This window comes from Salminus brasiliensis, chromosome 7 (assembly GCF_030463535.1).
Source record: "Salminus brasiliensis chromosome 7, fSalBra1.hap2, whole genome shotgun sequence".
NCBI classification, from domain to species: Eukaryota; Metazoa; Chordata; class Actinopteri; order Characiformes; family Bryconidae; genus Salminus; species Salminus brasiliensis.
This window is the reverse complement of record NC_132884.1, coordinates 42,765,277-42,837,365: the sequence shown is the minus strand read 5'-3', so window position 1 is coordinate 42,837,365 and position 72,089 is coordinate 42,765,277. Positions and strand designations below refer to the sequence as shown.

The 72,089-nt window shown below is 41.8% G+C and overlaps 1 protein-coding gene across 1 annotated transcript; it reads right to left on the bottom strand.

The window, feature by feature from the left end:
• Nucleotides 1-14,694: 14,694 nt before the first annotated feature.
• Nucleotides 14,695-47,691, bottom strand: uqcc1 (ubiquinol-cytochrome c reductase complex assembly factor 1). Its single transcript, XM_072683225.1, has 9 exons — nt 47,491-47,691; nt 43,672-43,779; nt 42,594-42,701; nt 41,434-41,506; nt 40,432-40,489; nt 36,244-36,352; nt 24,882-24,959; nt 21,500-21,613; nt 14,695-15,353 (listed from the first exon to the last, which is right to left on the bottom strand). The coding sequence occupies exons 1-9, from the start codon at nt 47,554-47,556 to the stop codon at nt 15,219-15,221; spliced, it is 849 nt and encodes a 282-aa protein (XP_072539326.1). The 5' UTR covers nt 47,557-47,691; the 3' UTR covers nt 14,695-15,218.
• Between the last annotated feature and the right edge of the window lie 24,398 nt (nt 47,692-72,089).

Here is a 72,089-nt window from a genome sequence, read left to right as displayed (position 1 = left end):
GTTCTTTGATGTGGTCTATGCAAATCAGGTACAGGTAAGAGGTAAGAGCTACACTATTGCTAGAATATTTGTATTCATCAGCTTATAGGCCAGTCGCTAGGCCATCACATCACAGGCTGTGAGAGGAGTGATCTACAGTAAATCAGACATCATGATATTGTGATGTAACAATGTATTGTAACATCATGATATTGTGATGTAATGATGTATTGTGACCTCATGATATTGTTATGTAATGATATTGTGACATCATGATATTGTGATGTAACAATGTATTGTGACATCATGATATTGTGATGTAATGGTATTGTGACATCATGATATTGTGATGTAACAATGTATTGTAACATCATGATATTGTGATGTAATGATGTATTGTGACCTCATGATATTGTTATGTAATGATATTGTGACATCATGATATTGTGATGTAACAATGTATTGTGACATCATGATATTGTGATGTAATGGTATTGTGACATCATGATATTGTGATGTAACAATGTATTGTGACATCATAATATTGTGATGTCATGATGTATTGTGACATCATGATATTGTGATGTAATGATATTGTGATATCATGATATTGTGATGTGACAATGTATTGTGACATCATAATATTGTGATGTAATGATGTATTGTGACATCATGATATTGTGATGTCATGATGTATTGTGACATCATGATATTGTGATGTAATGATATTGTGATATCATGAAATTGTGATGTGACAATGTATTGTGACATCATAATATTGTGATGTCATGATGTATTGTGAAATCATGATATTGTGATGCCATGATGTATTGTGACATCATGATATTGTGATGTAATGATATTGTGATATCATGATATTGTGATGTGACAATGTATTGTGACATCATAATATTGTGATGTAATGATGTATTGTGACATCATGATATTGTGATGTCATGATGTATTGTGACATCATGATATTGTGATGTAACATTGTATTGTGACATCATGGTATTGTGATGTAGCAATGTATTGTGACATCATCATGTTGTAATGTAATGATATTGTGACATCATGATATTGTGATGTAAAAATGTATTGTGACATCATTATATTCGGATGTAATCATATTGTGACATCATGATATTGTGATTTAATAATGTATTGACATCATGATATTGTGATTTAACAATGTATTATGACATCATGATATTGTGATGTAATGATATTGTGACATCATGATACTGTGATGTAATGATATTGTGACATCATGATATTGTGATGTAACAATGTATTGTGACATCATGATATTGTGATGTAATGATATTGTGACATCATGATACTGTGATGTAATGATATTGTGACATCATGATATTGTGATGTAACAATGTATTGTGACATCACAATATTGTGATGTCATGATGTATTGTGACATCATGATATTGTGACATGATGATATTGTGTTGTAATGATGTATTGTGACATGATGATATTGTTATGTAACAATGTATTGTGACATCATGATATTGTGATGTAATGATATTGTGACATCATGATACTGTGATGTGACAATGTATTGTGACATCATGATATTGTGATATAATGATATTGTGATGTAATGATATTGTGACATCATTATATTGTGTATGTAATGTATTGTATTGTATATGTATTGTATTGTATATGTAATGTATTGTATATGTATTTTATTGTGACATCTTGATATTGTGATGTAATGATATTGTGACATCATGATATTGTGATGTAACAATGTATTGTGACATCATGATATTGTGATGTAATGATATTGTGTCATGATGATATTGTGATGTAACAATGTATTGTGACATCATGATATTGTGATGTAATGATATTGTGACATCATGATACTGTGATGTGACAATGTATTGTGACATCATGATATTGTGATATAATGATATTGTGACATCATGATATTGTGATGTAACAATGTATTGACATCATGATATTGTGATGTAACAATGTATTGTGACATCACAATATTGTGATGTCATGATGTATTGTGACATCATGATATTGTGACATGATGATATTGTGTTGTAATGATGTATTGTGACATGATGATATTGTTATGTAACAATGTATTGTGACATCATGATATTGTGATGTAATGATATTGTGACATCATGATACTGTGATGTGACAATGTATTGTGACATCATGATATTGTGAAATAATGATATTGTGACATCATGATATTGTGATGTAACAATGTATTGTGACATCACAATATTGTGATGTCATGATGTATTGTGACATCATGATATTGTGACATGATGATATTGTGTTGTAATGATGTATTGTGACATGATGATATTATTATGTAACAATGTATTGTGACATCATGATATTGTGATGTAACAATGTATTTTGACATCATGATATTGTGATGTAATGATGTATTGTGACATCATGATATTGTTATGTAATGATATTGTGACATCATGACATTGTGATGTAACAATGTATTGTGACATCATGATATTGTGATGTAATGATATTGTGACATCATGATATTGTGATGTAATGATATTGTGACATAATGACATTGTGATGTAACAATGTATTGTGACATCACAATATTGTGATGTCATGCTGTATTGTGACATCATGATATTGCGATTTAACAATATATTGTGACATCATGATGTGACATGATATTGTGTTGCAATGATGTATTATGACATGATGATATTGTTATGTAACAATGTATTGTGACATGATGATATTGCGATGTAAAAATGTATTGTGACATCATGATATTGTAATGTAGCAATATATTGTGACATAACGATATTGTGACATGATGATATTGTGATGTAATGATGTATTGTGACATCATGATATTGAGATGTAACAATGTATTGTGACATCATGATATTGTGATGTAATGATGTATTGTGACATCACAGTATTGTGATGTCATGATGTATTGTGACATCATGATAATGTGATGTAACAGTGTTTTGTGACATCATGATATTGTGATGTAATTATGTATTGTGACATCATGATATTGTGATGTAATTATGTATTGTGACATCATGATATTGTGATGTAATGTTATTGTAACATGATGATATTGTGTTGTAATGATGTATTGTGAGATGATGATATTGTTATGTAACAATGTATTGTGACATCACAGTATTGTGATGTCATGGTGTATTGTGACATCATGATATTGTGACATGATGAAATTGTGTTGTAATGATCTATTGTGACATGATGACATTGTTATGTAACAATGTATTTTGACATCATGATATTGTGATGTAATGAGGTATTGTGACATGATGATATTGTGATGTCATGATGTATTGTGACATCATGATACTGTGATGTACCAATGTATTGTGACATCATGATATTGTGATGTAATGATATTGTGACATCATGATACTGTGACGTAACAATGTATTGTGACATCATGATATTGTGATGTAATGATATTGTCACATCATGATATTGTAATGTAACGATGTATTGTGACATCATGATATTGTAATGTAACGATGTATTGTGACATCATGATATTGTGATGTAACAATGTATTGTGACATGATAATATTGTGATGTAATGATATTGTGACATCATGATACTGTGATGTAATGATATTCTGACATCATGATTTTGTGATGCAACAATGTATTGTGACATCATGATATTGGGATGTAATGATATTGTGACTTCATGATATTGTGATGTAATGATTTTGTGTCATGATGACATTGTGATGTAACAATGTATTGTGACATCATGATATTGTGATGTCATGATGTATTGTGACATCATGATATTGTGATGTAATGATATTGTGATATCATGAAATTGTGATGTGACAATGTATTGTGACATCATAATATTGTGATGTCATGATGTATTGTGAAATCATGATATTGTGATGTCATGATGTATTGTGACATCATGATATTGTGATGTCATGATGTATTGTGACATCATGATATTGTGATGTAACAATGTATTGTGACATCATCATGTTATAATGTAATGATATTGTGACATCATGATATTGTGATTTAACAATGTATTGTGACATGTTATTGTGATATAATGATATTGTGACATCATGATATTGTGATGTAACAATGTATTGTGACATCATGATATTGTGATGTAATGATATTGTGACATCATGATACTGTGATGTAACAATGTATTGTGACATCATGATATTGTGACATCATGATATTGTGACATGATGAAATTGTGTTGTAATGATCTATTGTGACATGATGACATTGTTATGTAACAATGTATTGTGACATCATGATATTGTGATGTAGTGAGGTATTGTGACATGATGATATTGTGATGTCATGATGTATTGTGACATCATGATACTGTGATGTACCAATGTATTGTGACATCATGATATTGTGATGTAATGATATTGTGACATCATGATACTGTGACGTAACAATATATTGTGACATGATATTGTGATGTAATGATATTGTCACATCATGATATTGTGATGTAATGATATTGTCATGATGATATTGTAATGTAATGATGTATTGTGACATCATGATATTGTGATGTAACAATGTATTGTGACATGATAATATTGTGATGTAATGATATTGTGACATCATGATACTGTGATGTAATGATATTGTGACATCATGATTTTGTGATGTAACAATGTATTGTGACATCATGATATTGTGATGTCATGATGTATTGTGACATCATGATATTGTGATGTAATGATATTGTGAAATCATGATATTGTGATGTAACAATGTATTGTGACATCATGATATTGTGATGTAACAATATATTGTGACATCATGATGTATATTGACATCATGATATTGTGATGTAACAATGTATTGTGACATCATGATATTTTGTGATGTAATGATATTGTGACATCATGATACTGTGACGTAACAATGTATTGTGACATCATGATATTGTGATGTAACAATGTATTTTGACATCATGATATTGTTATGTAATGATGTATTGTGACAACATGAAATTGTGATGTAATGATATTGTGACATCATGATATTGTGTTGCAATGATGTATTGTGACATGATATTGTTATGTAACAATGTATTGTGACATCATGATATTGTGATGTAATGATATTGTGACATCATGATACTGTGATGTAACAATGTATTGTGACATCATTACATTGTGATGTAACAATGTATTGTGACATTATATTGTGATGTAACAATGTATTGTGACATCACAATATTGTGATGTCATGCTGTATTGTGACATCACAATATTGTGATGTCATGCTGTATTGTGACATCATGATATTGTGATTTAACAATATATTGTGACATCATGATGTGACATGATATTGTGTTGCAATGATGTATTATGACATGATGATATTGTTATGTAACAATGTATTGTGACATGATGATATTGTGATGTAAAAATGTATTGTGACATCATGATATTGTGATGTAACAATATATTGTGACATCATGATATGATATTGTGATGTAATGATGTATTGTGACATCATGATATTGAGATGTAACAATGTATTGTGACATCATGATATTGTGATGTAACGATATATTGTGACATCATGATATTGTTATGTAATGATGTATTGTGACATCATAATATTGTGATGTCATGATGTATTGTGACATCATGATATTGTGATGTAACAATGTATTGTGACATCATGATATTGTGATGTAATGATATTGTGACATCATGATACTGTGATGTAACAATGTATTGTGACATCATGATATTGTGATATAATGATATTGTGACATCATGATATTGTGATGTAATGATATTGTGACATCATGATATTGTGATGTAACAATGTATTGACATCATTATATTGTGATGTAACAATTTATTGTGACATTACAATATTGTGATGTCATGATGTATTGTGACATCATGATAATGTGATGTAATAGTGTATTGTGACATCATGATATTGTGATGTAACAATATATTGTGACATCATGATATGATATTGTGATGTAATGATGTATTGTGACATCATAATATTGTGGTCATGATGTATTGTGACATCTTGATATTGTGATGTAACAATGTATTGTGACATCATGATATTGTGATGTAATTATATTGTGACATCATGATACTGTGATGTAACAATGTATTGTGACATGATATTGTGATGTAATGATATTGTGACATCATGATATTGTGATTTAACAATATATTGTGACATCATGATATTGTGACATCATATTGTGTTGTAATGATGTATTGTGACATCATGATATTGTTATGTAACAATGTATTGTGATGTCATGATATTGTGATCTAACAATATATTGTGACATAATGATATTGTGACATGATGATATTGTGATGTAATGATGTATTGTGACATGATGATATTGTGATGTAACAATGTATTGTGACATCATGATATTGTGATGTAAAAATATATTGTGACATAATGATATTGTGACATGATGATATTGTGATGTAATGATATTGTGCTCAGCATTCTCATTTACAGCACTGTTACTGAGCACATTGTACCCCTTTTCACCAGTTCACCAGAATGAATCCCTGCGCTCCTAATGAAATGACCCGACAAGCCCCTGTCTCACCCTGTCAAAGCAGCCCAGTTCAGAACGGCCATTTAAATGCCTTTAAATGATAATTAGGCCACTGCTTGCCCGCCCCCCAATCTACCCTCACCCCAATCAACCCCACCATTATTCCTCCCAAGTCACCCCCACCCTTTTCATTACACCTCTCAGCTACATAAATCCTCACACTTTACACTTTGTCTCTGTTTGCACTTCAAAGCTTACTTGGTTTACTCCACCTTGAGTTCACTTCTCTCTCAGCTGTAGTTTGCTGTATCTGCCTTTCTGCTCTTTGCCTGTCTACTTTCCAGCTACTCAAATCAGGATCAATATTCCCTGATTATGCAGTTTACTTGTCTGCTGGGTAGGTTTTTGGTGGCTACTGTACATCTTCGAAGTAGCCTGACAAAGCCAGACAATTCAGTGGGTGGAGCTACACAAATAGGAAGTAGTATCATGTGTCATTGGAAGACGAGCCAAATCAGGGCCACCAAAGTGTCATAAATTCTTCATAATTTTTCTTCTTCTTCATATTTCAGGAAAAAGTTTAGACGTACTTATTCCTTAAAAATATTATTAAGAAGAGTTTATTATATTTTCTAATCTAAATTCAGATCCAACAGTTGGTATATAGACAAATAACAAATATAGACTCACATTGGTCCTAGACTGTAGGAAGTCCAGGCCAAGACCAGGCTCTAAATTTACAGTAATTAAAAGTGGAGATTGTTATTAGAGTGCTGATAGTTTCTAAATCAGTAAAACTTTTAGAGTCTGTTTTTCCTCCATTCTACACAAATTGAACTGAATAATGAAAAATTAAAGCAACACTACGTAAAATTAGCATTTCTTGCTCCTGGGCAATTCCAGGAAGTGAAGTGTAATTCGCGCTTTGAGCCACCTCTAAAGGACACATTTTCCTGGACAGTGTGAGAGCTGCAGAAGCTTGATCTGAAGGTGGAGCAGCATGTGGGCTGAGGTGGTAGAGTAACACTACAGGATTTTACACTAATATGACTCTATGGGTTCTGCAGCGTTACACAGCAGTTCTGCAGCTCCACCACCAAACCTCCATAGTGCAGTAGCAGCAGTAGCGCTCCGGCCCGGAGTGGGAATGACGGAGACGCCCTGTTAGTTCTCCCTGTTCCAGTCAGTGGAGCATCAGCATGATCCTGAAGCTGCTGGTTTAAGCTGAAATGCTGCAGAATGCCGCTTTAAGAACGCGAAGACTTTCTGACACTAACACACATCTCCACCCGCTACATATGAGGCCAGCCAGCGCCTCTTTTGGCCTGTGCCAGCATACATCACTTTAAGAGTGATGAGGGGGAGAAAGAGCGCCATCTACCCACCCTGTTAAAGCTCGGTTAATTGTGCTCTCTGTGACTCCGGCTGCTGATGGCAAAGTGCCACGGCTCGGGATTCAAACTCCCGGTTTTCCTCTGTAAGGTCAGGCTTTTGTGAATCCGGCCCCTGAACACTGTGTTGACTGCTCTGGTTTCTGTCCTTGGTATCCAGCAAAGAAGTGACCGGGTCAGCACTCCAGACACCCAGCTGTAGGTGTAAGCACTGGAAGGCAGGTTTTCATGCCTGTTTGAGGAGAATCACACAGCACAGGTAACACTGTCACATCTCCAGTATAATCGTTTCTGAGTCAGTCGCTAAAGTGCTTGGAATGTTGATTGTTGTGTTTCTCAAGTTTCTTCACACTTGCTAATACGTAAGCCCTGTGTGGAAACGATGCCCAGATCGAGGAGATGCTTCTTTATTGGATAGGATGTATGATTCTTGGAAAACACCTGAATCAGACCTTTCCATTAAGTTAACTCCTACAAAGACTTTAGCAGAGGAATTCCAGCCTTTACGTTATTTCTGCATACATTTTTAATATTTGAGAGAGAAACCCACTGATTTCTTTACAGTGGTGGTAAATCGAACCAGGTGTCTCAGTGACTACACTATTAATAAAAAGGCCCTTCAGGAACTTTCAGGGGTTCTTCAATTTGAAACTGTGGAGGAACCTCTTAAGGAACACTTTTCTTCTTCTAAAAAAATGTCTTCAAGGCACCTTAAGTTGGAGAACATTGTTAAAATGGAAGAACACAAAGGATCCTCAAGTATCTTATACATTTAACAGTAATATAGGCCACCAGTGAAGCTACACAAGTCTTCTGAGTTTTATATGGGATGATGATGAGGATGATGATGATGATGATGATGGTAAAATAGTGAATGGAGAATCTCAACTAATCCAGTTTTCTTTAGGGACTACTTTCTGTAGCTGCACTACACCCTGCAGCATGTATCCCTCCACCATTTTAATGATCTGGTTTTAAAAGCAGGTTCTAGAGCCGAACTCTTCTCAGAACTCTGGTAGAACCGTGTCTCAGGCATCAGGCAGCGTCTTCATCACCATTAGGTGAAGAACTTTCTGTGAGGGGCTTCAGTTTATTAGAGCTTCAGACGTCTGCTTCTCTGCACCTTTACAATTCTGACCCAGTAAGTTTTTCTACTCTCCAAACCCACCAGTGAAGCTACACACGTCTTCAGAGTTTTATATGAAATTATGATGATGGTAAAATAGAGCTACTATCCCACAACTGCTTTACAGAAATTAGGTTTTCATTACAGTAAAACTCCCTCAGAGCAAAAGGAAGAAACCTTGAAGGGAACCTAGACCAAAAAGAGGAACCTTGACTCTAAAGAGGAACCTACGTTCCTCTGGCTGACACACTGGGTTTCACAACAATAATAAGATCAATGAAATGCATGTACCATTAAAAATAGATCCGAGACCAAGCTCTTCTCAGAACTCTGGTAGAACAGTGTCTCAGGCATCAGGCAGCGTCTTCATCACCATTAGGTGAAGAACTTTCTGTGAGGAGCTTCAGTTTATTAGAGCTTCAGACGTCTGCTTCCCTTCACCTCCACAGTAGAACTCCAGCTCTGACTGGTGGAGCTTATCTAGAACCAGTTACACACCAAACTCCATGTTCTAAATGACTCTGTTCTCCAGTTAAACCAGTGAAATTGCCTTCAAATAACCACTGAAATGAATAACCCTGGTTCTTTTACTACTTTGACCCTTCTTTCTACATAACCACACTCCAACAAACGCCGAGGCTGACAGGAGGAGATATGACAGTCATGTGAGATTAAAAAAACAGACAGACAGACAGACGGACAGACAGACGTGAGGGCTAAGAGAGACCCATCATGTGACAGGATTCAGTAGGCCCGGTTTCACCTCTCCAACAATGACAGTGTCATGACTCGTCACCCTCATGACAACCCTAATGGCTCTCAGGCAAAGTCCAAGTAAACTCTGTAAGTACACACACTGATCTAGGAGGGACCTCTTGAATCTGAACCAGCTGAAGAGCTGCTCTCTGATCAGTGGAACCATCAGAGGAACCAATGATCTAAACCAACAAGCTCATCTGCTGTACGCATCCAAACGCCGAGCACTGTCAGCAGCCAAAGCAAACGAAGACGCCACCATAAAGAGGCACATGACACGGCCGTCAGACCTGCCGTGTGAACAGTCAACAGTTCGACCTCCTACAGCTAATGTCAACAGGATCAGGCTGACAATGCCTTCCTTGCCTTTCTAAGAGGTGATACCAAACATCCAGACGTGCAGAACTGCAGGGGACAAAGACGCCAGGCTCTCAGAGCCTTCAGAAAGTCCCGACCTTAGGTTCCTTATCGTCTGGAACTGCTACCAGGTGACTTCACTGGAGAAAAGCTGAGGTGGAGAGATTGATTGATACACTACATGGACAAAAGTATTGGGACACCGGCTCACTCATCTTCCGAAATCAAGGGTATTAAAAAAAGAAAACCCAGGCACCGTCATCGGCTACAAAGAGTCACCAATGGTGTTTCAACAATGGGGAGTGTGGGACAGAAATATCTGCTCTTTAGTGTAAAAAAGGATTTGTGGTATAAAATCACTTCTGTTCTCTTTCCTGTAGCATTTCCTGTGACCAGGAACTCCAGCCTTGCCCTCAGAGCCTTAAGATAGACCACATATTTACTAGTGTTTAGACATGAAGGGCCCAGGACCTCCTCAACATGGCTTGTGACACACCACAGTAGTGATGACTTTCTACTAGATTTTGGAGGAGCTGTGAGGATTTGATTGCATTCAGCAATCAGCGTTAGTGAGGTCAGGATGTTGGATGATGATCACCACCCCACCTCATCATCCTCAACTCCCCAACTCATCCCAAAAGTACTGGATGGAGCTCCACCACCATCATTCCAGTGAACACAGTTCTTCCACTGCTCCACAGCTCCTCAATGCTGGGGGGCTTTACAAGTGGAGGGATACATGCAGGGTGCTGTCTGGCAAAATAGTCCCTAAAGAAAATGTATGTTTTTCAGTTCAGCCACTATTTTACCATCATCAACCCTTCATATGAAACTCAGAAGACATGTGTAGGCCCTCTTTCTGTTCTATCACCCAGCTGGGAGTCTCCATGAAAAGTGACCACAAAATACAAAGGAAACAAATTGAATGGTCAGACGTACGTCAGCGTTTCCCTACGTGTGATTCTGACTGATCATGTCCCTGACTGACTGCAGAACGACAAAAGTCCTATTCTCTAAACGGAGAGCAATGCGTGTGGACAGAGCGGATATGCAAAGCAGTTTCCACTACACGCACAGCAGCGACCTCCACCTGAGCAGGGCATCTCCATCCCGGAAAATGAACCTTAGAGCCCCTGAAGGAACTTATAATTGGGTTGTACTGGAGTGCGAAATACGTCTAGACTGTGGTAGGATTGCGTATGACCTTCCTCACATACTGGGAAGATGATCAATCCAAAATAAGAACAGGACTGGACACGTCCGGGGTAGGTGATCCACCACTCACCATTTACAGAGGGTGTGTCCAGTAGGCTGTGAGAAGGTTAATAACGAAAATCAAAAGTGTGAGGAATGGTATAATGTCAAGAAGCTGGCGATATTAGTCAGGTGGTTCTAATGTTATGGCCGTTCTGTATTTTAATGTGTATATAATGTGTGTTTCCCACTGTGAGAGTCTATACTATACACCTTAGACTTCACACACAATCACTCCAGAGAACTCCACTGGTCCACTGGTCCACTTGTCCACTGGTCCACTGGTCAGGTGATGAATTTAAACTGGTTTGTTCAAATAACATTTCATTAGAACCATGATTGTGACAAAAAAAAAAAAAAAAACACAAACAAGTGTGATTAATTACAAAGAATCACTTTGATCTTTAAGCCCTAATACAAGGCCTCAAGTACAAGGCAGGCCATTTAAGAAGTCTCCTAAGTGGCCGGATTAAACAGAGCACTCCTGACAAATACGGATTATTTGCCAGTGGAACATGAAAGCCCTCATGGAGGAGAGTCTGGCTCCACCTGCTGTCGGTTAAAGCGCTTCATACTCTCAAGAACAGGAGCGCTGTTTCTGTCCCAGCTTTGGGTTTACAGACAGAACCTAGTAAGTGTGGCCAGGAGGAAATCTGAGTAATCTGAGAGTCAGTCTTCTCCGCTGTTCGAGAAATCAGGCCCTGAAGGCAACGTTACAGTTTCCTACTAAAGTAGGTTAGTCAGACAACCCTCAGGCTGCCAGAAACTCAATACCCGATGCGCCTGTAAACTACAGCAGAGGTGCCCAGTCCTGTCCACAAGGGGTCAGTGTTGCTCCAGGTCTTCTGGGTAAAGACTGGATTCACTGGAGTATGAACGTGTATAAAAGTGTGGGTCGGGTTGGATAGGCCTTGCCTATGGAAGCATACCAGCAGATAAATCAGAGAGTCTAAATCAGTGTAATGTTGATGCTGAAGTTGGACGGCGGAGCTGGGAATTATGTCAAACCCGAGTTGATTTTGTTCCAGTTAAACCTTTAGATAATTGTACTCTATTTATTTTTTTAAAACCGTCAGCTAGAGTCCTTTACTGGAGTTTTAGGCCAAAGCAAAGCAAAATATGCCTTTACTTAAATTCCAGGTTAGCACTGTTAGCGTTATCCCAGTTGATAACAATGCATTATATGGTATTTTGTGCACCATGAAAACACGTCCACAGATGGAGGTTGGTCAGTACTGAGCGTAGGGCTGATTTAAAGAAACACAGACAGATAGAAGTGCTGATAGACTGTATAAAACATTTACCACTGCTGAAATGCAGGGCGGCCATCTTGGATTTTAAACTCTCCCGACTAGGAAATCCGACTTTTGGGCGTTCCAGTTCAATTTTCCTACTTGAAACTCGGAAATTGCGACATCCCATCACTTATTTTACCACAATATCAGATCAAATAATACAGTATTTGGAGTGTTGGCAGCTCATGGCCATCATGGCCTCCCCTACACTGCGGACCTGTAGATTAGTTGTAATTCAGCCACTCTGGAAAGTTTTCCAGCGTGTTTAAGGTCTTGCAACAACATCTCTACAGGACTCAAGTCAGTCGGCCACTGTTTTTTTTCCATTCAGAGGTGGATTTGCTGGTGTGCTTAGGATCACCGTCCTGCTGCACAGCCCAACTGCGCTTGAGCTTTAGATCCCAAACTAATGGGTGAAAATTCTCCTTCAGGATTTTCTGATAGAAAGCCAAATTCATGGGTCCAGCAATTATGATAAGTCATCCAGGTCCTACAGAAGCACAGCAGCTGCAGACAATCACACTCCCACCACCATGTTTGACTGTTGGTATGATGTTCTTACGGTGGAATGCAGTGTTAGCTTTATGCCACTGATAATTAGACCCATGTCTTCCAAAAATTTCCTCCATTGACTCATCAGTCCACTGAATATTATCATATTCTTCAGGGTCAGATGAGCCTCCATATTGTTTTTGGTCAGCAGTGGTTTATACCTTGCAACTCTTATATACAATAGGGACAAAAGTATTGGGACACCTGTTTATTCATTATCTCTTCTGAAATCAAGACAATTGATCCTGCTTTTGTTGGAGTTATTGTCTCTACTGTCCAGAGAAGAAGACTTCTACTAGATTTTGGAAAAGCATTGCTGTGAGGATTTGATTGCCTTCAGACAAGACCCCTTTACTAGCCCACACCTTGCATTAGGCAGCATGGTGCCAATAGGTTCATGGAGTTTATCTGCTCCATAGAGTCCTATTCTATTGGCAGTACTCATCTTTCTATTTGCACACCCATCTTACCCATCGGTGCAACTTAAAGTAGCTGAATGCATTCATGAGAATGAGTGTCCACAAACATTTGGACATACAGTGAAGCGGTCATTGTTGCAGTGTCTTTCGTATTGTGGAACCGGGCTCACTGACCTTAACTTGGCCTGCAGTTCTTTAGATGTTCGCCTGGGTCCTCTGGTGACCTCCAGGAGGAGTCAGCGACGCACTCATGGTGAAAGGTGAGGGTGGGTTCATGTGCTGCTTTTTTGAGGTTTTTCTGGCCTACTTCACATTCCCAGACAGTTCTGTTTAGCTGATGTTTAGACTCAGCAGGTCTGGCAGTCATCATGGCTGGGTGTGGCTGGTGAAACCGAACCCAGTTGTCAACTGAATTTGGTTAACTGGTGGCTTTTGTAGCTGTGGGAGCAATTACTGTTTCCCACGAGCGATACAGGGTGACTTTGCTTTCTGTTAAATAATGAGATATATAATGTTATTTACTGAGTGTGTGTATGTATATTTATATACATATAAATAAATAAATAAATAAATACAAATGTGTGTGTAGTGGGACACACTCTGGACTGGTATCTGTGGTTGCTGGTCTACTGGTGTGTAATAACTGGTTTATAGCGGGTGAACGTGCTGCTGTGTGATTTGGATTTCTACAGTGTGTGTGTGTGTGTTAGCATTAGCGTAAGCATTAGCATCCACACGGTTCTGAGTGGGTTCTTCAGTGCTGGTTTAAAAACAGAGAAAGGTGAGCGAGCGGTTCTGCGGTTCTCCCGCTGGTAAAACAGAGCGTTTCGGTGAGTTTTATAAAGGGTCAGATATTATGGTCTGTTTTCAGGTTCCACTTAGAGCGAGTTTGATTGAGAGAGAGAGCGAGGGGGGGGGGGGGGGGGGATGTTGAGCACTGTAAAGAGACACAAATCCAATGAAATTTCAGAGAAATATCTTTATTTATAATTATTAAAATAAAGAGCCCCTATATTCCATACAAAGCAAAAATCCTAGCAAACACACAAACACACACACACACACACACACACACACTCCCCCCGCCAATACACTGAGAGTGCAGAGACACCGAGTCAGTGATGGAGGGAGGATCGGAAGAATACGCTTATAAATAGAACGGCAGCGATTCAGGAAGACAGACGCTTATAAATACAGAGATCTACTGCAGCTCCGGAAAAGGAGAGTACAAACCCACCCCGACTGACCCTATCCTCTGTGAGTGTGTGTGTGTGTGTGTGTGTGTGTGTGTGTGTGTGCACTCCTATCACAGTACATTGGTTTGAGGAGAAGGGGCGAGAGGGCGAGAGAGAGGCGGAGAGTGAGAGAGTGTGCGAGACTGAGTGAGACACTAGTGGATCACTAGTAGGTCCTGACTGGTGGGTCTTCCAGTATTCAGATGGTGGTATAGTGGGTATAGTGGGTACCGTGCGTACAATCAGGCGGGTTTTATAGGCCTGCATCATTGTAGGTTGGGGTGGCCACCTTCAGAATGCTCTGCGGATTCTCTTCCACCAGGGGGCGCCATTTAACCTCTCCAGTCAGTAGAAGATCTTCTCCGTCCAGAGCGTCGATAAACTGCATCTGAGGGAGAAAGAAGGATTGTCAGGTTAATAAACAGTAGAATTTAGGGACGTCCCGATCCGGCTCTCTTAATGCTGAGTATCAGCCGATACCGACTGATTATTGTATAAATAATTAGATCAGACGAGCTGCTGATTAATCTGATCAGTAAAATCCCTTTATCTTCAGTATCAGATTCTATAATCAGACATTCTGGACTGACTGATTTATTTTAGTCGAGACTTTTCTTAAAATCCCTGTTTTATAGTGTTTAATATCTTATAATCCAGTCTGACTCTCCTCCCTGACCAATCAGCTCCCAGCTCCTTTACAACACTGCAGTCTGATCACTTCCTGTGTGTGTAGTGGTACACACTCTGGACTGGTATCTGTGGTTGTTGGTCTACTGGTGTGTCATAACTGGTTTATAGTGGGTGAATGTGCTGTGTGTGTTCAGGATTCCTATAGCATGCGTGTGTTAGCATTAGCATTAGCCTCCACTGGTCTGCTTATGGTGTGTTTTCAGGTTTCACTGTAAAACAGCTCCACACTGCAGAACCTCAACTCCTTTATTTACCTTCTGAGAACGTCCACACTGCTGCTGCAGCCGGCTGGCTGTAATGCATGTTAATGCTGCCTTGAAAACACCAGATGGCGGAGCTCTAAACACCACGGATGGAACAAAGACTCCGAACTGGACTGGGATTAAAATAGCAGATACCCGATCCATTCAAATATGCCTAGATCAGCCCTGATCCAGACCACTGAATCAGATCGGAACATCCCTAGTGGAACAACAGTGTAATTAACAGCCTCTGTCAGCTTTTGTTTACGTTCAGGCAACCGAGCCTTAACCTCTTGAACCCAAATTTGTACCCTTACGGTACACCAGTCACCGGTGAGGGCGAAGACCAACACACGCCCCCTTAAACTGCCGCAGATGCAACATCACTGGGCTGGAAGGAAGCGTCACATACCCAGCTTCAACGCACCAGCCTGCAGACGCCAGTGACAGCACAGCAGTGAAGCAGTTGTGGGGAGACAGCGTCATCTACCCCCCCGGAGAGAGCAAGGCCAATTGTGCCGATGGCTAGCAGCACAACCGGGATTCGAACCACTACGATCCTCTGATCATAGGGACAGCGCCTTACACCACTAGACCACTCGGGGACCCAGAAGTGTTTAATTCCGATACTTCAGGTTGTTCAAGTCTGTGGCAAACACTGCCATCTAATGGTCGGGGGTAAAACATAATACCGAATGAGTCGCTCTCCGACACCAATCTCTACATCTAAACCATTAATAATAATCAATACTATGTTTGAGAATCGATACAGTACTGCTGAACATAATATCGTGATACTTTGATTTAGCGATATTTTCACACATCCCCTAGCATCTAGTTGTATTTCCCCCTCTCAGAGCTCCAACGGTTGCCCTGTTCCTCTGTTGCTGAGGGTGGTGAGAGTCTCCATGCTGGAACAGGGGGGCAGGGAGGGCACTCTGCAGTCTGAATAAACTGTGACTAAACCTGACTCATTTCTGATGACTGAACACGAGGACGTTTCTGTTTGGACTAACACGGCTGCAGATGGCATGAAGAAAATGCGACATGCTGAAGCGTGTTCCAGCGAAAGGACCCAATCGAAACGCGAGGTGGAAAAATGAACACACACCATGATGTCAGAGCCAGTGTGCGTCGGGAGTCATTAGCGTTGAACAACGGCGGTGTCAAACACACACACACACACAGGCTTCGGAAGGGGCCTTAGTAACCATAGTGACCATTTCCCTGTGTGTGTTCAGTTGTTAGATGCTGCACCTGTGCCTTCCTCAAACCCTCACCTCTTCCTCCCCATCCTCACTCCTCCTCGACCCCCTCCATCCTCCACTAATCAGCCCCAGAAATCAATCCCCGCTCTTTGTGTTTATTTGCAAGCCCACCAACCAGCCCCACTGCTGAATGCCCCCAAGGCCCGGTGTGTGCGTGTACACACACACACACACACACACACACACACACACACACACACACACACACACACACACACACACACACACACACACACCTCATTTGTAATAAATTCCTGCCATCACTTGTAATGGGCCAACACAGCTGGTCAGAGCCTGTGGCCTGAACAGAGACGTGGGACAGCCTGTGTGTGTGTGTGTGTGTGTGTGTGTGTGTGTGTGTGTGTGTTTTAGTTGGCTTTCTGTTCCATACACTTTGTAGAATGATGCAGGCAGCATTAAACAATACTCTGGAGAGCCAGTCAAGCTCTTACCTTGTCAAGGCTTTGGAAAAGGTGATAAGAGCATGAGGACTCCTGATTTACAGCATCCACCAAACATTTGGGGGCAATTTTCCTTCTTTCTTTATTCAAAATATTCAATGTTTTCAGTCCAAATGTTTGTGGACACCCCTTTTATTGACTGCATTCAGCTACTATAAGTTGACGCTTGCTCATTTAGTGTTTCTTCTGAAGTTAAAGGTAGTAAAAAGAGCTGATCCTGCTTTTGTCATTGGCGGACACTCCTCTGTAAAATCCTTTATCCAGCCCAGTACAGTGAGTACCAGAACACTGACCGATTACCCCTCTCCAGACCCATCACTCAGCCCAGTACAGCCAGTATCAGAACACTAACCGGACACCCCTCTCCAGACCCATCACTCAGCCCAGTACAGCCAGTATCAGAACACTAACCGGACACCCCTCTCCAGACCCATCACTCAGCCCAGTACAGCCAGTATCAGAACACTAACCGGACACCCCTCTCCAGACCCATCACTCTGCCCAGTACAGCCAGTATCACAAGTACACAGTTTTTAGACACACTTCTAATAAGGTGGGCCTGATTAAATCAAGCTGGGTGTGAAGGCCTCAAAGCTCCACTGCAGGCCTCACGTTAAACCTGAACCCATCGGAAGACTCGGTATGACTGAATGAAGGTTGGGCTAAGTCTATAAAAGTTTTACCAGAGCTGGCAGAGCGGTCTGCTATTTGTAAGATGTGCGTGTGTGGGGTTTCCATGTGTGTTAGGGGGTTTGGTGGGGCACTGCTCTTCATTAGCCGCCAGTTAACGTTGCTGGTGTGCGAGTATTTGCGTGTGGCATGACCCTCGCTTTTCCGGGACCGTCAAACAATACCAGCTGAGGTGGATTTGAAGAGTGGGCAGGCTGGGCTGCATGTGGGTACGAGCGTACATGTGCATGTGTTTTGCGGATGCTGGTAGGATCAAAAGACAACAAATAAAAAGCACTTGCATGTTAAGTGTACACTGTGTGTCCAAATGTTTGTGGACACCCCTTCAGCTACTTTAAGTTGCACACATTGCTGACACATTCACACAGCTTGTCTAGTCCCTGGAGGAAAGTACTGCCAACAGAATAGGACTCACTGGAGCAGATAATCATGAACCTAGAGGGGTATAAAGCCTGCAGTATTGAGCTGTGGAGCAGTGGAAGAACTGTGTTCTCTGAAATGATGGCTGGATGTGCTCCATCAATACTTTTGGAAGGAGTCAGGGATGCGGTGGATGCTGAGCACAGAACAGTTCACCTCCAAAATCTAATAGAAAGTCTTCTTTCCTGGACTGTGGAGACAGTTACTCCAATAAAAGCAGAATAACCCCCTTTTAACAGCCTTGATTTCAGAAGAAATGAATGAGCAGGTGTCCAAATACTTCTGTCATTGAAGGCGTCGGTCTGTAATAATGAAATAAGAAGGTGCTGAGAAATTGTGAGGCAGTCACTGATAGCAAGGCTGACTCGGATTGGATTTTTCGAGGAGAATTTAAGAAGGTTAAGGTACTGGCACAGCGGACAAATATCCTAGGTAGCATGTTTACATACCTTAGCATAAACCTTTAGGTACGTTGAAGCTTCCGAGATCATGTCCAAGACAAACATCTGCAGAACGCCTGTAGACTTCTGCGTCTGAACTGTTTACAAACTCCTAATTTGAGGAGTATTTTGTGAGGCTGCGGTAGGAACGGCCGTAGATTGCTGCAGGAACTGATTTGACCAATTTCCTCTGGAAGTATGAGCGTTTACACGCCAAGAAAGGATTACTGTGAACGGCTGGAGTATCTGAGTAACAGGTTTTGAAAGAAATGTGATTTTCCCAATTTTGTCCACATGTCTTATGAACACTGGCCAAATAACACTGCAAAGTCCTCTCCGTTTACTTGCCAGCTGAACACAGTGTTGCTTATTAGCTCATTAGTCAGATATGTATGTATGTATTTATTTATTTATTTTTGCTTTTCTGGCCTAGCATAACGTCTACAATTACAGTAATAAGCAAAACAAAGCAATTACAGCTTCTAAACATGTTGTTAAGGGCCCTTCTTCCTGATTCCTCCATCTGAAACTGGTGCATGTGGTGCAAAACTGGTTCATTTTTATACCAAAACAAACTGCAAACTTCTTAGAAGCCTGAGGAGCAGAGAAAGACTCCAGGACTTTCACTCCAATAAGGTGGCAGAAAAGCTCCTAAATCCTAAAGTCGAAATCAGTGAGACATAAGGCTTCCATGTTGTGATGTACGGTTGTGGTCAAATTACATACCCTTGTCTGAATGTTTGTGGACACCCCTTCTAATGAATGCATTCAGTTTACTGCTTGTCTAGTCCCTGTAGAAAAGTACTGCCAATAGAATAGGACTCTCTGGAGCAGATATGGCATATGAACCTATTGGCACCATGCTGCCTCATCATGCCAGGCGTGGGCTAGAGGGGTATAAAGCCCCCCAGCATTGAGCTGTGGAGCAGTGGAAGAACAGTGTTCTCTGGAATGATGGTGGTGGAGCTCCATCCAGTACTTTTGGGATGAGGTGGGGGTGATGAGGTGGGGTTGTGATCATCATCCAACATCCTGACCTCACTAACACTCTTGTTGCTGAATGCAGTCAAATCCTTACAGCAATGCTCCTCCAAAATCTAGTAGAAAGTCTTCTTCTCTGGACAGTTACTTCAACAGAAGCAGGATCAGCTCTTTTTAATACCCTTGATTTCAGAAGAAACAGGTGTTAACTTATCGTAGCTGAATGCATTTATTTGAAGGGGTGTCCACAAACATCTGGCATTAGTGGCAGAATTCTGGTCGGATATTTGTCTGCAGTTCTGAGTTCAGAGTTTAGTTCATGTTGGTTTTCTGGAACAGACCCGATTTTTAAGAACAGTCCGCATGTTTTATTAGGGTTGAGGTCAGGACCCCAGAGAATGGTGCAACCACCACCATGCTTACCAGTTGGTAAGCCTTACCATCGGTGGGCAGCCAACTCCAGCTCCCAGGGAGCAGAGAGGGTGAAGGGCCTTGCTCAAGGGCCCAACAGTGGCAGCTTGCCGAGCCCGGGTATCGAACCCACAACCCTGTCATCAACAGCCCGGAGCTCTAACTGCTGAACCACCACTGCCTCCTAGGAAGTTAATTGACAGTGGGTAAATGATTATTGTTGACCGTATGTGTATAATTCTGACTCTACATGAGGTGTGCTGTGCTGGTATTACAGCCAGCAAAAGTACACTATATGGACAAAAGTATTGGGACACCTGCTCATTCATAGTTTCTTCAGTCAATACTTTTGTTAGAGTAAATGTCTCTACTGTCCAGAGAAGAAGACTTTTTTTACTAGATTTTGAAGGAGCATTGCTGTGGGGATTTGATTGCATTCAGTGATCATCACCCCACCTTCTCTATATCTCATCTCCAAGTCTCCATGATGGGAGCTTCACCACCATCATTCCAGAGAACACAGTTCTTCCACTGCTCCAGCTCAATGCTGGGGGGCTTTATATATCCCTCTAGCCCATGCCTGGCATTAGGCAGCATGGTGCCAATGTGTTCATTCATTAGAAGGGGTGTCCACAAACATTTGAACATACAGCATATGTTCCACAGGAAAACAAGAACATAGTCTTTTAAATGAACAATTACAGCCAATAGGAGGTCGCTTTAGTCATATCTAGTCCTTATTTTTTTTAATAGGGTCTGGATCACCAAGCTGGCCTGGCTACTGACCAGAAGCTGGCCTTTGAAAATCCCTTAAGTTTGCACACTTCCTTCTACAGAGACATTGATTCTTTGTTCAGCAGTTAATCAGTTTGATCAAAGCTCAGTGTTCCAGGTCACTGTCTGGACTTAGCCCTGGTCCTGTGAGACTGACCTGTTTACGGACATATTCCACCATGAGTTCGAGCTGTCTGGGGTCTTCACACTCCCTGTTGAAGAGATTCCTCCAAAGAGCTGCTGCGAGAACACGGTCATCAGACAGGATTCCCTAAAAACAGCATAAAACAAACAAACAAATAAACAAACGAACGGCACCTTCACATTATACAACCACCAGTGATGTAACGGCCTCGCTTCCGATTCCTGCACACCAGCTACGCCGGTTCTCGTAATTTTAAATGCAGCTTCAGTCTCCATCACGTCTTCCGGCGGTAAACAGGTTTATGGCGCTTGCATCATTTGCCATTTTGTGCTCACTTCCACCCAAGAACTGATGGGTGGAAGCTATTAAATCTTGTGAAACGTCAGGAGGTTTGGCAGTAACAGAAACGGGGAACTCGCAGCTGAACTGTGTGTTTGTCTCTGCATCTGCATCTGCATGGGTCTTACCTCAGTCAGTCCAGCCTGCAGACTGTGTGAACCATATAGAAATCAATCGATTCAAGAGGACTGGACCTAAACGGACAGCTGGCCGGCTGCTCAGCTGCATCATTCATCATACACTCATCATAGACAGACAGACAGACCAACCGACCGACCGACCGACCACAGCTTCACATCCTAAATGGGACACTGGCACGGATTCATCAAGTTTCCTAACAACAAACACAAACTGGAGACAAACTGCTCCACATCTGATCCAGAGACTTAGTAGAGTTGTAGGCGACGACCGTTTCCCTCATGGCAGACAAGTGCTCACCACCACTCTACACCAAAAAAGAGCCTTAGATAAATGCTGTACATGTAAACGCTGGAGGTCATCATAATGAGCATATTTCATTTTTGTGTATAGCTGATGATCGGATGATGATGATGATAACACTGTATACCACAAATTTCAAAATGAGGACAATATTTTTACATTATGACGCGTTTGATGTGTTAAATGTATTGAAATACAGATTTAAAACTGTATTGTGTTCAAAGTCAACATTATATTTGATCATTTTTTCAGTAAAAAAGACAGTGTGGAGCGATTTTACAGTGGAACCTGAAAACAGACCATAATATCTGACCCTTTATAAAACCATCACTGAAACGCTCTGTTTTACCACTCGCTCGCCTTTCTCACCCAATACAGAAACCCCAATCACACACACACATTCACCCACTATAAACCAGTTATTACACACCAGTAGACCAACAACCACAGATACCAGTCCAGAGTGTGTCCCACTACTCTACACACAAACAGAGGAAGTGATCAGACTGCAGTGTTGTAAAGGAGCTGGGAGCTGATTGGTCAGGGAGGAGATCAGACTGGATTATAAGATATTAAACACTATAAAACATCATTTTAATAAAAGTCTCGACTAAACTAAATCAGACAGTCCAGAATGTCTGATCATAGAATCTGATCCTGAAAATAAATGATTTTACTGATCAGATTAATCAGCAGCTCGTCTGATCTTTGAGCCAGTGAGCTGTTGCTGTTGGCTGCTCACTAAGGGTCTTTTTATGTTATTTATTTTTCTTTTTTTGTGTCTTTTACTAATTATTGATTATGTAAAGCTGCTTTGTGACAACTTGACCTGACGATCTATGGGGCTGAATTATTAATACAACAATCGATCGGTATTGGCTGATACTCAGCATTAAGAGATTTAAACATTTAAAAACACCTCAAAAGTCAAGCACTTAGGTCAAAACGTCTGCAAAAGGCTCCAGCACAGGACTATTTTAATAGTTGAATAATCATCTACTGACACAAATAATCGATTATTTTGATTATGAAGAGCTAAAGCTATCAGCTTTACATTGAGCTTGATGTTATTTTATGCATTTGATAAGTACCAATAAAGACATTTACTCGTTAAACGTTCCTGCTGCTATAAAATATGAATAAAACTCCAATATCTTTTTCTTCTCAGAATTTAAAACTAAACACATCCAAAGTAGCGGCAGTGAAATATAACAAACGTAAATCAGTTTTCCATAATTTTTCGAAACAGCAAATCATAAAAAGGGGGAAAACAAAAAATATGAGAAAGTAACTTTAGAGTTTGTGTTTCTGCTTGATTTGTATTAGTGACTTTTATTTTGACACTGACTGACCAGAACCATAATATCGTCGACCATTAATCTGAGCTCCACATACGTCCAGAACCATTCCTAGTTTGTGTAAAATAAATAAATAAATAAATAAAACCTGCGCAATGACATGACCAACCAATCAGCATTTAAATTAGTCACCAACTAACTGGCTCGTCGAGTAAGGCGGTGTTTATATGTGCAGTCTGGTTGATTCGGGCCGGACCAAGCAAGACAGCTTAGACTGATAGACCTGCAATCGAACCAAAATGAGGGGAAATGGGTGACGTCTGACACGCGTCAGACAGAAGGCCCCGGGCCCTTAAACTGGTCTTATTAAATCATGTGGTCTTGATCTCAATATTAAACCCTATGTTTGATAGATAACATACACATGCTAATTTGTTCACCCACAGGGTTGTGGGTTCCATACTCGGGCTCGGCAAGCTGCCACTGTCCTCTCTGCTCCCCGGGTGCTGGAGTTGGCTGCCCACCGCTCTGGGTGTGTGCTCACTGCCCCTAGTTCACTAGTGTGTGTGTGTGTGTGTGTGTGTGTGTGTGTGTGTGTTTTACGTTACTGCAGCTGCGGCCCAAACACTGTGTAGTAGTGTGGTAGTGTGTGGTTTGGGACACAGCCAGAGTCAGACAGAAGAAGCTAAGGCGCAGGAGCTAAGGGCAGGTCTGCACGGAGACCCACTCGTGATGAAACGGGCAGATAGGGATGGCATGACGTTGGTGGAGCGAGTGGGCAGGGTTGGTACTAGATTTTGCGAGCAGACGAGACCCCCGGCCCGGGGGTTCATACTCCAAACGAACCGCACCAGAGTCCGTTTAGAAATAGGCCGAGACCACCTCACCTGTTTGGTGCAGACCAGGGTTCCTTTTATTGGAAGCAAAGCTGGCATGTATGAACACACCCTCGTTGGTTAGTCCGTGCACCTAAAGCCCTCCCATGACCCCAGGTTCCTCTAACGGGAGACTGCATGAAGCCACTTCTGACGTCTACACGGCTCCAAAACAAATGGAAACGCCTTGAAGAAATGAACACCGACACTCTGCACTTTACACCTCAGTCAGCGGATCATTTCCAGCCGAAGCTGACGGAGAACAGAGCACAGAGCTCGCAACAAAAGCTGCCACTTCCCATCTACTTACGGACAGCTCCGCAACACAGCGGTTCCTACAGCGCGTGACTGTTTAACGGGTAAAGCTCGTACGTCTTCCGCTGAGATCTTACACTACATGGAGTGTGTCTGCGTAGTGTGTGTGTTGTATGAGTGTCTTACCTCATCGTATCCGAAAATAGCGGCGTAGAAGGTCTCGGTCATTGCCTTCATACTCTCCTTCCTGTGAATGGCTTCAATCTGAGAGAGAGAGAGAGAGAGAGAGAGAGAGAGAGCTTCAATACACTATAGCAATCCACAAAATACAATATTGACAAAAGTATTGGGACACCTGCTCACATTCATTGTTTCTTCCGAAATCAAGGCCTGATCCTGCTTTTGTTGGAGTAACTGTCTCTACTGTCCAGAGAATAAGTCTTTCTACTAGATTTTAGAGAAGCATTGCTGTGAGAATTTGATTGCATTCAGCCACAAAAGTGATAGTGGCCTCACCACCCCACTTCATCATCCCCAACTCACCCATCCAAAAGTACTGGATGGAGCTCCACCACCATCATTCCAGAGAACACAGTTCTTCCACTGCTCCACAGCTCAATGCTGGGGGGCTTTATACCCCTTTATAGCCCACGCCTGGCATTAGGCAGCATGATGCCAATAGACTCAAGACGTTGATCTGCTCCAGAGAGTCCTATTCTATTGGCAGTACTTCTCTCTAACAGGACAAGACAAGCTGTGTGTGCACACGAGCATTTGCACATCTGTGTCGTCAATGGGTGCAGCCTAAAGCAGCTTAATGTATTGACTAGAAGGCGCGTCCGCAAACTTTTGGACACGTAGTGTATTTTAGAGTGTGGTCATCACACAGATCTTCAGATCTTAAAGTCGGAGTCAATTACAAATCACGCTTTGAGCGCCCCCTCATGGACGGCTGTACACATGCATTTCTGGACAGTGTGAGAGCTGCAGAAGCTTGATCTGAAGGTGGAGCAGCATGTGGGTGGGGGCGGTAGAGTAACACTACAGGATTTTACACTAATATGACTCTATGGGTTCTGCAGCGTTACACAGCAGTTCTGGAGAGAGGTTCTACTCCTGCAGCTCCACCACCAAACCTCCATAGTGCAGTAGCAGCAGCGCTCTGGCCCGGAGTGGAAATGATGGAGACGCCCTGTTTGTTCTCCCTGTTCCAGTCAGTGGATCATCAGCATGATCCTGAAGCTTGTGACTGCAGTCTGACCGTCAGTACACTTCACATTTGGTCACTTGTACCTTGAAATCTGGACCCTGAGTCAGAGTTAAGAAACAAATCAGATTTGCCCTGCAGTGTGAACGAGGCCTGTGTACACACACACACACACACACACACACACACACACACACACACACACCATGTTTATATTTGAGCCTTATATGGAGTTTGGGAATGTGCGGTGTGTGCTGGACTGGTGTGTACGTACATGGGAGAGTGCGCACTACAGCAAAGCACCTGCACATGATTACAGAGACCTGCCGATAATTACTCTCATCTGGCCGGGCTCGACTTGCTCATTCTCTCCTCTCTGGTCGTCCGTGTTTTGGTCCGTTGCTCTCTTCCCACCATGCCTTTCAAATCAGTTCCCTCCCTCACTCTCGCGCTGCTCTTACTTCCATGTCGAAGTCTCGATCCAGTTCAGTTTAACTGTATCGGCTGATCCGGTCTGATCTTTATGTCTGTATTAATAATTAATAATTTAGGAAAGTCTGACTCACCATCAACACACTAAAACTTTACACATTATACGGACAAAAATATTGGGACACCTGCTCACATTCATGGTTTCTTCTGAAATCAAGAGTATTAAAAAGAGTTGATCTGCTTCTGTTGGAGTAACTGTCCCGCATCTACTGTCCAGAGAAGAAGAGCTTCTACTAGATTTTGGAGGAGAAGCATCCACTGTGAGGATTTGATTGCATTCAGCGACAAGAGTGTTAGTGAGGTCATGATGTCGGATAATGATGATGATGATGATGATGATCACCACCCCACCTCATCCTTGACCATTCAGCTTCCAGTTCCTTTAAAACACTGCAGCCAAATCACTGTGTGTGTGTGTGTGTGTGTGTGTGGTAGTACGCGCACTCTGTTGTTTGTTAACCATTCATGTAAACTATCTACACTAAATGTCCAAATGTTTGTGGACACCCTTTCTAATGAATGCTTTCAGCTACGTTAGCCAAGTTGCACGCATTGCTGACACAGATGTGCAAATGCACACTCTTCTTTTTTCTAGCCCCTGTAGAGAATTACTGCCAATAGAATAGGACTCTCTGGAGCCTATCAACCTATTAGCACCATGCTGCCTAATAATGCCAGGTGTGGGCTAGAGGGGGGAGGAGCTGTGGAGCAGTGGAAGAACTGTGTTCTCTGGAATGATGGTGGAGGAGCTCCATCCAGTACTTTTTCCTGATGAGCTGAAGAGTTGAGGGTGAGGTGGGGTGGTGATCATCATTCAACATCCTGACCTCACTAACACTAATGCAGTCAAATCCTCACAGCAATGCTCCTCCTCCAAAATCTAGTAGAAAGTCTTTTTCTCTGGACAGTAGAGACAGTTACTCCAACAGAAGCAGAATCAACTCTTTTAATACCCTTGATTTCAGAAGAAAACAGGCACTGAGCAGCAGGCAGCAAAGGCAGTTGGTTCTGCTGCTGAAAAACAGAATTTAAGCAATAGTTGAATAGTTTTAGTTTCAGATATTATGTTATGTTGTCATTTTCCACAATAAAACAGCTCCACACTGCAGACTGTAAACTGTTCTGTAATCTTCTGAGCACGTCTTCACTGCTGTGGGCGGGGAATAATGTCCGTTAATAGCGCCTATAGGAAGCCAGGGGGCGTTCTCCTGGAGAACAGCAGCAAAACCAAAGGATCAGAACTAGTTTAGGTATCAATATTTTAAGCCCAAGTCAATTCTGATCCTTTGTTTTTACCGCTGTGTTCTAGCAGAGCGCCCTCTGGAATCCTCTAGGCACCTTTAACAGGCGTAGTTATTAATATATGTCAGGATAAGCTCAAATTCCGATCTACCGGATGATAATAATCGGGACATCTCATACTCTTACCTCTCTCCACTCTGCTCTAATGTGCTTCATCCAGCTCACCTCACCTCATAATTCTTCCTCTTCCTCACTCCTTCCTTCTGCAGCCTGCTGCTTTAACTCGTTCAGCTCGACCTGACTTGGTGAAGGTTAGCGTTCGACATCCGATCATCCTCACAAACGAGACCGAAGGTGAAGAAAGTGCCGATTATGCACAATCTCGCCCTCACACCACTGAATTAGTGTCCTATCTCAGTTTACTGTTATTACTAGTGCTTAGAAAAACATACACACACACACACACACCCTTGAAAGTGGCATGGAGAGCTTACACCGGCCAGATGCTGAGTGAGTATGTGTGTGTGTGTATGTATGTGTGTGTGCGTGTGTGTGTGAAAGCTGGGAATGAAGGAAAATTCAAGGAGGGCTGGTCCGACATGGCACAAATGACAAGTGTTTTCCTTCTCTCAGCACAATTAGCACAAGCGTAACCTTATCGTGGCAAAGTTTGAGCAAGAAGGGGTCCTCCACTTTCCACTGCTGTAACACTACTCCACTCCCACTGAGGCGACCTGTTACAGACCTGCCAGACACACTGATTACACACCGGCCTTTTACAGGACCTACTCACATCGTTTTTCCCCCTGAACTCGTTCGGCTTTGGACGCAAATGGAAATTCCTCGGTTCCGACCTGGAAACGGCCCTACGTAATGGGTCAGGATCCAGGCAAGCCTTTACATAGCCAACATCCCAACATCAACCCTATCGTTAAACTTGGCAAACACTCTCAAGCTTCAGGGCTGTGCCACATGAATGCTGCGGCCAGGGCCAAGAGGTCAACAGAAATTAAGGGGGATAAAGGGGGGCAGGGGTGGTCTCTGGTCCAAATGGAACCTCATTTACCTCATTCAAGTCTGTGTCATGCTAATGTACCAAACCCATCAACGGAAAGAAAGAAAGAAAGAAAGAAATGAAGAAGTAAATGTTTCTTGTGCCAGAGCTCGGAGGGTGGAAGGAACGGCCACGGAAGAATAAGAATTGTTGCTGAAAGGAGCACAGAAATGCTTCCCCACTTTTGTTGTTTAAAAAGCTTCAGCAGAAATGGCCCAACATGAGTTTTTCCCCTCCGATCTCAATACTGAAACTGAAACTCAGCCAGTACTCAGTTATTATTTATACTACGTCTTAAAATGCGACATTTAGTCGTAGTATTTATCAGCTTGGTCTCTTTTTAAGCCACAATAATTGCAGCCTAAACAATATATCTAATCAATGAAACCCTTGAGATACTTGCTAATGCTAATAAACTATGTCCAAATGTTTGTGGACACCCCTTTTTTATTAAACGCATTCAGCTCCTTTAAGTTGTCTAGACCTTAAAGATAAGTAATACCTATAAAATAGGACTCTCTGTAGGAGCAGATCACCATGCTGCCTAAAGTCAGGCGTGGGCTAGAGGGGTATAAAGCAGGGATGCACCAATTCGACTTTTTCAGTTCCGACTAAAATAAACAATTGTGCGGGACACAGCATTCAAATTCTAAATAAAAAAGGAGTCAAACTGTATAACTATAAAATACAAACTATAAAATATATAAAAATAAATAAAATGTATCAGTCAAAACTGAATAAGTAGCTTCACTTTGTCAAACTCACAAACAGTAAATCTTATTTTTACATTTTTAGCGTACAGTCATTCAAAATAAAATCTAGCAGCTGATCCTGAGAATAAATAAGTAACTTGGTCAAACATACAAGCAGTAATCAAAAATTGCAAACATGTAAACATTTAGTGCAGCCTCACCCCACCCAATTAAAGTGAAAGGATCGGTTCTATGGATCGACCTAATTATCCGATACCCGATCCAGCTAATTTTGTTCATTTCGGGACCGATATCTGATCCTAATATCGGATCGGTGCATCTCTAGTATAAAGCCCCCCAGCATTTAGCTGTGGAACAGTGGAAGAACTGTGCTCTCTGGTATGATGGTGGTGGAGCTCCATCCAGTACTTTTGAATGGGATGAATTGGGGAGTTGGGGATGATGACCTTACTAAGGCTTTTGTTGCTGAATGCAATCAAATCCTCACCGCAGAAGTTTTTTTTGGGGGGGGTGGAGCAGATCACAGATACTGATCGAGGGCAGGGCAGGATGCTACATTAACGTTTCCAGGCATTACTTCTATATCATGGTGCAGGGCTTCTGTAATGTTCTGCATTTTCTTTCAAGATGAAAAAAAAAAAAAAAAAAACACAGTATTGATCCAATTTTCCACCTCACAGCAATGTTCCTCCTAAGTCTAGTACAAAGTCTTTTTCCCTGGACAGTAGAGACAGTCACTCCAACAACAGCAAGAAACGGTGACTGAGCAGGTGTCCCAATACTTTTGTCCATTTAGTGTATCTCTACACCCATCCTCCTCTTGATGAAGCTTAGGAGAACCCCAATACTTCTGTCCATGTGACAAATGCATGAGGTTTTACTGAATCATAAATGAATGGATGAGGCGTCCTCACCAAACGGGACGTCTGTCCACACAGAGACGCCCCAAAACCCCCAGTCTGAAGCACTTCAAATGATCAGACCATGAGACAAACGCTCAGTGCAGGAGGTCTGTGAGAAGGCCACTGAGGAACACTGACCAGAACTAACAAACAGAAAGAGGCAGCCCTGTCCATCAAGAGTCCAATAAAACCATTAGGGTCATTACAGCGCAGCATGTGGTGACTTTACTAGACCAAACCGAACCTGGCTCTACACTCCGGTGTTACTCTGACGGGACGCTAGCGAACGCAGAGCAGGTCTATGCCGGATAACGTTGGTGTTAAACCTGTGCGCACACAGTGCGTCTGCAGCGTGACGGCAACTCCGTGAGCCTTAGTGGAAAATTGGAGATATTTGATTTATGGTCCCACTAACAGGAAGGAGGTGACATTATGGAAAGGCTGTGGCTCGGAGTCGCACCAGAGAGGTGCTGATTTCATTAAACACACACACATGCATGAGCATACACATACATGAGAGAGGCGTCACAGCCCAGCTTTAATTCTTTACCTCACTCCCTCACACACACACACACACACACACACACACACACACACACACACACACACACACACACACACACACACACACGCAAGGACGCAAGGACGCACACACATTGGACCCAATTGTAAAAGTCGAATGTTATTACTACCCAAAAAAATAGCCGATGCCAATCACCACACAGGCAAAACCCCGGCAGGAAGGCATAAATCACCCCGCCTGTTTAGGTCTGAATAATAATAAAACAACAATGAATGAATGAATCTCTTTCTCTAAATGTTAGAGGCCATATCCTACTTTTTATAGTTTATGTTCCCTCTGAGGTGCACTTATGACGTTTGTGGTTTTTATGAACCAAAAACCACCATAACTCATTTTTTTCACGACCACTTTCTAACCTCTACTCCTCAAAACCAATACAGGCTGTTTTTGTTACTGCGCCTTTAAGAAGGAGCTCGGTTCTGATTGGCTGCCTCTTTCAAAAAGCAGTCCAGGCTGAAACACTCCTTATAACTTCATTACGGGTGGGCGGGGCTACACTGCCTTAGCTAGAAGAGGCGGGTGTATAAAATTCAGGTTAGACTCCATATATGGACTATATGGACGGGGGGAGGGGGGGGTGTCAACTTTTTGATTGGAAACTAGTAAAATATAAAACACTGTTAATTTCACAGATTTTCTGTGGCGATTATGCAATGTGTGTGTGAATGCCAGTGTCAACAATGGGTGCACTTTAAAGTAGCTGCATGCATATCGCCGCTCTCTGACAAAAAAGTTAAACTGTAAAAATATTTTCCAATTCCATTTCAAGTCAATCTATTTTTATTGGTTCATTTATCATCGAATTTTGATTATATGATTTTGATTATATAGAACAACTGGCAGACTCCCATTATGCCAAAAAACTGGTAAAACAGCAAAAGTAAAAATACTTGGTTTGGTTTTTGTTGACAGTGGCAATATATATATATATATATATATATATATATATATATATATATATATATATATATATATATATATATATATATTTAGTATATATATAATATATATAATATATTCCTGTAGAATATCAACCTGAGCCTCACCACAAGCAAAGTCCTGACATGTTGTGCAAATGACAAATAAACCTGAAACTTGAAACTAATATATATATTAGTTATACATCTCCACCCTTCTTTCTGAAGGCCTCAGAGAGCTCTCTGGATCTGGCCATGATGGTGATCTTCTTCCCCCCTTTACTTCAACCATCAATCAAGATCAGACCAGACTAAACGTCTGAGGTTTAAATCAGACAGACTCCTCCACAATAATCCTCTCCAACCATGTTCTGATCATCTGCAGCTGATCTTCTGAACCTGAGTCTGATTCTACACATTAGAAGGAGGAATAAATGTTGGGGGATCAAACTTTCTCTTCAAATTACATTTCTATTAATTCTGTTTTATAAATGATGATTAAAGACGTTTCTTCAGGTGAGTGAGTTTAGTTAGATTACCTCCATCTCTCAGTGCTGATCACATGAAGATCAGCAATACTGAAGACCATCAGTAATAGGTGTACTTTAAAGCAGCAGAATTTATTAAGAAGAAGGGCTGTCTGAATACTTTTGGACATGGGGCAGCTGTAAAGAAAATTTAGGACTCTTCTGAACAGCGCTACTGAATTTCTGTGCTTTTCCGAAGTGTGTGTGTGTGTGTGTGTGTGAGAGAGAGAGAGACAGAGAGAGACTTCTGTTTTCACAGCTGGGCAGAAGACTGTTCCCACCCTGTCTCTGACAGCAGCTCCCCTAAAGCCTTCCATAGGCCTCATCACACACACACACACACACACACACACACACACACACACACACACACACACACACACACTTTACTGAATTGGGTCATTATTAAAACCCATCTTCTTCTAATACTTCTTAAAGCACAAAGGTGAATGACCATTAAGATAAAACAAGTAATGCTGACTGGAAACGCTCTTGTTTACACTAATATTGATAATTACTGTCTGATGATCAAAGAACAGCTCAATTGCTCGTTACTCACCATCTGAACGAGTGTCGGGTAAACAGCATCCTCAGAATGGAAATATTCAAACAGGTCATGCTCTTTTCATGGTATGCTCAAACTGAGGTGGACAGTGGGTGCGCCAACTATTTAATAGCCACGGTTCGAAACATCCTGCATGTCCTTTTTTCCCCTCATTTTTCACTTTGGGACAGTTTTCTGATTAATGGACCAATAGAAATGTTCCGGAATGACTAGAAAATTATTTAGTTTTACACCGACATCCACTAAAAGTTATGCAATGTATTCCTCCTACTGTTAACTTACCAATTAAGAGATACACTAAATAGACAAAAGTATTGGGACACCTGCTCATTCACCGTCTCTTCAGGAATCAGGGGTTTTAAACAGAGTTAGAGAAGCTGTCTCTACTGTTCAGGGAAGAAGGCTTTCTACTAGCATTGCTGTGAGGATTTGATGGCATTCAGCGACAAGAATGTTAGTACTGGATGGAGCTCCACCACCATCATTCCAGAGAACACAGTTCTTCCACTGCTCCACAGCTCCTCAATGCTGGGGGGGGCTTTATACCGCTCTAATAGCCCATGCCTGGCATTCGGTGGCCTATTCTATTGGCAGTGCTTCTCTACAGGGACTAGACAAGCTGCGTCTATAAAAGAATTGTCCATAGATTTATATCATGTCTGGTTTAGGAATTCCCTGCGGCCGCCTCACACGGGAGCATGTCATCGGTACGAACCCTGCGGAGATCTAAACACCAGGCCATGCTACTGGACTCCCCTCAGCATGTTCACAGCGTATAAAGTGCAGTTATTACATCCTGTAGGCTAATGAGGAGTGTTTTCAGAGTGCACATTTCATAGCATATCCTTTGATTACACGTCCCAGCTGCACCGCGTCTCCGTAGGATCTGTATTCCGCAGGGTTAACTTACACTCTTACGCTCTGCACAACCTTTCCAACAGCCTGCAAAACGCTGTGTGCTGACCACGTCTCAGAACAGGCCTGAATAATTATGAGAAAGGATACCTGTGATTAGAGGGACTGATTGTGTGATGGTAATTATTAAGTGTGAACAGAGATTGCACTGTGGTGTTTCAGTACACAGCCCCAGTAAACTCCACTGAAGTACCTGTGATTCGTCAAACCCTATGAAAGACTCCACTCACATTACGCTCGGCTGGAACGCACTGCACTCAAGATGTCTAGTGGAAAGTCCTGCGATTCGTTGCAGCGCTGTTTATAAGCAGCAGCGTAGAGCGAGTTTGATAACATGGTTTTATGATGATTACAGGTATTTATTTCAGAGCTCATGAGCCAAAACTGTAAAATGCAATATTTAGCACCTAGTCACTCTCAACTGCCTCGATCGACAGCAATAAGGGCTTTTAAGTGGATGAAAGCCTGCTGCGGCGAAGGCCAACTGTAGAGGAAGCGCCCCTAATGCTGCAGGACTGGTTTACTATATGAGCAAAAGTATCCAGACAGCTTTTCTACTTCTATGTTAAAGTGTACACGCTAAGATAAATGGACAAAAGTATCGGGACACCTGTTCATTCCCCGTTTCTTCTGAAACCAAGGATATTAAAAAGAGTTGATCCTGCTTTTGTTGGAGTAACTGTCTCTACTGTCCCGGGAAGAAGGCTTTCTACTAGATTCTGGAGCAGCATTGCTGCGAGGATTTGATTGTATTCAGTGATAAGAACGTTAGTGAGGTCAGGATGTTGGATGATGATGATCACCACCCCACCTCATCCTAAACGTCCTGGATGGAGCACCTAGAACCCAGTTCCCCTGCTCCACAGCTCAATGTTTGGGGATGTATACCCCTCTAGTCCTGAAAAACACTAACCAATAAAACGGGGCACGCTATGGAGCCTAGGGTCTTCCTTAATTAGGACGCTGTACATCTAAACGTTCTCCTAAGCTTCATCAAGAGGAGGATGGGTTCCTCTTTTGAGACAAGGTTCCTCTCAAGGTTTCTTCCTCACTGTAAAGCTAGTTTGTGACAACATTAGTTGAGAAAAGTGCTAAATAAATCAATCTGAATTGAGTATCAGCTCCTTAGAGGTTTAAAAAAAGAGGTTTGCTAGCATGGATATCCCAAGAGTAGATTAACGGCTTAGAGGTGGGTTGCCCTTCCACGTTTAGGATGCTGGAAGTGTCTCCAGGACGTGTTATTCTAAGCTTTATCAACTCCTTAGAGGTTTTACCAGTTTGCTAGCATGGGAATTCCAAGGATTAACAGCTTAGCGGCTGGTCTTACTTTTAAGTAAATATCCAGCGGGTGAAAGCTGGTAAGTGTTAGTGTTCTTTCTTACTTAGGCTGCTGGAAATAATAATAATAATAATAATAATAATAATAATAATAAGTAATTATTATAATTTAATTTTTTTTAATGCTTTAAATTCTCCTTATGTCTTTGTGTAAAACATGCCTTGCCTATATTGAGCAGTCATGGCCCTATATTGGGCAGTTGGTGACCTAACGGTTAGAGAAGCGGGCTTGAAATCTGAAGGTCACAGGTTCGAATCCTACCAGCAAGACTTTTGGGTGGGGGTGGAGACCGTCTCCTCCCTCAATCCATAGCTAAAGTGCCCTTAAAGTGCCCACCAACTCCCAACTGCTCCCTGGGCGCTGGAGTTGGCTGTGTTGGCTGCCCACTGCTCCAGGTGTGTGTGTGCTCACTGCCCCCATTTCACTAGTGTGTGTGTGTGTGTTCTCTACCACAGATCAAATGCATAGTACAGCGACAAATACTCGCACCTTAATTTACTTAATTAGATTAAATATCAACCTTATGTCTGGTAAGCACTGCTTCTGTGATCTACAACTCATCACCCAACATTTTAGAACCTGACCTCACTGATGTTCCCCAGCGTTGAGCAGTGGGGCAGAGGAACTGTGTTCTCTGGAGTAATGGTGCTCCATCCAATACCTTTGGCATGAGTTGGAAGTGCAGAACCCATCATCCAACATCAGAACCAGACCTCACTGATACTCTTTCAGGGCTGAATGCAGTCAAATCCCCCTAACAGCAATGTTCCAACATTTCCAGAAGAGCAGAGGAAAGCTGCTCCTACAGCCTGACAGGCTAACACCCATGACTTCAGGAGAAACGCTGGAGGAGCAGGTGTCTACAGGAAAGTTCTTTGTATGGGCAGTCTGAGCACCAGATGTGGAAATGCAGAGGTCACTGCATGACGTCGCTCTAACATGATCAATGTTTAGATTTCTGCAAATTCCAGGTCGAAACGACCGACACAGGAGCGTAAACTGAGCTAAACTAGACGGACGCGGAGTCTGAGGCCGATGAGGACGAGCACATCGGACGTGTTGGAAGAGAGTGACCATCTGGACTGAACTCACCCCCATGATCTTGCTCCGCTGCTCCACATCCTCCCACATGGAATGGACGATGTACCGACACATGTACTTCCCTTCTCTGCCTTCCTGACGCATCCGCACCAAACACATCCTGCAGAGGAGGAGCAAGAAGCTTACTTCAGCAGAACAGGTAAGAAGAAGAGACGGGCAGTACTGGTTATAATGCATGCTAATGGGGGCTCCTGGACCATGTGGAGATGCAGACACACCATAACATTTGTTTACTTATTCAGATATTCAGAAATTGCGTATCAATACGTCAATGTAGAGAATTATACACACTACCGGTCAAAAGTTATAGAACACCCCAAGTCCAGTGCATAACATGAAATGGACCAAATAATAATGTAAAATGGGAACAAGTTATTGGTTAGCAGCGTCCAGCTTTTCTGCATCAATGGAAGTTAATTAAGCCTAAAAATTAAAGCAAGCAATTAATATTCAAACCCTTCTATCTATCTGTATAACAGCAGTGTTGAGCAGACCGTGTTACTGCTTCTCTCACTGTTCTGATAACGACTGGACAAAAGACCCCCAACACAGAACCACAGACAGAGTGTCTATAACTCTCAACAGTGGAGCTCTTTCCTTTAGAGAACCTCCAGATAAAGCCAGAGTGTGAACAGGTGTTCATTATCTTCCTGGGTGCGGTTCGATTGGGCAGGTGAGAGGAGGTGGTCTCGGTCCGGTCCCAAACAAACCCCGGAGCGGTCTGTTTGTGGTGAGAACGTGATCTGACTATCAGATGTTCTCCACAGGTTTGAGCTAAACGGCTCCAGTAGCCAGGTGCTTAGCTGGTCTACTGCCCAGATCTTCTCTACTGAGACCATCTCTGCCGCTGCTCCCTGCACTAGTCCAGAACACAGGACCTTCTTCCTGTATTCCCTGTCTTGCTCCGCCCCAGACAGGTCTGCCCAATCAGCAGAAAGCATGCGGTTCTCATTTTGGTGTGAATCCAAACCAAACCAAGGGGAAATGATCCAAATTCACAAACTCCTTAACTGATTCGGACCAGAGCAAACCAACGATAGGTGTGAAAATGGCCTAAAACTCCCTGAATGATTGACATCCAAGAAACCAAGGACAGGGAGCACCTGTACAGGTACAGGAACAGCATGGGTCTGGGGGACTCTCTGAAATGTTGCATCAATATAAAAGAAGAGACCTCTAGTGGACAGCGACTAGGCCAGCAGTCCTCACTCTCAGCTAATACATCTGCATGACCTCTTAAAACGCTACCCAGCCAACACACTCATGTGGGGCTCATGTAGGTGGAACGTGGGCTAGGTGGGTTCCAGGTGGGCATGGGCTCTGAGTGGGTTCATACATTTGTTACTGGGACCCAGTTGGGCTTCCCAAATGTGTCCCATCGTTTCAACCCACCTTAACCTCACATGGATCCCATCTAGACCCTGTATGCAGTGTACAGCCCCAGTGGGGCCTGAGCTTAACACCACCTGGTCCCATTGCTGATCCTGGTGGGGATCCATATGTGGGTCCAACATGAAACCTCTGGGAAAAACGCTGGAGTGCAGGATCCATTCCCATTCCACTGCCGTCTATTATAGACCCTAGATCAAGTAATTGATCACACGTGTAACAAATCAATTGTCCTTAACAGCAATCGGACAACTACAGCGCTACCACTATAGCCCGGAGGTCATGAGTTCGAATCTCAATCTCAGTCTTGCTTTGCCATCAGCAGCCGGAGTCTAAGAGAGCACAATTAGCCATGCTCTCTCCGGGTGGGTAGCTGATTCCCGCTCCCCTGTTAGCTGGTGGGGTGGAGGTGGGGACCCGGTGCTTTTCTCCAAACCTGTTGGCTGCCCGGCGATGCCGCATCGGGGGAGTTTGGAAAGAGGAGGTGTCCGGCCTCCTTCGGAGGAGATGGTGATGATTAGGTCCTCACCCTCCTAGTGTCGGGAGCACTGCTAGTGCCAGGGGGAGCTACGAATGGGTGGGTTAATTGGCAGAACCAAATCGGGGGAATAGAGAAAAGAATCGGACAAACAAAAACATGCAGCTCCACCTGACAAGCCGTCTGCCTGTCTGTCTGTCTGTCTGTCTGCCTGCCTGTCTGCCTGCCTGTCTGCCTGCCTGCCTGTCTGCCTGTCTGCCTGCCTGTCTGCCTGTCTGCCTGCCTGTCTGCCTGCCTGTCTGCCTGCCTGTCTGTCTGCCTGTCTGTCTGTCTGCCTGTCTGTCTGCCTGTCTGCCTGCCTGTCGATGAAAACTCTGATCGGCTGTTTGATGTTTTATCATTAAAGTAAAAAGTTTGAGAATCGACCTCCATCTGAATCCAAACGAGCAGCATCTCAGCTCTGCAACCATAACCACAGCCTTAATGAGCAAATGATGAATAAATTAAGTCAGTGCCAAGGCACAACGAGGTGTGTGTGTGTGTGTGTGTGTGTGTGTGTGTGTGTATTGTGCTATGGGTGAGCTTGACTAAGTACAGACTGGGCTTTTCCACTCAATGTCACTCTGCACAGTGTTAGTCATAGAAACAGCAACACACACACACGAACACACACACACACACGAACACACACACACACACACGAACACACACACACACACGTGCACGCTGGCTCTCAGTCCCAATCATTAATCATTTGTCTCATTCTGATGACATCACACATTCCATGAAGGTCTCTTTTCATAAACAGGGCCAAAACTGGTCACCTGCGCTTTACCACAACACACACACACACACACACACACACACACACACACACACACACACACACACTTGTTGTGAGAAGAAGAGGAGGAACGAGAGAAACGGTGACAAACCGCAGAATAACTCAACAGATCAGTCATCTCTAAACGTTCTAACGTTCACAGACGTTCTTTATTATTCAAATGAGGAACATTAATCATGACACGGTCCCTCCCGGTACCGCCAGACCTGGCTCTCCACTACCCTGCTGCCCGCTGTCCTGCTCTGGGGCCTCTGACTCATCCTCTCCTCACTGCAGGACTTTATCGTCTCACTCGCGGTTTCATTTTTTATTGTTGACGGAAGATTTTTCATTTTTCTCTCTTATGATGTGTCAAAAGCTACTTGAGTGATTGTTACGCCCCCTTGTGGAGAATCTTCAGCCTGCTAAACAGAACTGATTGAGTTCAATGAATCAATTGTCCTGAACAGCAATCGGACAACTACCCGGTCATGAGTTCGAATCTCAAACTCAGTCTTGCTTTGTCATCAGCAGCCGGAGTCTGAGAGAGCACAATTAGCTGACTCCCGCTCCCCTGTTAGCTGGTGGGGTGGAGCTGTACTTGTAAGTTCTGGATTATGTGAGGGAGTGATCCCTCATGGTGCTTTAATTAAAAAATAAACTTAATTAAAGCTTTAAATGTGAGTTTTAAACATAAAACTGCAGCACTGATGTGCTCTCTGCTCTCTTTCAAGAGCCTCTCGCTTACTAGCTGGAGATCACAAAACATGAAAAATAGAAAAAAAAGAAAGAGACCGCTGAATAAGGTTTTATATGAGCTATCCATATACATACACTACATGTCCAAAAGTCTGTGGACACCCCCTCTAATGAATGCATTTAGCTACTTCGAGCTGCACCCATTGCTGATACAGATGTGCAAATGCACACACAAACACAGCTTGTCTAGTCCCTGTAGAGAAGAAGTACTGCCAATAGAATAGGACTCTCTAAAGCAGATTAGCATGAAGCTATTGGCACCATGCTGCCTAATAATGCCAGTCGTGGGCTTGAGGGGCATAAAGCCCCCCAGCATTGAGCTGTGGAGCAGTGGAAGAACTGTGTTCTCTGGAATGATGGATGCTGGAGCTCCATCCAATTTTTTGGAGGCGAGTTAGGGAGTTGCGGGTTGATGAGGTGGGGTGGTGATCATCATCCAACATCCTGACCTCACTAACGCTCTTGTTGCTGAAAGCAATCAAATCCTCACAGCAATGTTCCTCTAAAATCTAGTAGAAAGTCTTCTTCTCTGGACAGTAGAGACAGTTACAAAAGCAGGATCAACTCTTTAATACCCTTGATTTTAGAAGAAGCAGTGAATGAGCAGGTGTCTGAATACGTTTGTCCATATATTGAATTTGTAGAACTTTGAGGAATCAAGTCAACTAAAATCAACTGAACCGAAACCTGAAAGTGTGCATCTTTACATCACAAGTGCTCAAACACTCACCAAACATGGAGCTGTGCCACCAAAAACCAGGAGTTGAGTGTGTCGGGGAGGCTGCACTCTGAGAGAGGAGAGAGAGAGAGAGAGGGGGAGAGAGAGGGAGAGAGAGACAGTGAGAGAGAGAGAGAGAGAGAGAGAGAGAGGGAGAGAGAGGGAGAGAGAGGAAGAGACAGTGAGAGAGAGAATGAGACAGTGAGAGAGAGAGAGAGAGAGAGAGAGAGAGAGAGGAGAGAGAGGGAGAGAGAGGAAGAGACAGTGAGAGAGAGAATGAGACAGTGAGAGAGAGAGAGAGAGAGAGAGAGAGGGAGAGAGAGGGAGAGAGAGGGAGAGAGAGGAAGAGACAGTGAGAGAGAGAATGAGACAGTGAGAGAGAGAGAGAGAGAGAGAGAGAGAGAGAGAGAGAGAGAGAGAGGAAGGGAGAGAGAGAGAGAGACAGGGAGAGAGAGAGAGAGACAGGGAGAGAGAGAGAGAGAGAGAGAGAGAGAGAGAGAGAGAGAAAGAGAGAGACAGGGAGAGAGAGAGAGAGAGAGAGAGAGAGAGAGAGAGAGAGAGAGAGAGAGATAGAGAGAGAGAGAAAGAGAGAGACAGGGAGAGAGAGAGGAAGGGAGAGAGAGAGAGAGAGATAGAGAGAGAGAGAAAGAGAGAGACAGGGAGAGAGAGAGGAAGGGAGAGAGAGAGAGAGAGAGAGAGAGAGACAGGAACACAACATTAAAGCTAAGTAAACAGCGCTGAAGCCTGGGCTGGGTTTTACACCTGCTCTCCCCCCTTGGTAAAGAAAACAGCAGAACTCTGCAGTAAAGAGCCACATAAATCTCTCAGATGGTGATGAAAAGCTCCCTCTACGCTCATTTCTGCATTCCTGCTGAAGTGAGGGGTGTTTGGGACCTTGGGACTCCAAATGAGCATGACTCAAGACTCATAAGGTCACACTGCCACACCGCTGCCCTCGCCAGAAAACCTCCACTGTAATAAAACAGCAAATAAGCAAATCAATAAAATACTTACTCTCAAAAAACTCGTCATAGTTGATTCTCTCAACACAGCAAGTGTACATCCGCAGAGCTGCGATCTTAATTTTCTGCAACAGAAGAACCGTTCATAAAAGTGAAACACACACACGCCGTACACACACACACGCCGTACACACACACACACAACAACTTACAGTATAAACAGTGTATTAATAATGTGTGTTAAAAAAATGGATTTAAATATTATACACTATTCACCAAGACGAAGAGCTAATTAAATGATTAAAATGCTGGGATTATATATTTACAGTGCGTCATATTATCTGCCCTGAGAGTTGAGCTCCATATATAAATGTTGAATATTAATGTTCTTAAAATGTCATACTGGATATAAAAATTCATTCTGGATATGAATGTTATTAGAGCTTCATACTGGACATGAATGTTATTAGAGCTTCATACTGGACATGAATGTTATTAGAGCTTCATACTGGATATTAATGTTATTAGAGCTTCATACTGGATATTAATGTTATTAGAGCTTCATACTGGATATTAATGTTTAGAGCTTCATACTGGATATTAATGTTATTAGAGCTTCATACTGGATATTCATGTTATTAGAGCTTCATACTGGATATTAATGTTATCAGAACTTCATACTGGATATTAATGTTTATAGAACTTCATACTGGATATTAATGTTTATAGAACTTTATACTGGATATTAATGTTATTAGAACTTCATACTGGATATTAATGTTTATAGAACTTCATACTGGATATTAATGTTTATAGAACTTCATACTGGATATTAATTTATTAGAACTTCATACTGGATATTAATGCTATTAGAGCTTCATACTGGATATTAATGTTAATAGAACTTCATACTGGATATTAATGTTATTAGAACTTCATACTGGATATTAATGTTAATAGAACTTCATACTGGATATTAATGTTATTAGAACTTCATACTGGATATTAATGTTATTAGAACTTCATACTGGATATTGTTATTAGAACTTCATACTGGATATGAATGTTATTAGAGCTTTTTTATTCACTATGATATGCTGGTGTTTTCTTTAAGTCACTGCAATGTTCTATATTAAATCAAAAGTAAGTGCTGTGATTCTGTCTGATAATAAAATCAGCCTAATACAGGGGGTGGAAGCAGTTTAATCTTACCCATTTGTTGTATTTGAGGGCCCCAGTGAAGCCCATGGCCTCGATGATCTTGGTAAAAGCCCCCACCTCTTCCTCCGAAGCCTGAGGGGTCTGTTTTACCGTACAGAGCTGCAGGTAAGAGAGAAGGTGCGTTACAACAGTGCTGACATCACCGCTATATCTGCACCCAACAACAAGGACATGGAGAAGGCATGTAAAAATAAACACACATGCTGTACATGTAACGAAATCCTGACCAGGCGCCTGACGCACCAGAGAGGAGGTAAACAACCGGTGTGGTCCACCAGAACCGGTCTCATTTGTCACAGCAATCACAGCTATGTTCTGTGGGATTTGGCAGGTCGCTGTTAACAGATTGCCAAGTGACACAGACATGCAAAAAGCATCCCTGAGAAAGTCAGCAAAGCCATTATTCTCAATTAAGGCCACATTATCTGAACGGGTTCCTCAGAGAACAGCAACAAGCTGAGATTGAGGACAATCATTAAAACAGTCTGCTCAAAATTGCTCTACTCCGATCTGGAGCATTCCTCTCACAGCAAAGGCTGCAACAACATACCCCATTCCTAGATGTCAAAAATATACAGACAGCTTTGTGTAGGGATGGTTAAGAACACTATATGGACAAACGTATTGGGACACACCTCTTAATCATTGAAATCAGGTGTTTGATTCAGTCCCTTTCAACCACAGGTTTATAAAGTCAAGTCTTTCTAGGTGAAAGAGTGGGAGGTTCTGAAGAGCTCACTGAACTCCAGCATGGTTCTGTATGTGACAGGAGACACCGCTGCACCAACAACAACAAGTCAGCTGGTGAAATTTAGACCCTCCCTCCTAGATCTTCCTCCATCAGCTGTGAGTGGTGTTATTATTGAAGAGAGCAGCTCAGCCACAGTCTAAGATTAGAGGATCTTTGAATATTAGTCTATTCAAACTAGCTGAGGTTCTTCTTCAGTGAACAGTGAAGCTCTTCTGTAAGTCGCTCAGGAGAAGAGCGTCTGCTAAATGCTGTGAATGTAAAGGTAAAATGTAATGTCTGGACGTCAGGGCTGTCCGATGTGAGAGTGATGGAACTCACCTCTCTTGTGCCGTGAAGAGCTCGAGTTTGTGCCTGAAAGGGGACACCTGCTCCTGTTACACGACAAGCCATCAAAGCCTTGCTGAGGCAGGCATCCTGCTCTGTGACCTGAAGAGGAAAAGTAAAAGAAGAGTCAGAACAAAGAACAGATTTAGGGCCTTAATCTTACACCCTGCGCGAGGCGCGACACAATGCTCATAGCCATCTTCCACCCCACCAACAGTCTATCTTCACTCCTTCCTCCTGCGTGGTTTAATCAGCAGCGCTGCTTGTGAATTTCTCTACACTGATGGGAGCGGTGGTCTGAAATGAGGGGTGTTCAGGTCAGTTTCTGGAGTATTGCTGTGAATCTCAGCAGCAGAAAAGCTCCACAGCAGGAGCTCCACTGACTGAAAACAGTCCAGACAGACGTTCATCATCAGTCAGACGCTCGTTGCTATCTTGGCAGTGAATTGTCAACACAGGCGTGTGCAGCCTGGCGCTCGTACACCCCCCCCCATGCTTTACACCACTGAAATAGCAACCTGCCAAGGTCAGACTGACCACACCTGGCTCTTAAAGGGGGCGGAGAGAGACAAGCTGATCGGTTCATTACTGCACGTTACACCCAAAACAAAACACAGCCCTGATTCATTAAGAGACTCAGTACATGACTTTTCTGCGTTTTGACACGAGCAAGAAAGAGAATTTTTTCTGTCGTTACCATAGCAAAGACACACGACACGCCCCCTAAATCAAGCTGCAAGATCGCTAAAATTGGGCCTTTAGAGCCACTTTGTTTATATTTATGTAATAAACAACCAATAAGATCTTTACTGTCTGCTCAATAAAGCTAGATGTTTTATATACAGGGTGGGCCATTTATATGGATACACCTAAATAAAATGGGAATGGTTAACTTCATGTTTGTGGCACATTAGTAAATGGGAGGGGGAAATCTTTTCAAGATGGGTGGTGACCATGGCAGCCATTTTAAAGTCGGCCATCAACTTTAATTTCTTCAATGGGAAGAGGGTCATGTGACACTTCAAACCTATTGAGAATTTCATAAGAAAAACAATGGTGTGCTTAATGGTTTTAACGTAACTTTATTCTTTCATGAGTTATTTACAAGCTTCTAATGTGCCACAAACAGGACGTTCATATCACCAACCATTCCCATTTTATTTAGGTGTATCCATATAAATGGCCCACCCTGTATATGTTATATAATTTTTAAAAAATCAGCTGTGAATTACCATGTGAGCATTAAGGATGGTCAATATGAGGCTATTTCACTTTATTTTTATTCTGCTGTTGACCTTTAAGGTCGTGTACCTAGATATCTATCTGCCCTTTTACTGCCTTACGCTACTTTTCACAAGCTCAGGTCCTCTGACTCTGGTATCCCAGCTGTTCCTCGGTTCAGGCTTTCCTCTATGGATGGCAGGTACTTTAGTGTTGGTGTGCCCACCCTTTAAAACGCTTTACCTTCTCCTATTCACACCTTACCTTTCCTTTTTTGTGTGTGTAGCATATTGTAAATTATCATTGGGAGATTATTATTATTATTATAATTATTTAATTAAAATCATGATAAATGTGGTTACTGTGATAAAAGCGAGCGTATCATGGATAGCCTTGGTGCTTAAGGAACCTGATCACCTGACCAACCGCACATTTCATTACAGAGTGTGTAATTAGTGCTGTTTAATTGGATGAATAGCAGTAGATTTTAATATTTATAATAATATTTATAATAATCTTTTGTCTATGATGCATTTTATCTGCATGTCTAAATATCTCAGTAAGTATTGTGAAACTGTGTTTAAACATCACAACATTTTTACCAGATCACCCACTCACAATAAATATGACAGGGCCTTTCCTTATAGCTCACTGCATGTGACTTGCTGCACAGTAGAACAGTGCACCACCACCCCAGAGTCTTCTGCAGTCGAACGGAAGGGTTTTTGTGTTTCTAGCAATCCTTCAAGTCGTCCTCTCTGACAGTTTTCTTGGTCTTAACTGCCACCGTTCCTGTTAACGGCTTTCTAAATGACATTACGAACTGAAGGAAGGGCTGCCTGAAAATGCTTTGCTGTGTTCCTAAAGTTTCCTCCAGCTTTGTGGGGACTAGGGCTGATTGTTGGAGCGAACTGTGAGGAGAAATTTCTAATTGATTTCTAATGTTGGCTGTGAACAAGCCATAGTCCTAACAAGCTAAATAAAGTTTTTGAAGAGCTTAACTCTCTTGTGGGTCTCAAACTTAGAAAAAACAACTTCAACGTTAACTTTATAAAAAAAAAAACAACAAAAAAAACGTAATCAATTATATATATATATTTAAAGCATTTTTAAAACATACATAAGAAAACAAACATTTATATAATGTGGGGCAATATGTTACAAATACTACGTCACAATATTTAAAGACATTTTCAAGATACACAATATTTATTTATGAGAAATATTGTATACATCAGTAATTAACAGTCCAGTGTAACTCAACCAGTCTAATTACACTATTCGTAAAGAGACGTGCCGTTGATCAGTGTTCAGTAACACAATAAATAACTATCAATATCGTTGATACGCTTAAAAAAAAAGCAATCACAAAAACAAAATTTTTCACGATACGATTAAATATCGTTATATTGCCCAGCCCTAATATATGTGTGTGTGCGTAACGTCACATTTACACATTAAGGAGCAATAATGTAAATTGTAGAAATACACATTATAATTAATTATTTTATTCATAATTGTATTATATTTATATGCTTATCTGAAGAAATAAACAATATACAAAACAGTATACATACACATTAACTTATACACTCTATATACATTTATACAGACATTAATATTAACAAGCTATTAATAAACAAACTTAAATATATTTGCATGTAGGCATTAGATAAGATATGATATTGTAGATGTAGTGTGTGTGTGGGGGGACGGGGGACAACTGAGTGAGATGAGTTATGAGTTATGACTGACAAATATAGGCCCAACGACCAAGCTCCCCCTAAACCCTCCCACCCATGCCAGACCAGCTGCACACCGTCCTACCACAGCTACCTGCCTATTAATACCACCACTATTACCCATCACTCCTCTCATCAGCTATATTCAGTTATTCTACACCATGATTATTATATTATGATTATTAATATGCTGCACAACCGATCAGTTCAGTTTAGTTTAGGTGGTTTAGTGACTTTTTTTTTTTTTATCAATAGTTCTGATCAGAGGAGGACGGGTCGGGTCGGGTCGGGTCGAGGCCAAGGTTTCTTCCTCCAGCTCTGAGGGAGGTTCTCCTGCACTGTCGCTGCTGGTTTTCTCACTGGGGGTCTTAGATTTTGCCTTTTTATGTTATTGGTGCCACTGAGCTGCCACGCCCTGTGGGAGGCTGGGGTTCGAGTCCTGGTCTGGGTGACTGTTGGTGCTGCACTACACCAATAAGAGTCCTTGGGCAAGACTCCTAACACTGCATTGGCCCGACTGTGTAATATGAGTAACCTTGTAGCTAAGTCGCTCTGGAGAAGAGAGTCAGCTAAATACAGTAAATGTAGATATTATTGATTATTGATTATTTATTATATATATATATAATTTTTTTTTTTACTTTTTTGTATACAAATAAATTTGATTTGACATATATATATATATATATAAAAATGTGTGGCTCCAGTTCTAGAGAAACCCTCAATAATAATAATAATAATAATAATAATAATAATAATAACAGCAGGGATGAGGAGCCCAGCAGCTAGTTAGCCAGCTAGCATCAGTGTGTGTGTGTGTGTGTGTGTGTGTGTGTGTGTGTGTGTTTACCTTCCCCAGCGCGGTCCGGCCGCCTAACGCGCTTCTGAACGCGGACTGCAAAGGGCGTCGATACATGATTCCGCCAGAAGCCACGACACAGTACTACCGCAGCTCCAGCGGCCGAGTCAGAGAGTCTCCTCCGCGGGTCGAGAGCTGCAGGTGTTATAACCGCTCTCCTCCTCCTGCTCTCCTGCAATGTCAACCGAATCTGCGGCCCCACCGACAAACTCGTCCGGCCAGAATCCAAGCGGCTGCGCTGTTCGTTCCGCTAGTGTTCACAGCATCAGAGTCAGTGTCAGAGTCAGAGTCAGAGTCAGAATCTCTTTATTTCGCCAACAATAAACAGAATAAAGAATAATATGTTTAAAAAATATGAAAGTAATAAAGAACTGTAAAATAAATAAAAAACACCTTTTTTTACCACTCTGTATTTTATTTTCATTTTTACATATATTTTTATATATTTATGTATATTTTATTTATTTAAGTACTGCTGTCTGGGTAAAACTGGGTCCTTGGGTACCACAATTTCGTTCCACCCCATGTACCACATGTGATGCGAATGACAATAAAGTCTCCTTGAATCCTTGAATCCTTGAATGTACAGATATAATGATATAAGCATTTACAGAACATGAACATCTGTACAGCTGTGCAAATAATCCCAGTGCAAATGTTCTGCATGTTAATCCAAGCAGTTGTGTTGTTCGTTCCGCTAGTGTTTACAGAATCAGAGTCAGAGTCAGAGTCAGAGTCAGTGTCAGAGTCAGTGTCAGAGTCAGAATCAGTATCAGAGTCAGAGTCAGAGTCAGTGTCAGAGTCAGTGTCAGAGTCAGAATCAGTATCAGAGTCAGAGTCAGAGTCAGAGTCAGTGTCAGAGTCAGAGTCAGAGTCAGAGTCAGTGTCAGAATCAGTATCAGTATCAGTATCAGAGTCAGAGTCAGAGTCAGTGTCAGAATCAGTATCAGTATCAGAGTCAGAGTCAGAGTCAGTGTCAGTGTCAGAGTCAGAGTCAGAATCAGAATCAAATTCAGAATCAGAGTCAGATTCAAATAATCCCAGTGCAAATGTTCTGCATGTTATGTATCAGTACTGTGTTTCAGTTAAATCCAGTTCAGTTCAGTTATAGATTAGGTTTATAGATTAGGGTTTATAGATTAGGTTTATAGATTAGGGTTTATAGATTAGGTTCATAGATTAGGGTTTATAGATTAGGGTTTATAGATTAGGTTCATAGATTAGGGTTTATAGATTAGGTTTATAGATTAGGTTCATAGATTAGGTTTATAGATTAGGGTTTATAGATTAGGGTTTATAGATTAGTTTCATAGATTAGGTTTATAGATTAGGTTCATAGATTAGGTTTATAGATTAGGGTTTATAGATTAGGGTTTATAGATTAGTTTCATAGATTAGGGTTTATAGATTAGGTTCATAGATTAGGGTTTATAGATTAGGGTTTATAGATTAGGTTCATAGATTAGGGTTTATAGATTAGGTTTATAGATTAGGTTCATAGATTAGGTTTATAGATTAGGGTTTATAGATTAGGGTTTATAGATTAGTTTCATAGATTAGGGTTTATAGATTAGGGTTTATAGATTAGGTTCATAGATTAGGTTCATAGATTAGGGTTTATAGATTAGGTTTATAGATTAGGTTTATAGATTAGGTTCATAGATTAGGTTTATAGATTAGGGTTTATAGATTAGGTTTATAGATTAGGGTTTATAGATTAGGTTCATAGATTAGGTTCATAGATTAGGGTTTATAGATTAGGTTTATAGATTAGGGTTTATAGATTAGGTTCATAGATTAGGTTCATAGATTAGGGTTTATAGATTAGGTTTATAGATTAGGTTTATAGATTAGGTTCATAGATTAGGTTTATAGATTAGGGTTTATAGATTAGGTTTATAGATTAGGGTTTATAGATTAGGTTCATAGATTAGGTTCATAGATTAGGGTTTATAGATTAGGTTTATAGATTAGGGTTTATAGATTAGGTTCATAGATTAGGTTCATAGATTAGGTTTATAGATTAGGGTTTATAGATTAGGTTTATAGATTAGGGTTTATAGATTAGGGTTTATAGATTAGTTTCATAGATTAGGTTTATAGATTAGGGTTTATAGATTAGTTTCATAGATTAGGGTTTATAGATTAGGTTCATAGATTAGGTTCATAGATTAGGGTTTATAGATTAGGTTTATAGATTAGGGTTTATAGATTAGGTTCATAGATTAGGGTTTATAGATTAGGTTTATAGATTAGGTTTATAGATTAGGTTCATAGATTAGGTTTATAGATTAGGGTTTATAGATTAGTTTCATAGATTAGGGTTTATAGATTAGGTTCATAGATTAGGTTCATAGATTAGGGTTTATAGATTAGGTTTATAGATTAGGTTCATAGATTAGGTTTATAGATTAGGTTTATAGATTAGGTTTATAGATTAGGTTCATAGATTAGGTTTATAGATTAGGTTTATAGATTAGGTTCATAGATTAGGTTTATAGATTAGGTTTATAGATTAGTGTTTATAGATTAGGTTTATAGATTAGGTTCATAGATTAGGTTTATAGATTAGGGTTTATAGATTAGGTTTATAGATTAGGTTTATAGGTATAAAGTTGAAGAATTCAACCTGTCTGCTTTATTTGTTTCTGGGGCCAAAAGTAAATGGACAGTGGTTTCTTGGTAGTCTTCAGGGGGAATCTGGTGAACTATCTGTCCCTCTGCTTTAAAAACTTGACCATGTTGCTACAATATGTTCTACTAGAACTAGTTTAACTACATTAAAGGTCCATTGTTCAATTCACACCATATTAGTTGTGTCCATCCTTCCTCAATGGAGCTTCTGAGGAACCTCTGCAGACAGTCTATGTCCTACAACCAACTAGTTTGGCTCAATAACTATGACGTTAATTTAACCAGTCAGCTTTAATTATGACTTGCATTTTGTTTTGGGGGCCAAAAGTAAATGGATGGTTGTTTCTTGATATTCTTCAGAGGGAATCTGGTGAACAATCTGTCCATCCCCTATAAAAACTGGTAGAAACGGTTTCAATGGGAACATGAGAAGATGACCATAAATATGTTTTCCTGGAACCTCTTGAACTATATTAAAGGTCCATTGTTCAATTCACCCCATATTAGTTGTGTCCATCCTTCCTAAATGGAGCTTCTGAGGAACCTCCAAAGTGTTTGTGCAACAATCAACAAACAGTAACTATGAAGTTGAAGAATTCAACCTGTCTGCTTTATTTGTTTCTGGGGCCAAAAGTAAATGGACAGTGGTTTCTTGGCATTATTCAGGGGGAATCTGGTGAACAATTGGTGGAAGATGTTGCAATGGGACCAAAAAGATGTTCTCCTGGAACCTGTTGAACTCTATAAGAACCTCGGTTATGTACGTAATTCATCCACAGGTTAATTGGTCAAGAGATTAATAAGGCCTGGGCCACAACTAGAACTTCTATAAAGAGAGAAAAATAACGAAAAAAGGAGGTTAAAATCAGCCAAAGTGACAAATGACAGGTCTAAGTCTAGTGAAAAGATTAATGGCAGATAAGTACCTGATTTCACAGCTCCCAGGCCACTGAGCAAACAAAGCCACGCATCGCTGCGTCTACAAATTGTTCAAAGGTATCCGAGCGCTGGGCAGACTTCCTGCCCAACTGCATCCAAAAATCACAAAATATGTAATGCCCTGATGCATGAAAGATTGAGAAAAATAATACACGCCGCCCCTCCCCTGCACAGGGCACACACACACACACACATCGGAGTAGCGAAAACACTCGGGTGCTTTGAAGTGGGGATGTTTTCACAGCAGGGAGAGGATGAAGTAATGTTTGAGCTGTCTGTACACAGCTTTCCAGAAGACTGTTTATGGTAGGTGAGAGGTTCTTCCTCGTAGTTGTGGAGTTTCAGCTGAACGCCACGAGTTCGTGCTTCAAACACAGGAAGAAGCGTGTCACTGCTATTACCAGTGAAATATTTGTCTAGCTTTCACTGCTGCCTCTTTATGTCCAGAGGAAACATGGAGGAAATGGGAGGGGTGCGGGACAGCTCGGTAGAGTTATGGCTGGTTATTTGGGATACGCTCCCAAGTGTTGTAGAATTGGTTATTGAGAGTCTCCACACAGCTCTAGTGATGGGAGCTTGGTTTGAGGGGTTAGTAAGAGTTATGGGATGCTTGCTGGACCACAGATGGCACTACTATATGTGCCTTATGGTCGAATGACCACACAGCCTGTCTAACCTGCAGTGGTGACTCAGCAATTAGAGCTCAGGGCTATTGATGACAGGGTTGCGGGTTCGATACCAGGGCTCAGCAAGCTGCCACTGTTGGGCCCTTGAGCAAGGCCGTTCACCCTCTCTGCCTCTGGAGTTGGCTGCCTACTGGGCTTGGTGTGTGCTCAGCTAGTTCACTAGTGTGTGTGTGTGTGTGTGTGTGTGTGTTCACTACCACAGATGGGTCAAATGTGGAGGACACATTTCGCTGTATGTAGTGCAGTGACAATACTTACACCCTTACCTTTTACCTTTAAAATATCCTGGATCACTTTAAGCCACTGCACCTGGTCTATATGTACCTGCATTCTAATGCAGTCATTGATCAAACTGATTTACAAAGCCGATTGACCGCTGCCTAAAAAATGCAGAAACACAAATGTAAATAAACACAAAGTAGTTCTAGGTAAAAATCTTCTTAGTGGGAAATACCCAAAGGGCCAAAAGCTATGAATTTATTAATCAAATCAATCACACACACACACACACACACACACACACACACACACACAAACACACACACCAGTAATAACCTGTCGGACTAGAACTAAATAGTGTCCAGTCAAATAGTGGATTTTCTTTAAAGAAACTGACTGTGTTCATTATTATTATTATTATTTATTATTATTATCATTATTATAAAATGTAAAATTGAATTTACATAAAAAATATTAGTATATTTTATTATACATATTTGTTATATATGTGTGTAATTATTATACATAATTATTATAATAAATTCAATTAAACACATATAAAAGCTAATTAAAACAGCTCAAGAGTGAGAGGAGTGATCTACAGTAAAATAGCTCCAGAGTGAGAGGAGTGATGTACAGTAAAGCAGCAGCTCCTGAGTGAGAGGAGTGATGTACAGTAAAGCAGCAGCTCCAGAGTGAGAGGAGTGATCTACAGTAAAGCAGCTCCAGAGTGAGAGGAGTGATCTACAGCAAAGCAGCTCCAGAGTGAGGAGTGATCTACAGTAAAATAGCTCCAGACTGAGAGGAGTGATGTACAGTAAAACAGCTCCAGAGTGAGAGGAGTGATCTACAGTAAAGCAGCTCCAGAGTGAGAGGAGTGATCTACGGTAAAGCAGCAGCTCCAGAGTGAGAGGAGTGATCTACAGTAAAGCAGCTCCAGAGTGAGAGGAGTGATCTACAGTAAAACAGCTCCAGAGTGAGAGGAGTGATCTACAGAAAAGCAGCTTCAGAGTGAGAGGAGTGATCTACAGCAAAGCAGCTCCAGAGTGTGGAGTGATCTACAGTAAAACAGCTCCAGAGTAAGAGGAGTGATCTACAGTAAAGCAGCCGCTCCAGAGTGTGAGGAGTGATCTACAGTAAAGCAGCTCCAGAGTGAGAGGAGTGATCTACAGTAAAGCTGCCGTTCCAGAGTGAGAGGAGTGATCTACAGTAAAGCAGCTCCAGCGTGAGAGGAGTGATCTACGGTAAAGCAGCTTCAGAGTGAGAGGAGTGATCTACAGTAAAGCAGCAGCTCCAGAGTGAGAGGAGTGATCTACAGTAAAGCAGCTTCAGAGTGAGAGGAGTGATCTACAGTAAAGCAGCTCCAGAGTGAGAGGAGTGATCTACAGTAAAGCAGCAGCTCCAGAGTGAGAGGAGTGAACTACAGTAAAGCAGCAGCTCCAGAGTGAGAGGAGTGATCTACAGTAAAGCAGCTCTAGAGTGAGAGGAGTGATCTACAGTAAAGCAGCTTCAGAGTGAGAGGAGTGATCTATGGTAAAGCAGCAGCTTCAGAGTGAGAGGAGTGATCTACAGTAAAGCAGCTTCAGAGTGAGAGGAGTGATCTACAGTAAATCAGCAGCTCCAGGAGCTGAACCAACACAACACCATCAGCCCAAACCCAGAGAAGAGAGCTTTAGGAGATAAGAGTAAATGACTGAACAGTAGAGGAGACAGTAGACTCCTCCTGTCCTCACTGTCAGACTGGAGTAGAGGAGAAGGTCTGAAAGACTCTCAGTAAAATGCAAATCCGCCGAACAGCCTGTGATGTGAGACAGTGAAGTGAAGGTGTAAATCTGCAGTAGTGTGTATATCTGATGTGTGTGCTGTATGTAAGTCATTACAGCCAATTTAGCAGAAAACGGGCCCATCTGTCACTGCGCTGCTTATTTAGCTTACTGTGCGGGTTTGACCGCTGCCTGTCATGCTCAGTAAAAATTTTAATATATCAATACCAATATTTATGTTCATGACCCAAATCACGTCCATTTGGGCCCCTCTACAGTGCTGGACCCCCGTGTGAGCAGAACATGTACAGTCAAGCATGGACTGTTTGTTATGGCCATTGAAATCTCAGATGTAGTAGAAAGACCAGAGCAGCTCAGATAAACACTAGCAAGGTTCTGTGATGTTTAATCACCTTCACAGCTTCTCATTTACACACTGGTCTTGTTCTTGTGCACGGGACGGCTGAAGGCATCGATACCTTTGTGTGCACAACACGATATTCCCTTGTAAGAACACTTTCAGCCAGCTGACAGGACATAGCCCTCTCATCCTGGACAGCATCTCTTCCAGACCCTCTGACTCAGAACCATCAAAACCACCAAAATCAGTACAACATGTGATGTGATGGTGGGTCAGGAGTGTACTGTAGATGTGATGGTGGGTCAGGAGTGTGCTGTAGATGTGATGGTGGGTCAAGAGTGTACTGTAGATGTGATGGTGGGTCAGGAGTGTACTGTAGATGTGATGGTGGGTCAAGAGTGTACTGTAGATTTGATGGTGGGTCAGGAGTGTACTGTAGATGTGATGGTGGGTCAAGAGTGTACTGTAGATGTGATGGTGGGTCAGGAGTGTACTGTAGATGTGATGGTGGGTCAGTAGGAGTGTACTGTAGATGTGATGGTGGGTCAGGAGAGTACTGTAGATGTGATGGTGGGTCAGGAGTGTACTGTAGATGTGATGGTGGGTCAGTCAGGAGGGTACTGTTGATGTGATGGTGGGTCAGGAGTGTACTGTAGATGTGATGGTGGGTCAGGAGTGTACTGTAGATGTGATGGTGGGTCAGGAGTGTACTGTAGATGTGATGGTGAGTCAGTCAGGAGTGTACTGTAGATGTGATGGTGAGTCAGTCAGGAGTGTACTGTAGATGTGATGGTGGGTCAGGAGTATCTTCAGCAGTGCTGATATCTGGACTAGTGATGGTCTATATGATTGATTTGTTATTGATATTATGATAAATTACCATCATTTATCAGAATTAGTCATGATACATGTTTTTAAATACACTGTATGTCCAAATATTTGTGGATACCCTGTCTAATGACTACAGTTAGCTACTTTAGGTCATACCCATTGCTGACACAGGCATGCAAATGCACACATACACAACTTCTCTAGCTCCTGTAGAGAGAAATAGGACTCTCTGGAGCAGATCAACATCATGACCCTATTGGCTCCATGCTGCTTAATGCCAGGCATGGGCTAGAGGGGTATAAAGCCCCCCAGCATTGAACTGTGGAGCAGTGGAGGAACTGTGTTCTCTGGAATGATGGTGGTGGAGCTCCATCCAGTACTTTTGAATTTTTTGATCATCATCTTGATCAACATTCTGATCTCACAAAAAAAACATTATCGCTAAATACAATCAAATCCTCACAGCAATGCTCCTCCTCCAAAATCTAGTAGAAAGTCTTCTTCTCTGGACAGTAGAGACAGTTACTCCAACAGAAGCAGATCAACTCTTTTTTTAAGAGCCTTGATTTACAGAAGAAATACAATGAATGAGCAGGTGTCCCAATACTTTTGTCAGTGTGTTAAACACTGTAAACTCTTTCTACATTTGCATAAGAATGCTGTAGTTTAGTGGGTACTTCAAGGAAGCATGAAGAAAGGCTGGTTCTGGCAGTTTGGGATTTATTCGAGAGATCTGAACACAGCGAGCTCGTTCAGGCTGCTGATGTCCAATCAGCACATTTACAGCCTTCGTTCATTCATTCTTCAGGAGAGCTCAGTTTAAAACCTGGCCCCGTGAAAAACATTTTTCTTTCAGAAAACAAAACGGGCCTCTTTCCTCGAGCGGAGCAAAGCCCCCTTCTTCAGCATGTTTGGATTAATAAGGAGTGATTGATGGAGACAGGAGAGGAAACATTCGATTCCTGCTCTGCTCCTGTTCCTGTGAGAAAAACCTTGGGAAAGAGAGGAGCTATAAATAAGGGATGTCTGCCCAAGTGCAGCAGCCATCCTGCAAAGGCATTCCTCTGTGTGTGAATGTGTGTGTGAGTGAGTGTGTGTGTGTGTCTATTCATCGTGCATGACACAGGCTGGCGGCACTGCTTTGGACACAGGGCAAGGAAAACATTGACTACACACGTATACAATCAGACTAGTAAAAATACACTAGATGGCGGCTCGCTCGTCCCAGGACACGGAGCCACGGTTCTCCTGAATCACTGAGGCCTTTAACGTTGCAGCGTGTGGTACAGTCATAGTAAACAGAAAGGGAAAATTCACCAATATTTCAAAATTTCTGTATAATTTAAAGGCTGAGATCCAAACACAGGCAGTCAGAGCCTGGGGGGTTTGGGGGGTTTGGGGGGTTTGGTGGATTTGGTATGAAACGCTCTGTTTTAGAGAAACTTACCAGGCTGAACCTCTAAAAGCTCCCTCACACAAAGTTATTACAACTAATGGTTATGAATACACGGCCTGCTGCCTGGTGTAATATACACTACATGAAAAAAAGTATTTGGACACCTGCTTATTCACTGTTTCTTCTGAAAAGAAAAAAGAGCTGATCCTGCTTTTGTTGGAGTAACTGTCTCTACTGTCCAGAGAAGGAGGCACCCCACCTCATCATCCCCAACTCATCCCATCCAAAAGTACTGGATGGAGCTCCACCACCATCATTCCAGAGAACACAGTTCTTCCACTGCTCCACAGCTCAATGCTGGGGGGCTTTATACCCCTCAAGCCCACAGGTTGATGTTGATCTGCTCTAGAGAGTCCTATTCTATTGGCAGTACTTTTCTACAGGGAGTAGGCAGCTGTGTGTGCAATGGGTGCAACTTAAAGTAGCTGAATGCATCTATTAGAAGCAGTGTCCACTATTAATTTGCTCAATTCAATACTTTTAGGATTAGGTGGGGTGGTGATCATCCAACATCCTAACCCCAGTAACGCTCTTGTGGCTAAGAGCAATCAAATCCTCACAGCAAAATCTAGTAGAAAGTTATCTTCCCTGGACAGTAGAGACAGTTACTCCAACAAAAGCAGGATCAATTCTTTTTTCAGCAGAAACAACGAATGAGCAGGTGTCCCAATACCTTTGTCCATATACTTTACAATAAGTTTGGTACCCTAAAAATGTATATGAAGAGCTGCTGATCTGGCCAGTGAGTGTTTATCTGCTCAGTAAATCACTGATATTAGAAAAAAACACTAATAATAACACTTCTACAGAAGGTGGTGGAGGTTCTCCATCACTGTGTTCATTATTAGAACATCTCCAAAGTTCTCCTCTCTCATGGAGTCTAGTATTATTTAGAGATCAACGCCTGGTTTGGTGGTAAATCAGGGCTTAATGATGGTAAATCAGGTGAGCTGCTGCTGCTGCTGCTGCTGCTGATGGAGTTGAACACATCCTCCATGCTGTGCTGGCTGGACTGGGGGGCGTCCAGGAGAACCCTGGAGGAACCGAGCTCTGTTCTTCAGACTAGCTCACCGACAAGATCTCACTACTTTCTTTCTTCAGAATGAGAAGCTCTTGTTTCTCCTTTTTACTGGATTAATGTTCAGCTGCTTTATCTGTTCTGATGAGATCTGGAGCTTCTACAGTAAAACTCTCTCACTGCTGAGAGACGGGGTTTAGAAGAATGGGATTAGATGTATCGTGAGGTTTTGCATGGTGGGAAGTCTGGAAATCTGCTCAGCTAATAAGCTGTGAGTGACATGAGCTCACATCTGTATCTCAGAGCGACAGACCTTTCCAGATGATAAGTTGAACGGTCAGCACATATCGTTGCGTTTGACTCGAGTGAGGCATGCACAGGTAAAACAACAAACCCAGGCCTAATGATCAGCCCTGCATGTGTGGGTTAACCTTAGAAAAATAAACCCCCCCAAAATACTGGGCCTAATGCTGCAGCTCCAGGCTGGTGAGCAGGGGTGGAGCTAGGCTCTCCAGCGGAGACTTCCTGAGTACAAAGTATGTGGAGAGCTGATGGTAAAGAAAGTGCTATTGAAAGGAGGACTCTGTGGAGTTTGTCACCACTGATGTGAACTGACAAACCAGCACTTCAGCTGAGCCTTTCATGCCTGACGGCTGCGCTAGTGGATTAGCATAACAAGCTACACCTGAACAAACTTGTTATAGACGTGTTGTAGCAGCGGTATCCGCTAACCGCCGGTCAGCCTGCCTCTCAGCCCCTTTCACTCTCTCACTTTTACCCAGGAATTGAATGGGAATTACACAGGAATGATGAATGCAAGCAGGAGGTGGCAGTTTCAGCTGCAGGAGAGCCGAGAGAGCCAGCACCCAATTCCCCAATTCAAGTTCCAGTTCAGGTTTATTTATGTAGAGCGTTTAGCTTTATGCTGAGATCTTGGTCCTAGCCCCATGGGAGTGAACCACAGGAAAACACCCTCAGATCAAGAGGAAGAAACCTTGGGAGGAACCAAGACACCCAAACCACTGGATGTTCTCCAGCTGTGGATGTTCTCAGTTCTGAAGCAGTGGTGGCTCGTAGGTTAGAGCGCTGGGTTACTGATAACAAGGCCTTGCTGTGTTGCTTCTCTCGTAATAATTGTGCTTTGCTATTTACCCAAGAAAGACCTTAGCTAGTTTGAATAGACTAATAGTTCAAAGATACCTCTAAGCTTTAGACATTACTAAGCACAAATCAATAAGGTGACCATTGTACTCTGCTATTCGCCTAAGTACTCTCAGAAGAGGAGGATCTTCAGTCTGGGTTTGAGGACAGCGAGTGTTGGACTCTGCTGTTTGGACACCCAGGGGAAGTTTGTTCCACCACTTTGGTGCAGGACAGTAAAAAGCCTGGACGCTCGTCTTCCGCAGATTTTGAGGGATGGCGGGTCGAGCCGAGCCGTACTTGAAGCTGGAAGGGCTCTTGGTGCAGATCGAGTACCACTTCTACTCAAGCTATATAGAACCTCCTGGAGGACGAGAGTGGTGTCTGCTCTGCTCATCCTGTCTGGAGCCTACCTCTAATTCAGAATGGGATTTGTAGGTTCCTGTGTTGATGTTTAATCCGATGGCCTTCAGTTCCACCAGTGAAGGCCCGACCTATGGGAGAGCAAAGACAAGCTTCCAGGCTTTTTTTCTGTCCTGGCAACGAAGTGGTGAAACTTTGCAGTGTTTTTTGACAAAATAATTTAAAATAGTCATAAAGTCATTATTTTGGCAAAGTTTGTCACAACCTCAAGAGCAGAAGTCAATAATGCACTAGAATTACTCACAATCATCACAAACAAAATTAGATGAAATTTCAAGAATCACAATCTAACAAATTGGTCTTTATTTCAACACAATTAGTCACAATCTCAAGAAAATATATCTTTATTGCAACAAAAGTATCTCAGTAATCTCAGATCTCAGGGAAATAAGTCATTGTTTCAGTACATTTAATCCAAAGCTCAAGAAAATGAGTCGTTATTTCAATAAAAGTGAAACTGATGAAATAAATTAAATAATAAAATAAGACATTATATTGACAAACAACTCAATAAATAGGTCATTATTTAGACAAGCGAGAATAGAAAGAAAAAGCACGCTACCTGGTGGGAACTGGCTTCTATAAGTGATTGTTTTGTTTTAGGTGAGGATGATGAAATCCTGTTCACACAGTTATTTTTACTGGATCAATCATTCAAATAAAAAGTAGGGGAGCAAAGGCTTATGTTTACTCCCCCGGTATTATAAGTGGGGGTGTACATGGTCTACTTGCTCCATTGCCCTGGAGCTTATGACTGTAGGTAAAAGCCTGGCACTACAGAAGGCCTGAGAATGGTTGGGAAAACATGCGTTCGGTTTCGAACAGTGAGCCAGAGGTGAGCAGGGATCAGCACACAGCATGCGCTCTTTTATATTCTTAATCGGTTCAATTCAAAATAGCCTCACGTAAGTTTACAGTTCCCAAACCCAATGCCCCTGTGCACAGTAAACAGCACAACATTGGCAAGCAATTAGCTCAAGTAATTATCTCCATCTCCTTCCAGTCCAGCCTCAGAAATCTGCAAGCTATGTGAGGTTGGCTAGAAGAGAGGGTGAAGATGTTTGGCAGTGGGAGCTTCTGACACTACAACAACATGTATTATTGAATTTTGGAGAGTTGCAGGTCTTGGATGACTGCAAAGGTCATGCAGGTCCATCCAGTTTCCATCCAATCTAACGCAAGTAAAATAGCTGAAACTGTACTATAGTGAAAGTGTGGTACTGTATCCCAATCTAACTCAATTAAAGAGCTGAAACTGTACTATAGTGAAAGTATGGCACTGTATCCCAATCTAACTCAATTAAAATAGCTGAAACTGTACTATAGTGAAAGTATGGTACTGTATCCCAATCTAACTCAATTAAAGAGCTGAAACTGTACTATAGTGAAAGTATGGTACTGTATCCCAATCTAACTCAATTAAAGAGCTGAAACTGTACTATAGTGAAAGTATGGCACTGTATCCCAATCTAACTCAATTAAAAGAGCTGAAACTGTACTATAGTGAAAGTATGGCACTGTATCCCAATCTAACTCAATTAAACAGCTGAAACTGTACTATAGTGAAAGTATGGTACTGTATCCCAATCTAACTCAATTAAAGAGCAGAAACTGTACTATAGTGAAAGTATGGTACTGTATCCCAATCTAACTCAATTAAAAGAGCTGAAACTGTACTATAGTGAAAGTATGGTACTGTATCCCAATCTAACTCAATTAAAGAGCAGAAACTGTACTATAATGAAAGTATGGTACTGTATCCCAATCTAACTCAATTAAAGAGCAGAAACTGTACTATAATGAAAGTATGGTACTGTATCCCAATCTAACTCAATTAAAAAAGCTGAAACTGTACTATAGTGAAAGTATGGTACTGTATCCCAGTCTAACTCAATTAAAGAGCTGAAACTGTACTATAGTGAAAGTATGGTACTGTATCTCAATCTAACTCAATTAAAGAGCTGAAACTGTACTATAGTGAAAGTATGGTACTGTATCCCAATCTAACTCAATTAAAGAGCTGAAACTGTACTATAGTGAAAGTATGGTACTGTATCTCAATCTAACTCAATTAAAGAGCTGAAACTGTACTATAGTGAAAGTATGGTACTGTATCTCAATCTAACTCAATTAAAAGAACTGAAACTGTACTATAGTGAAAGTATGGTACTGTATCCCAATCTAACTCAATTAAAGAGCTGAAACTGTACTATAGTGAAAGTATGGTACTGTATCCCAATCTAACTCAATTAAAGAGCTGAAACTGTACTATAGTGAAAGTATGGTAATGTATCCCAATCTAACTCAATTAAAGAGCAGAAACTGTACTATAATGAAAGTATGGTACTGTATCCCAATCTAACTCAAAAGAGCAAAAACTGAGTATTGATTTAAGTATTTTTAACTTATAGAAGTATTTAGTTTCTGTCAGACTTGAGTTAAAATGCAGATCTTTCACACTAACACTTACTGAAGGATTTCCTACCTCTGCTGGTCAGTGTGGTTCTTTGGGCGGGCCTTTCAAAACAACACATTTTGTCATCTGGAATCATTGTCTTCCCTCATGACCCAGGTATGGTCATGCTTGACCAGGGACAGATGGGGTAAATACTTGGACGGCGCTCTCCATCACAGTGATAATTAGCTGAAATCTCCTGAGCCTGCAGAGCTCGCTCTGGACTTATTCAGTTCAGATGGAGCGGCAGGTCTTAGCTTCCTTTACTCAGGCAGAAGTGTGAAACTCAATAGCCCGTGAACCTGGTCTGCATCTGTGCTGGCTCTAGTCTGTGGCTCTTGACTGATGTTGTTGGTTTTTCTTTTGTTTTCTCTGTGTGTTGTTTGGTTTTCCTCATTAGGGATGAAGTGGAGGAGAGTGTAATCTGATGTCTCTGTGTATTTATGTAAGGTGGACGGCACGGCACTGCTTGTGCCAAGGTGTGAAGAGTGGGAGAGGATCAAATATGTGTGGGAATGTAGGTGTGGAGAGAAATACTGGCTAAGCTGGTGTGTTAAGCAGAGCAAAGTAAGTGCAAACGTCACAACCTTCCCATAGGCAAGGTTAATTGTACCAGACTGAGGGGGGCGCTGCAACAGACACTAAACAGTCTGGTAAATTCATTCACACACTATTAATTCAGTACAGTACTAAACTGTTTGAAAAAGACAAGCTTTCCCACCTAAACACATCAGAATATCTGCGTCCAAATAAATATGACCAGTGACCAGTACACTCCTGACCCACCATCACATCTACAGTACACTCCTGACCCACCATCACATCTACAGTACACTCCTGACACACCATCTCATCTACAGTACACTCCTGGCTGACCCACCATCACATCTACAGTACACTCCTGACTGACCCACCATCACATCTACAGTACACTCCTGATCCACCATCACATCTACAGTACACTCCTGACCACCATCACATCTACAGTACACTCCCGACTGACCCACCATCACATCTACAGTACACTCCTGACCACCATCACATCTACAGTACACTCCCGACTGACCCACCATCACATCTACAGTACACTCCTGATCCACCATCACTACTTTGTCTCTCACTACTTTGGGGAAAACCACCTCCACCATGTTTGGGAGCTGTACTTTAGCCTGGCTAAACTACATAGCAGTGATTTCTGTTATGATAAACTGTTATGATAGAAAAACATGTACTGATCATGAAGACACTGGCAGTTAGAGTTTGTGTCCACAGCTGTTTAACTTGACAAGTCCAGTGCTGTAGGCTTAAATTGCCCACTGGTGAGATGGTCCAGGTGATGGAAAGTCTACGAGATTAATCTCCTCCTCAGCAGGTGTGAAAAGCCGAGCAGTCCTGCTTGTTTGAGAGGAAGACACAGCAGACTCCACAGCCTGGCCTGGATCCCAGCCCTTGACCTTGATGTTGCTTCTCCTGGCTGCTCCGCTGGCTTTGTTTGTCTTCCGGCGAGATAATCCTCGAGAGGTCAGTGTTTTGCCCGGGAACCTGACCTTGGGAGGTTCTGCTCCATTCGTCTAAGAACCGAAGTGCCAGCCTCTGCCCACATGACTTCTGTGCTAAAGAGACTGTTTAGCCAGTTCTCATATCTGCTGGGGCTGCAGCTGTTTGACAGCCTGATGCACTTTTAGGTTTATATAGTAAGGAAAATGGGTTGTTTGACTTATAATTAGTATAATTAGTGGAACCCTTTTGGGCGCTTTTAATCAAATTCAAATTAATAAATAAAAATTATATAACAAAACAGTCTTCGTGAGAGATTTGGAGAAAATGTAGCTGTATAAGACTGTAGAAGACCATCGATTTAACTAAAGAACCCTTGAAGAACCCCTTTTTAAAAGCTGCACCATTTTCTTGTCAAGAGTGCAGGACCTCCAAAAAAAAAAGTCCCGGCCTCTAGGTTACATTCCTCTTGCATCTTGCAGTATTGTTGCCAGTGAACCAGCAACAGTGACATGGGCGCCCAAAGCTCACTGATGCTCATGAAGGTTCCACCTCACAACTTACAGGACTTGCTAAAAGGATCTGTTGCTAAGGCCCCCCACAGGACACTTGTGGAGTCCATGCGTCAGTCTTAATGAGACTCCTGTTGATTGTGTATCCAAGTGTATCCGAGCTATACCAGGCCAAATAACTCATTACACTTGACTTTTAGCTTCCACTCTCTCTGCTGAAAGCATGGCAGAGCGGTCATCTGCCTACAGCCCTTAAACAAATAACACACATAGCAACATTTCTCAGTGCAGTCAGAAATATCTCAGGTTCTGGATAGCAGTCACTGCTTTCCTTCAGCTTGTCAGTGAACTGCAGTAATATCAGAGATGAATGGTAACAGTATTTACCATTAGAGTTTATACTGCTATTTTTAAAGCCACCAAATCATTAAACATCGCTTCTTGTCAAATACAAGACGTTTGTTTGGTCAATATTTTACTGAGTAAAGTGTGACCGTATTTAACATGTACTGTTTCATTTAGTTATTAATAGAAACATCATCCAGGCTATAGCTGACCACCAAAATAGGAAAAAATAAAGAACTGCGAAATTTATTTACTGCACTGTTATACATAGCACATATACATATGTCATATAGACAGACAGAGCAGTGCAGCAGCAGTAAAAAACATATCTACTGAATGTAAAGTTGTGCCTCGGTTAATGTTATAATTGACAAGCTAAGATGATATTTAGCTCCTGACATATGAGATTACACAAGAAACACACTAACGAGCAAAATTCCAGTCACATCAGTGGTCACTGAGAGTGTCTACCTGTAATTAACTTTATATAACATTAGAATAAACCCAAATAAACATAAAGTCAGTGGTCACTGAGAGTGTCTACCTGTAATTAACTCTATATAACATTAGAATAAACCAAATAAACATAAAGTCAGTGATCAGTGAGAGTGTCTACCTGTAATTAACTCTATATAACATTAGAATAAACCCAAATAAACATGAAGTCAGTGGTCAGTGAGAGTGTCTACCTGTAATTAACTCTATATAACATTAGAATAAACCCAAATAAACATAAAGTCAGTGATCAGTGAGAGTTTCTACCTGTAATTAACTCTATATAACATTAGAATAAACCCAAATAAACATAAAGTCAGTGGTCAGTGAGAGTGTCTACCTGTAATTAACGCTATATAGCATTAGAATAAACCCAAATAAACATAAAGTCAGTGGTCAGTGAGAGTGTCTACCTGTAATTAACTCTATATAACATTAGAATTAACCCAAATAAACATAAAGTCAGTGATCAGTGAGAGTGTCTACCTGTAATTAACTCTATATAACATTAGAATAAACCCAAATAAACATAAAGTCAGTGGTCAGTGAGAGTGTCTACCTGTAATTAACTCTATATAACATTAGAATAAACCCAAATAAACATAAAGTCAGTGGTCAGTGAGAGCGTCTACCTGTAATTAACTCTATATAACATTAGAATTAACCCAAATAAACATGGTCAGTGGTCAGTGAGAGTGTCTACCTGTAATTAACTCTATATAACATTAGAATAAACCCAAATAAACATGAAGTCAGTGGTCAGTGAGAGTGTCTACCTGTAATTAACTCTATATAACATTAGAATAAACCCAAATAAACATAAAGTCAGTGGTCAGTGAGAGTGTCTACCTGTAATTAACTCTATATAACATTAGAATAAACCCAAATAAACATAAAGTCAGTGGTCAGTGAGAGTGTCTACCTGTAATTAACGCTATATAACATTAGAATAAACCCAAATAAACATAAAGTCAGTGGTCAGTGAGAGTGTCTACCTGTAATTAACTCTATATAACATTAGAATAAACCCAAATAAACATGAAGTCAGTGGTCAGTGAGAGTGTCTACCTGTAATTAACTCTATATAACATTAGAATAAACCCAAATAAACATAAAGTCAGTGGTCAGTGAGAGTGTCTACCTGTAATTAACTCTATATAACATTAGAATAAACCCAAATAAACATAAAGTCAGTGGTCAGTGAGAGTGTCTACCTGTAATTAACGCTATATAACATTAGAATAAACCCAAATAAACATAAAGTCAGTGGTCAGTGAGAGTGTCTACCTGTAATTAACGCTATATAACATTAGAATAAACCCAAATAAACATAAAGTCAGTGGTCAGTGAGAGTGTCTACCTGTAATTAACTCTATAACCCCAAATAAATGCTGGATGTTAGTGAATTCCAGTTAGTTTGGTATGATGTTGCTTAGTGGTTGCCATGTTGTTGCCAAGTGTATGCTTTTGTGTTGGTAAGGGGTTGATAAGTGGTTACAATGGCATTGCTTGATGGATATTAGTGTATTCCGGGTGGCTGTAATGGTTTTTCTACAGGGTTAGTAGGTGGTTGCTAGGATGTTTGCTACGATGATGCTTAGTGGTTGCAAGAATGTTGCTAGAGTGTTGGTATTGTTTTGGTAAGTGGTTGATAGGTGGTTACAGTGGCATTGCTAGATGGTTGCTAGTGTGTTCCAGGTGGTTGACATAGTTTTGCTATATGGTTGCTAGGTGGTTGCTATTGTGTTTGCTATGATGTTGCTTAGTGGTTGCTAGTATTTGCTATTGTGTTGGGGTTGATAGGTAGTTACAATGGCACTGCTAGATGGTTGCTAGTGTATTCTAGGTGGCTGCCATGGTTTTGCTACAGGGTCACTGGGTGGTTGCTATGGTCTTTCCTATGATGTTGCTTAGTGGTTGCAATGGTGTTGGGGTTAATAGGTGGTTACAGTGGCATTGCTAGATGGTTGCTGGTATATTCCAGGTGGCTGCAATGGCTTTGCTACATAGTTGCTAGGTGATTTTGCTACATGGTTGCTAGGCGGTTGCTATTATGTTTGCTATGATGTTGCTTAGTGGTTGCAAAGTTGTTGCCAGGTAGTTGCTATCATTTTTGCTATGATGTTGGTTAGTGGTTGCAATTGTGTTGGGGTTGATAGGTGGTTGCTGGGCAGATGCTATGCCTAAACAAACCTTTGCACTCTATTCATTCCTATGGGGAAAAAATCGGAATCACAGAATCTCAAAATCAGTCCCAATAATCTGGAGTTGGAATGTTGTTGAAATCACGAAAAATGCGGGACGAGTTAGCGGGATAATAATAAAGTGAATATTTTAAAATGCTAATGCTAATAACAATAATAAAAATAATATATGCAGTACATATTCAAATGTTTTCATAAATTTTGCATGACCTCTTTTCAAGAACAGAATGTGATTGGCTGTGAGCACGAGGCCGAAAGATTTTCAAGGGCCCTGAGGGAATCTTCATTTTTAGAAACAGCGGCGAAGGTATTTCAGTTTGAACGCCAGTAAGAGAACCGCATTCGGTTCTCTGCAGATCTTGAAATGTCAGCACTTTTATTCGTCCAAGAGGCAACAGCTCGCCAAAAGCCATTCCAGCACATCCAATTACCTCGCAGAACTGTATATCACACAATTACTCTACGGAGAATCAATTAGCGGCGCCGCGGCGCTGAAAGGTGAGACGCCGAAAGCGTTAATGGTGCCGTTTGGTGCCACTGGGAAAGTGCTGCCGAGTGCGTCGCCGAGTCGGGACTGAACGGTGGCATGATTTGCTTGGCAGCCGCTCGGGTGCCCCAGAGCCAGTGCTCAGTGCTGACCTCACATCTTTCAAGTCTCCTATAACACAATAATCACCTGGCAGAGGCTGCCCAGTGCTTTAGGGGCTCAGGGAGACCGGAGGACCTGACTCTCTGCCGAGAGCCAGTCAGCGCACTCGCTCGGTGCTAATTGAAGCATGTGGAGCAGCTTAAAGTCACTTGTGTGGAAAACAAGTTTCCAACAAAGGTTTTCAGGTGTTTATAAAACACTGGGGGTGCCTTTGACCACGAATATGGTTGACATCAACAGTGTTTTACGTTTTAACAGAAGTCTGAGCACCCTTTCTATATTTACATCCAGTCAAAACAGCCATTCAGCCCAAGTTCACGTACCAGTACCAGAGTTTCGGAGTGTCGAGCTCCACCTGTACCTTTATTACAGCTTCCATTCTTCTCCAGAGACTCGCCGTCAGTGTTTCCACACCTCCAAACTTCAGTCTTAGAAGTTCAGACTGTTTTCTACTTCTCACCATCCAAGTCCTCACAAACACATTCAATGATGTTGACGTCTGGATTCTGGCGTGGTCAGTGCCGTGGTGAGAACAGCAGCAGCTTCTTTGTTTAATTGGTCTTCTCGATCGGCTCCACGTGGAAGGATGTCTTCAGATTTGGAAGTGAGAAGTGAAAGCGAGGGTGGAGTCTGATTTTCTCCATTCTTTCTCAAAGGTGCTGTTCAGCTTGTGGGGCAGAGTTGGTGAGTTGGGGGTTTAGCAGATATTGAAGATGGGTCCCTTTTACTGTAGGAGACTCTAGCTTTCTCACTTTGACCTTCCTCAGGCAGGTGGAGAGTCTTATATCTAATGTCTCCTGAATATGAAGAACTGTTATGTATTGTCTACTTAATGAAGAGTTTACTTACTTAATGAACTTGTTCTTAACCCTAACCCTAACCCTACACCTACACCTAACCCTAACCCTAACCCTAACCTTAATCTTAACTATAAACCTAAAAGGGTAAACTGAAGGTTAGGCTTAGGTGTAGAGATAGGGTTGGTGTTAGGTGTAAGATTAAGTTTAGGGTTAGGGTTAGGTGTAGAGTTAGGATTGGGGTTAGGTGTAGGGTTAAGGTTAGGGTTAGGTGTAGAGTTAGGGTTGGTGTTAGGTGTAGGGTTAAGGTTAGGTGTAGAGTTAGGATTGGGGTTAGGTGTAGGGTTAAGGTTAGGGTTAGGTGTAGAGTTAGGGTTGGTGTTAGGTGTAGGGTTAAGGTTAGGTGTAGAGTTAGGATTGGGGTTAGGTGTAGGGTTAAGGTTAGGGTTAGGGGTAGAGTTAGGATTGGGGTTAGGTGTAGGGTTAAGGTTAGGGTTAGGGGTAGAGTTAGGATTGGGGTTAGGTGTAGGGTTAAGGTTAGGGTTAGGTGTAGAGTTGGTGTTAGGTGTAGGGTTAAGGTTAGGTGTAGAGTTAGGATTGGGGTTAGGTGTAGGGTTAAGGTTAGGGTTAGGGGTAGAGTTAGGATTGGGGTTAGGTGTAGGGTTAAGGTTAGGGTTAGGTGTAGAGTTAGGGTTGGTGTTAAGTGTAGGGTTAAGGTTTGGTGTAGGGTTAGGGTTAAGGTTAAGATTAGACTTAGAATGTGTATTTTCTCATTAAATCAAACACCTGTATTTAATGAAAACAATGAAAGAAACTTTTAAAGAACCAGTACTTGATCTTGTAGTGAAATTAAAATAATGAAATTGGGATGAACTTCTCCACAATGCAGAATCTGCCATTTAAAAGAATTTATAATAAAGAACAAAAAAATGTACTTAATGAAGAATGTGTACTTTCTCATAAAGTAAATGAACCTGTATTTAATGAAAGGAAATGAAAGCAACTTTAACAAACATGCCTGATCTTGTACTTAATTACCCTGTAGTTGAGGAACCTTTCCATAATGAAGAACCTGAACTAAATAAAGAGTTTCTACTTAATAAAGAACGTACTGTACTTAACAAACCAATAAATAACCAACGTGTTCTTAATTAATCTGGACTAAATGGAGAACTAATACAGAACTTGAACTGAATGAAGAACTTGTTCCTACTGAAGATCCTGCACTTGATGAACTTGCACTTAATGAAGTTGCACTTAATGATTGTACGTTAAATAAATAAATGAAGGGTGCTCTAACTTTTGGAACGTTTCCGAGTGTGATTAAAGCGTTCCCAGCTGACTGACCCAAGCTGCAAACAGTCTTAAATCTCTACGCTGAGCCTCCTAATAAAGTGGCTTGTTTTATGTGTAGCACATAAGCAGATTCATTACGATGAAAACAAGCCAGGTCCAATGCCCACTGCAGGTCCTCTGAAACACAATACGCTCTCACTCTACCTGCCCTGTTGTGGAGTTTATTGACCCGCTCTGCGCTGGCTTGCTCAGGCTTCGCCCTGCAGCTCAGTAGGAGGCCTGCAGCGTTCAGTGGCTCCTTGTTTAGTCACTGTTTTACTGCCGCTGCCTGGTTTTCATTGAGTGTCCCATCTGACTCCTTAGAGTGGCAGCGAATGGCTCTCAAGCGTCACACTAACACACCTTAAACGCAGTACAATGCTGCTCCTGAAGAAAACAATCAAGCAGGGCTGTTCCAGAATAATGGCTGCAATAAGTTATGTAGAGTATCTCACTGTAAGACCCGGCTGCAGTGATCCTGAGAACATTTGGATTCAGAGACCATTAACAGGGAGTGCGTCCCTCTGTACCGCAGAAACAGCCTCTACTCTTCTGGGCTTTAGACTTTACACTTGATGTTGGAACATTGCTGTGAGGAGGATTTGATTGCAATCAGCCCCATAAGTCTGAGAGCATCAGGGAGGACAGGGTCTGATGTTGGATTATTAGATCTGCCAATCTAGCTCATCCCAAAACTACTGGATGGAGCTCATTTAGTCAGTTCCAATGTAGCATTCAGCCTCTTTAAGCTGCACCCATTGCTGACACAGATGTGCAAATGCACACACACAGCTTGTCTAGTCCTGTAGAGAAGAAGTACTGCCAATAGAATAGGACTCTCTGAGGCAGATCAAATATGAACCTATGGCACCATGCTGCGTAATAATGCCAGACGTGAGCTAGTAGAGGGGCATAAAGCCCCCCAGCATTGAGGAGCTGTGGAGCAGTGGAAGAACTGTGTTCTCTGGAATGATGGTGGAGGAGCTCCATCTAGAACTTTTGGATGGGATGAGTTGGGGAGTTGATGAGGTGGTGTGGTGATCATCATCATCCAACATCCTGACCTCCACTAACATTCTTGTCTTGAATGCAATCAAATTCTCACAGCAAAGCTCCTCCTTCAAAATCTAGTTAAACGATATCTTCTCTGGACAGTAGAGACAGTTACTCCAACAAACGCAGGAGAAACTATGTTTCATACCCTTGATTTCAGAAGAAACAATGAATGTGAGCAGGTGTCCCAATACTTTTGTCCATACTGTGTAGCATAAATAAGTCATTCTGCTGTAATTCTACAGACCAATAAACATTTACCAGTTTATCTGATAGAGAGTCTTAATCTATTGGCAACACTTCTCTACGAGAACTAGACCCCCATTGCTGACACAGGCGTGCAAATGCACGCTCAGAGCATCTTCTTCAGCAATGGGTGCAACTTAAAGTAGCTGAATGCATTCATTCGAAGGGGTGTCCACAAACATTTGGACATATAGTGTATGTTAAACTCCCACAGGACAACGGGTAATAACACCCCCCAGAAGCGCAGCCGTTCATAGCTGCGTTATAAACACACTGTCCCGTAGTTATGGGTCGCATTCTGCTCCCATGTTCCCATGCTTTTCACCCAATCGACTGTTTTACGACATCACACTTGTATGAAAATGAGCTCCACTAGCTTTAACAACCTTCCTGAACCTGCAGCGAGTCCTCTCCTCCACAAATCAGCCTCTGATAATAAAACATCATGCTTGTGTAAACATTGCGTAGGTGCAGTAAAGCCTGACCGGAGAGTGATGTCAGCACACGAGGGTGCGAGGCCACGGCGCTCGTAAATTAACCGTTACGGTGACACCGCTGGAGTTCTGCCGCAGAGTGACAGAAAAAGACACTTCCTGCCTCTCCCGGAGAGAGAGGGAGATTTGTGCGAGTGTGGAAGCTCTGACAGCCCAGAGGCCGAAAACCATTAAGCAACGGTGGCAGTAAAGGAGCTCACCGTGGAGGTTCTGCTGCATTACTCAAAGCCTTTCTATTCTGTGAGAACCAGGACCGAGGCCCAAAGTGGGAAACCCAGGTCCAGAAAGTAAAAATCCACTCCCGACTGGCTGGATGGGTGTTAGTGATAACACTCAGCTGCAGCAGAGCCGTCCTGGAGGCAGCTGGGGCGGATTTTTACTTTATGGACCTGGGTTTGCCACCTCTGCTGAGGCCAGTAGCCATACAGCAATACAGTCCCATTCTTTTTATTTCAATGTAAATTTGATCAGATTTTCCTCCCAATTTGGATCACCAATTACCCAACCAGTACGCACTCAAAGCACCCAACACCAGTAAGCCACTTATTTTTCGAACTGCCGCCGATGCAACCAACACTCCTGGAATGATGGTGGAGGAGCTCCATCCAGGACTTTTGGATGGGATGAGTTGGGGAGTTGAGGATGATGAGGCGGGGTGGTGATCATCATCCAACATCCGTCGGGTATCGGAATAATTATTTTTTTAGATTTTATCTGACAGTAAAAAAACAACCTGTTTGGAAAATTCTAAAAAATAATGGATCATTTTTAAGCTGAAGCTGGTCAAGCTGGTTGAAGTTGACAGTATGTATGAAGTAGAGTATGATTTTGGTTAAATTTGATGGTTTAGCTGGTCTACAATCATGATCAACCTGCCCGATCTAGACAACCCCTATGATCAGCATCACCACACTGGTTGACAAGTCTGTCCAAACTTGATCAAAGTATTCTGGTCACACAGTATGCTGGTCAAGAGTTGGTTAATCAGCTAAATTACCAGCAAAAGGGGATAAGGGCTTACTGGAGAGAACTTATTGC

Coding starts and splice junctions, on each gene's coding strand:
- uqcc1 (XM_072683225.1), bottom strand. CDS start 47,556: ATGTATCGACGCCCTTTGCAGTCCGCGTTCAGAAGCGCGTTAGGCGGC. Junction 43,780..47,490: donor GCCGGACCGCGCTGGGGAAG/GTAAACACACAC, acceptor TTTCCTCTTCAG/GTCACAGAGCAGGATGCCTG. Junction 36,353..40,431: donor GTGGCACAGCTCCATGTTTG/GTGAGTGTTTGA, acceptor CCTCCTCTGCAG/GATGTGTTTGGTGCGGATGC.